Source organism: Nicotiana tabacum, chromosome 8, assembly GCF_000715075.1.
Source record: "Nicotiana tabacum cultivar K326 chromosome 8, ASM71507v2, whole genome shotgun sequence".
Classification (NCBI taxonomy): Eukaryota; Viridiplantae; Streptophyta; class Magnoliopsida; order Solanales; family Solanaceae; genus Nicotiana; species Nicotiana tabacum.
This window is the reverse complement of record NC_134087.1, coordinates 3,740,073-3,811,695: the sequence shown is the minus strand read 5'-3', so window position 1 is coordinate 3,811,695 and position 71,623 is coordinate 3,740,073. Positions and strand designations below refer to the sequence as shown.

The window sequence follows — 71,623 nt, the reverse complement described above, 5'->3', positions numbered from 1 at the left end:
ATGGGAGGATCAACTCTAGCTGCTTGCTCTCTCCAGCGGAACCCAAACTCGCGAAAACTTTCCCCGGGCTTCTTCCCGGTCCTCAACAATGTGAGACGGTCAGGGACTATCTCGAGATTGTATTGGAAATGACCTGCGAAAGCCTGCGCCAGATCATCCCAAGTGTACCATCTGCTGGAATCCTGCCTGGTATACCATTCGAGTGCTGATCCGCTCAGACTTTGGCCAAAATAGGCTATCACCAGTTCATCTTTACCGCCTGCCCCTCTCATTTTGCTACAGAAACCCCGCAAATGTGCCATGGGGTCACCGTGCCCTTCATATAAATCAAACTTAGGCATCTTGAACCCAGCCGGGAGTTGGACGTCCGGGAAAGGGCATAGATCTTTGTAGGCCACACTGACCTGGTTGCCCAATCCGTGCAGGTTCCTGAAGGACTGCTCCAGGCTTTTGAACTTCCTCAATACCTCCTCTTGTTCTGGGACTTTAACCGGCTTTTCAATCTCTGCCGGTACCTCCAAGTGTGGATTGTAGGCATGTGGTTCGGGGGCATGGAATGTGGGCTCAGGGGGATAGTATTGCGTATCGTGAGCCTGAAACAATGGCTCGTTGGAGGATCTTTGCAACGTGGCTGGCGGAGGTGCCCCGACGACGGGGACGATTGGCGGAGGAGGGTTTTGTTTGGGTGGTGGAGCTTGGGGATTATAGGAAGTATCCCCTTGGTAGTATTGGGCAACGGGGAAGCTCGTTGAAGGGCCGGGTAAAGGGTATTTCGGTGTGTGTCCCGGTGAGGAAGTAGGAGTGACGAGTGGTTCGGGCCCCTTTTGCGCCTTAGTCATGGCTAGCTGCATTTCATGCATTTCCAATCTCATTTTTTCTATATTGGCCATCGCCTCCTTCAGCATCTGATGTGCCGCCCCTTCCGACTCAACACTATTTTCTGAGCCAGTCATGCTTTCTGGTATAATCCCTTTTGATTTTGTTTGATAATGGTATGGTGCCAGTACGCTTTAACAACTAACTGTTTGGATTTGGACAAACAACAAACTTGTTAGCGTTAAAGTTTTAACAGATATTGCAATTGCATGTTGGGGAACGCAATTTTCTTAGGCAGTTAACCATTTCTAACATGTTTTTTTTTCTACCGCGTGCATCCTCCCGCGTGAAACCCTTCATTCCACCCTTTTTTATTTATTCTTTGTGCCTTTTTTATTTATTCACTTTCTTTTTCTTTTTTTCTTTTTTTTTGTTGTGGTCGAATCTTATGGAGATTGCCTACGTATCATGCCCCCGCATGAATCAGACCTTGCGTAGTTCGGACCAATAATAGATAAACAATAATGAACATTTTTTTTCAATTTTCATATTAAAACAAACTGAGTTTCAAAGGTTTGAAGATGACCTACAAACTCGAAAATCAAACAACCCACATATTCTAATCAAAAGATTTACAAACTCAAAAACAAACGGCCAGCTTCCTTTCCCCGTTTGTCAAATGCAACCAAACGGCTATTTTTGCAAATGTTGCCCCTTCCAAATCTCACATGAATTTTGAGGCTGGGGAGGATTATTTTGACACTTTACAAACTTGTCCATTCTTTTACGAAAATAACCTTTCGACAACTGAAAGATACTCTAAGGCTATTTCGGCGAGAACGGTTTAAGACGCGGCCGAAGCTGGCTCGGCTTATTATGACAAAATTCAAACGGTATTCACCTGACCGCTGACTCTTTGTTTTTTTTTCTTTTCAAAATTACGAAAAAAACTGGTGTTGCAAACACGGCCCTTCAGCGCCTCGGGGACGAAGATTTCTAAGGTTGTGTGGGTCCACTGGACAAAAATCCTAAACATGACCCAAAAGGTGGCTGTTTATGCAAAGTCAGCCTTTCGGCGTCCCTTTAGGGAACATTCGGCTATTTATGACAAAACGGCATCACTTGACTTATTTATGACTCTTTTTATCGATTTTCAAATTAGAAAACTCAATATTGCAAGCACGACCTTTCAACGTCTCGGGGACGAAGATTTTTAAGGCTGAGTGGGTCAACTGGATCAAAATCTTAAAATGACCCAAAGGTGGCTGTTTATGCAAAGTCAACCTTCCAGCGTCCCTTTCGGGAACATTCGGCTATTTATGACAAAACAACATCACCTGACTTATTCATGACTCTTTTTATCGTTTTCAAATTAGCAAACTCAATATTGCAAACATGACCTTTCAACATCTCAGGGACGAAGATTTTTAAGGCTTAGTGGGTCAACTGGATCAAAATCCTAAAATGACCCAAAGGTGGCTATTTATGCAAAGTCAGCATTCCGGCGTCCCTTTCGGGAACATTCGGCTATTTATAACAAAACAACATCACCTGACTTCTTTATGACATATTATTTTTATTATTATTTATTTGTTTTTGGTTATTTTAGCAAAAATGGGGGTTGGACCCGATGAGGGTTGCTTACGTATCTCACATCCGGTGAGAATCAAACCCGCGTAGTTCGGGCCTCGTGAATAAGTAAATGAACTAATATTTTTTTTATTGGAACTGTGAAAGAACTGCTCAAAGGAAGTATATATATTTTTTTTGATTGATTTCTTTTTGAAAGAAAAACTTGTAAAAATTCCTTTTCTTTTGATTTGAACTTTCAGAATTTCAAAAGTAAAAGGAAGTTTTTTTTTTCGATTTTTTTTTTTTTTATTCTAAAGAAAAAAAATATTTTTGGAATTTTACTTTTGATAAAAGAAATGCTTCTAAAAAATATTTTTGAATTTTGAATTTTCTTTTCAATTTTGAAAGAAGAATCAAAATATTTTCGGATTTTTTTTTCTTAAAAGAAAACATTTTTATTATTTTTGTTTTATCAACAATGGAAAATAAAGATATTTATATTATTTTTTGCAAGACATATCTTTTTGGAATTTTATTTTGAATTTTCTTGGCAAGACAGATACTCTTTGCAACAAATAAAGATATATATATCTTTTGGAAATAAAAAAACTTTTCGGATTTATATATATATATTTGCGACAAATAATGAAAGACTTTTTCTTTATTTTTTTTTTTTTTTGCATTTTCATAATCAAATAAATAATAAAAAAAACCATTTTAAAAATAAGACTCTTTTTCATTTTCATTTTCATGGCAAGACAAACTATATATTTTTTCTATTTTTTTTTTTTGAAAAACAAAACAGAACAACGACTTTTTTTCTTTTCTTAGCTTTTAATAAAACAAACTAATAAGACATTTTTTTTTCATTTTCTTAAAATTTCGGCAGAGTTTTGACAGTATTTGGGCATTTGTTTTCTTTTCAAAAATAAACAATCAATTCCCTAACCGCTATTTCGTTTTTTTTTTCAATTTCAAAATATTATTCCTGATATTCACAAGTCAGTCAGCACACAAGTCCGAATCAAATAAATGCGCAAGTAGTAGCAAGTAAGATGCATCAGGATGGTCATTTTCATTTTTGGTACACCTGTCCTAGACAGACTCAACCCCTATGTTGGGCCTCCAAAGTCAAATGCACGTGATGCAAACAAACGTTCCTACTAGGGATCCGGCATGTGGCTTTGTTATCCTAGGTTTAGAACCTGGGTGTTTGTTCTAGACCTAGCTTACCCGAGCGGACAGCTCGAGCCGAGAAGGAGGCGGCAGTCCGGGAATACAGAAGCTTCACCGGCTTTGCGAATTATGCAAACCTCGTTCTAAATTGGGACTTGACACTATACAGAAAAGAAGTCGTACGAAGTACACCCTTCTTCATGATTCAGCAGACTCAGAGAGAAGATGGGTTTCGGCACAATTTATATACAATTCACATAATATCAAAGCGGTAAAAGCATCATTTAGCACATTAGGCTCAAACACATGTAAAAATCAGATAAAGCCAAATATAACAATTTATCTAAGCTAGAATTTCTAACCCTGAACCAGTGGTTCTGGGTTTATATTCCCCAGTGGAGTCACCAGAGCTGTCACACCTCCTTTTTCCGCACCCGCGAGGGTGCAAGGGAGTTTTTTCCAATTAAAGGACAATCGAAATGAGATTGGTTTGTTTATTTCAGAGTCTCCACTTGGGAGTTTTAGGGTGTCCCAAGTCACCAATTTTAATCCTGAATCGAAGAAAAGAATGACTCCATATTACAGTCTGCGTACCAGAAATCCGGATAAGGAATTTGTTAACCCGGGAGAAGGTGTTAGGCATTCCCGAATTCCGTGGTTCTAGCACGGTCGCTCAACTGTTATATTCGGCTTGATTATCTGATTTTATACAAATATGAACTTATGTGCAAATTTTAACTTTTTACCGCATTCATAATTGTTATTATTATTTTCTACAAGGAATTGCAACGTTGTGAAAATATATCCCGAACCACGTTACAATCAATGTACCCGTGGTCGTCGACACATTTTGACTCTATTGAGATTTGGATTTGGGTCACATCAATGTGCACCCGTGTTTAAGAAGGTTAAATTATTAAAGGTGCGCCTAAAGCAACTAGCGTATTGTTATTTTGGGAAGGCCGTAAAATTCGCTAAACGGCCTGTCTCGAATTCTAAGTATTTTAATATATACATTTAGAGGGCCCCGCAGCTTGTGCATTTTTGTTTGTCGAGGCTCGTCTCATTTTTATTTAAAAGGATAAACCTACAGTGACTATATTTTCTTATTAAGTTCGTCTCTAAAATAAAAGAAAATCTCTTAATTAATTACATGCTAAAAACGTAACTTATTAATTATTAGTTTACGGCTAATGCGAATGGAAAATTGCGACCGAGTTTGTACAAAGAAAAACTGCTTTCATTCTATATTCTATTATTCAATAATACTAAAACGTGAGATTGACACACCATAATATCAAAACAGATTAACTATTCTTTGATTAATTTAAACTAACATTATTAGATGAAGAAGTTATACATATGTGACATCGTTACTAATTTAATCAATCAACTACATTTTTATACAAAGAAAAGAAAATTATATTCAACCACAAATCTAAACAGGAGGAATTCAACAGGAACAGAGCCTGATTAATATTTTATTTTTGCTTCAAGCCGAGATTGTACAAATGTGTACCTGGAAACAGCAGTACAAGAACAAAAGAAGGAGAAGTCAGCAACAGTAATAACACAGCAACAGCAGATTCAGCAACACCGCAAACCAGTACAGTAGGAATAGCAGAAAACCCAGGAGATTATAAACGACTCCAAGTATGGAGAAGAAGTAAAAGGCAGGAAGGTTCTGACTATTTCAGATCTTAAGCGAGGCAATGAAGCAGTAACTATTGTTTTTCAACTTCAAAACTCTCCAAAATGAATTCTGCCCCTGTATATTCAGTGTATCCAGAATGTATATCGGGTGTATACTTCTCACTCCGCCCCCTCTTTTTTTCTTCTCTCTATCTAGTTTTTCCTCTTTTTTTCCACCCCTTCTTCCTAAATTTTCTCTTCTATTTATAGCAAAATTTTCGAAATTTTTAGATTTGTTTTTTTATTATTTTATTATTTTTTTAATTAAAAGAAATCCCACTTACAAATTGCTTTTATTTTTTTAGAAAAAGAAATCCCACCTTTATTTAATTTTATTTTTAAAATTCCAACTTTAATTACTTTATCTTATTTAAAATCCCACTTTTTATTTTTTTAAAAGAGAATCTCACTTTATTTAACTTTTCTTTAAAAAAATAAACCACTATCTTTTCTTTTTCTTTTAAAAATGCTACTTTCAATTACTTTAAATTTTTTAAATTTTCAGATACCTTTATATTTATTTTTTAATTCCAACCTTCTTTTACTTTTAAATTTTTTAAAACTTTTTATTTTTTTTAAATTTTCTACATTCTTTTACTTTTTTTTTAAATCATTCCCGAAATTACTATATATATTTTTTTTTAAAATAAAAATAAAAAATAAAATAAAATATTTTCGGATTTTTTTATATATAAAAAAACAAAAAATAAAACTATTAATAGTGATAATTCACCTTTTATTTTTTATTTTTTTGGTTTTGTTTTGTGTTGGACAAAAATGAAGAAGGGGTGTTGGGTTAATGGAGCGGACCGGGTCGACCCGGTTTGAAACGGACCGGGTCATGGGGAAAGTTGGGCAATTATTTGGGCCTGTGGTTTGAAATTGAAGAAGTGGCCCAATCCGATTTTTCTTTGTATTTTTGTTCTCTTTTCTTCTTTTATTTTTCTAAAACTAAATTATAAAAGTACTTAAATTATTATTAAGAACTAAATTAAGTTATAAAAGCGCAAATTAACTTCCAATAACAATTAACGCACAATTAAGTAATAATTAAGCATAAAATTGTTCATTTGGACATTAAATGCTAAAAATGCAAAAGATGCCTATTTTTGTATTTTTTTATTAATTTAACAAATAAACATGCATAGACAAACATACAAATAGTTACACAAAATATCACAAAAATTGCACACCAAGAAAAATTATTTTATTTTTTTGAATTTTTTGGGAGTAATTCTCATATAGGGCAAAAATCACGTGCTTACAGCTACCAAAACTAAAATTCTAAATTAAGTTATAAACTAAATTAACTTATCAAAAATACTAAATAATTCCCAATAACTATTATCGCACATTTAAATAGCAATTAACGATAAAATCGCACAATTTAGACGTTAAATGCTAAAATGCAACATACATTATTTTTTATGATTTTCTCTTTTTGTAAAACAAACTTATTACTAACAATTGTAGGATTAAATCCTAAATGCAAATGCGACATATTTTTGTATTTATTATTAATTTAACAAATAAACATGCGCAGACAAATATACAAATAATTACACAAAAATTCAAAAAATTGCACACCAAGGAAAAATTGTTTTATTTTGAATTTTTTGGGAGTAATTCCTTTATAGGGCAAAAATCACGTGCTTACAACGGGTACAAGTCATAATACATTAAACAAAGCTACTCAAGTCATCAAACAATCGAACGATGTGGTAGAGCTCAAAACGACCGGCCGGTCGTTACACTAAGCTACAATCTTAAAGTTGTTATTTTTATGAATCAACAACTGAGTCATCCCCTAGGCCATCTCTGAGCTAAACATTAAGCATGATCTTTTTCTATACGACTTTATCTTTTTAAGTGCAAGTGGATTTGTAACTTAGCAAACATAATTATTGTATTCTTTTGTCATTACTCGAGAAGAAAATAAGATCATTTGAGGTTTCTTGTAACCAGAGCTTGAAATTATTGGCTCCGATTTGAGTTTGATGAAATCAGAGGCAGACCTATACTATAACGAGAGATCACCGGCATCGTAAAGTTCCGAAAAAATTTCATATATACATATATATATCCTTAGAAAATAGTGATATATTAGTAGTGTACCCCCTTTATACAAAACAGATTTTAGTTGAATCCAAAAGTGCACCCTCGACCTTAACATCCTAGGTTCGCCTCTGGATGAAATTGGTTGAATTAAGCAGTGAATTTGTTGCTTCGGGACTCGACGTTGAAACTTTGGTTCGAAACTGAAAGAATTCAACTGAAATTTTCCGCTCGCCCTCATCACTACTGGCAGTGAGTTACCAGTACAACTATCATACAAATTTAATACATCCAATAGTATACTACTTAAATATAAATTCCATATAATTATTAACACATTATACAATTTATTTACAATATTCATACAAAAACATACAACTACACTAGAATACAAATGAAATATAATTTTCATACAGATTTCATGCAACTATAATACAATTTTGACATAAATACAATTTTATGTAAAAGAAAGTATTTATAACTTAAATGCAAATTTCATATAACTACTCATACCAAGAACACCGTAGTTCTTTAAATTAGAAGCTTGAAATTTTAGTTTGGGGTAAAAGCTAAAAGTTAATGGTTGATTATTGTTAAAGTCGTTTGAATGTTGATACTTGTATTGTTTTGTTCAAATACTAGTTTAGTGATTTACTTAGAAAATCTTTCAAAACTCCATTGTTGGTCCTTAGAATGTGTTGAAGAAGACAAAGTAGGTCTTCTTGAGTTTGTGTTATTTGACTAAATTGGTGACTAGGGATCATTTGTGTTGGTATTTGGAAGTTTTGTTTTAAATTTGAGATTATTTGGAGCAAATTTGAGGTGGTTTGATCGACATTGAATAGCAATTTCGAAGAACACTTTTGTTGAACAATACACAAAAATTATGCTGATCGGGATAATTTAACAGATAGGTCAATTGCGGATGATACAAAGTTATTCCAATCTTATAGAGTTTGTGAACAAACTGACAAGTAGGTTGATTGTAGAAAATATAAAGTTATGATAATATGATAGTTTTGCGATTAATTGAACAATTACAAAACCATGCCAACCATATAGAGTTTATGAATAGTTAACAACATAGTTAGAGTAAACATAAAACATAAAATCTACCAATTATGTAAAAAATAACTTTGACAAGCTATAAGTATATGTGGGGCCGAGGTTATTTCTTAAATACATTAAAGATGAAGATAATATTTACCGACCAACCCCTTATTGGGGCATTCTTGTCAATCACATTTTTTAAGAGACGACTTTTGATAGAAATGACATCATGTAGCCACTATATTTAGAAATTAGTTAGCTTAATTTCAGTTTAATTTTTCAGGATAAAAATATTTGAATTGTTTTGAAGATTTTTATTTTAGAATTTTGGGATAAATTTTCAGAAACCACTATGTTTTAGTGGTTATTATCTAGTTGTAGATATCATTTACTATATTACTTTATATAGCTATGTTTTTCAAATTTTTAGAGTGTATTCTATGTATTTAAGCTATTGTATTCATGAATACAGTAGCATTTCTAGGCGTGAAACAGGGGATTACAGTTAGACAAAATTTGTATTCGAGTGTATTCGACTATATTCGTGGCGTGAAATATGGGATTACAGCTGGACAGATTATTGTATTCGATTATATTCACGGCGTGGAATAGGGGATTACACTGTTTTAAATGGAAAATGAATAAATTAACATAATAGACTCATAATATAACTCAACAAATTCAATTATAACAGACAAAATTTGTGTTTTCAGTTATAAAATAAATTCTCAACCGAAAAATACCCCAAAAAACATAGCAATCTTTAGAGAAATAATATAATACATCTAAATACATAAATTATATTAATTAAAAAAATATATGAATACATTCATGGAATATAGCGAGACAGTAAATACAATGATATACATAGAATAAATACATTGAAATACAAAAAAAAATGAATACAATGAAATATATAGAATACAACAAGATACATTAAAATACAATGAAAAAAAGACAATGAATACAATGAAATACATCGAGATACATTGAAATATATTAACAGAAAATTCAAGTTGCTCAGTCCCCAACTCCGTCGTCTTTATTCAAGAACAACCCTAGAGTTTCACTATGAATCAAGTTGCATAATTTTTAGGATGGCCTTAGGAAAAAGCGATGGCAAAAAAATTTGTCAAATCTTGCGATGCCTAGAATTCTGCTTCTTCAAGTTTAAGACAAGAACTTCGTTGTTTTTCGCTGCAGATCTGGTGGGTGTAGGAGTATGTATGTGTTTTCGGATGAAAGATCGGTTAGTATGTAGTGAAGTCTTGAATATGGATGAGAATTTGTTGGATTTTGGGAATATCTATTGGGGTTTGTTCTCTTGTCGGCTGTGACGTTCAGAATCTGCAGGGGCTTTCACCGCCGACGACAAAGGTTTCGATAGAGGCATTGCCAATTGTTGAAATTGTACAACAAGAAGAAAAGAGAATATGAAATCGGGAAGTAGAGAGAGAGAGAGAGAGAGAGAGAGAGAGAGAGAGAGAGAGAGAGAGAGAGAGGGCGAATAAATATGGTGTAGGGGATAAGAGAAATTTGAAGGGATATGAGAAAGAAAAATAATACAAATCTTATTTTATGGCTTAAGGGTAGAGGTGACCATAAATAGATATTTCGCTATAAAAACTCAAAAGGTAGCTATGGAATATAATTTTTTAAAAATATATTTATTTAAAATAAATAAGGTATCAACCTTTGCTATAAGAAGTAACTAATTCTAAAATAAATACTGCTTAATCTCTAAATAGCATCCACGAGAATGACTATATGTGCACTTGGCTCCTTATCAATAACATCTGGGCCAGAATCTTTAACATAAGGCTATCCAAATCTTGACGGCCCAAGTTAAAGGCAACTTGGTACCGATGCCCGAAAGCAGTTGGTTGAACAGGACTACGAGTTGGTAGAAGAGGTAAAAATGTTGAGACAACATGTGACAGACATGTATCAGACATGGATGACTAGGAAAGCACCACCCCCGCCACCGCCTAGCTTCTTGAACTTTGTCCTTACCCAAGCACCTAACACAATAACGGATGATCCCCCATACTCTCCATATCTACCCACTTATAACAACTTTCCCAGCCACCCGAGTAGCTCCATCCCTCGTCGTCCAACTATATTCTCCCAACGCTACTCCCCTCCCCAACGCTACTCCCCTCCCCAACGCTACTTCTCTCCACGGGACTCCCAAAAATATGCTTTCCCAGTATCCAGCTCCACAAAATGCCTATCCACCCTCATAAGCCTACCGAAAGCCCTCTGGATCAGGTTTCCGGCCCAATCAAGCATTTAAGAATGAGAGGTTGCTGGAAAAAAAAAGGCTTTCACCCCTGTTGGAGGATCATATGTCAGTTTGTTCCAAAAGTTGAAGCAATTGGACATGCTGAAGTCGATTCATATAAAAATGTCAAACCCTCTATCAAAGAAGTTTGATTTTTCTCGAAGGTGCGCATATTGCTCAGATGCCCCAGGGCATGACACAGAGAAGTGTTAGAAGATGAAGAAAGCAATTCACAAGCTTATTGATGCAGGTGACATTGTCATGCAAAATGCAGATGCAACAGACAATAGCCAAAGTCAATCGCCTATTCGTATGAGATGCATATGTTGAATATGACTTGTTTTGAAAAGGAATATGAGGATTCTTTTGAGATCCTTAGAGGTCCGCGCGCTGCAAAGTTTTCAATGCCATCAGAGGTTGCTCTTAAGAACGAGCCCGCAAAGGGAACCCAAAAGCAAATTGTTATGAACAATGAGATGGAAGTTGGTGGAGGTCCTAGTAATGTTGATGCCGAATTCAGTGGCTAAGATGCCGAGCTGGGCAATTGGAAAGACGCTCCTTTCTTGGTTGGTCAGGGAGGAGTTTTGGTGGTTCATTTTGTTATCATTTCTGTTTTCCGGGTTATTTGCAGGGTTGTAATCTGAACATTGTCTTGTGTCAAACCCTCTTATCCTTCCATTTTTGTCATAGTGGTTTGTTTAGTGTGGTCTAGGATTGTTTTAGGTTTGTTCCAAGGTTGTACCCCATTTGTTTTGCTTGTTTCGTTATACGAACCGTTTCACCGCTTGTCTAATGCAAATTCCGGTCTTTTGTTACCTCCAGTCATCTTCTTTGTTAGTTCTTTTTATCCTTTTATTTTGTCTTTGTTCAACGCCAAATCGTGACATGACATGCACACACAGTTTGGGCCTAATCTTAAGAGTTAATTATAAAGCCATTAGGGGATGATCGGGACACTTAAGGGAAATAGGAACAACTTGAGATCCTTTGAAGCCCGAGCCACGTGCCTTTGAAGCCCGAGCCACGTGAAACTGGGGCAAGTAAAACATAAATAAAAACCATAAAAGCAAGTTAGCCATATTGACAAGGGGGCCGTTCATGGTAACGAGAGTGAGAGTATTGCCCAACGATGCTTTAAAAATAATAAATGAAAAGGCGAATGTGTGGATATGGTTATCAAGTCCGGCACAATCAGAAGATATGGCGAATGTTTAATTGTGTTGTTTGTGCTTGGCATGTCTTGAAGATTGGAATGACTAAGGCATTTTATTCTTCTATCTAAACACTTTATCCTTCGTTAACCCTTTGATCCTTATTGGTTTTCTTTCATACCTCTCGTTCGGAATCAGTAGCAAACATTAGAAAACACAAACATGGAAGATAAAGAAAAAGAAAAAGGAAAAGGAAAAGAAAACAACAGAAACAACAAAACAACAAAAGAGAAAGGAGAAATGAGCAAAAAAAGAAAAGAAAAGAAAAGAAAAAGAAAGAAAATAATAAATAAGTGGAAAGGAAAACAAAAAAGGGAATTGGGAACTACGTCTGACCTAATTCCTCAAAGAGGGTACGTATGCGCTTCACGACTCGGTCATAGTGTAACAAAAAATCAAAAATCCCCAAACATAAACTGGGGCAGAAGTTGTGTCTGAGGTAAAGTAATCCGGTTCCGAAGGTTGTAAATTTTGAACCCAAATTGATTTGTTTTGAGCCGCTAATACACTTTCTTTCTAGCCTTATCCAAAATCCCACGTTACGGTCCAAAGAAAGACCTTTTGACCAGTCTTCGAAAGATGCCAAGTCATGCAAATGGAAGTCGAGAATAACACTCTGATCCCCGACAGAAAAGTAATAAAATGAGAGAGTCTTATCGGTGAAAACCTTCACGGGCACCTTGAGACAGCTATAAGTAGAGAGAAAAATCAAAATGAGAGAGGTTTGATAGTGAAAACCCTTCGGGCACTACAAGTCGAATAAAGATTGAGAATCATACAGGAAAGCACCATACGAAGATTGTGAAAGGCGATTAACGACGAAGGATAGGCTACGTGTGCATGTCATGGCCAATAGAGTTGGTATCCACATCTGATAGGTTTTACTTTGTAGTTTTCTTGTTAGGAGTCATCTCTTTCTTTTGCCTTTTACTCTGTTCCTTTTACCTTTGCCATTTCCTCTTTTTGAGCCTTTTGGTCAGAACAAGCGAGAAATGATTTCAAAATATGCCATCAACTTTCCAATTATGCAAGATGAGATCTGACTAGTACATCAAAGTGGTATAAGTCAGGAAAGAACAAGCACAATGAGCTAGTAATAGTCAACGTGCTTTGAGATTCGCGCAAAATATCCAAGATTGGTCCATATCAGTTCAAGGACAGTGCAACAAAAAGAGGCCCAGGGGGATTGAACCGAGGGTATATTCGATGATGAGATTGACAGAAGGATGGACCAGTGTAAAGAAGGATATCCCGAGCAGAAATCGAGGGTTATAAGGCCAAGGCCATCGGAAAATCAAGAAAGAACATCGCAGAAAGCAATGGACATAATTGGGAAATTCGTAGGAGACTCAAAGGTTGGGGAAATACCAGTTCACGGACAGTACCGCAAAAGAAGATAGTGGGCCTGCACCGGGAAAAGGTATTTCAGTAACACAGACGATGGAGGGAGTGGTTAATCAATGAACATACATGATCTTCAGTTGAAATCAGCTGTCATGAAAATACATGAGGTTAGATAAGGAGACTGGGAAAATGGTTAAGAGGTTTGTGAATAAGGAATCGTCAAGAAGGACAGAAGGTATCAGCCAAGCTTCAAGATGGTCAGACAACGCATAGATGGGAAAATGGTTGATAGCATCCCCAACAGGAGTATCACAACCAACCACCACATTTTAAACTGACCAAATTTTCTTTGATTTGAAGCAGGGACAGGGAATGTTACTGATGACGAAAAGATGCGCCAAAAGAAAGATTGTCAAACTGGGGCAGAAAATTTTCGTTCATTTCGAAAATTTTCAGGAAGTCTAACACAAGTTTAGTGAAAAGCGGTATCCCCAGTGATTTTTTGGGAGAAGGCAAAATAAGTTTTAATAAAAGCAATGTCAGGAGAAAGATAACACGAGTTTTAAGGGAAGTAGTTTGCGGAGGAATGAAACATTAGTCTTAAGGGAAGTAGTCTTTAAAGGAGTAAGATAACATATTTTTGAAAAGTGTTATCCCCCAGCAGTTCGCAGAGAAATGAGACACCAGTTTTGAGGGAAGTAGTTCTGAAGAAGGAAGACAGTACAAGTTTTGAGGGAAGTAATTTTGAAGAAAGATAATTCAAGTTAGAAGGAAAAATGGTTCAGGAGGTAAGGGGAAACAATGGTATTTTTATTTTTCGAAGTTGTTGTTGAGGTCAGGAGCCCGCCTGAAAAAAGGAATGTTGCTTTATTTTTCGAAGTTGTTGTTGAGGTCAAGAGCCCGCCTGAAGAAATGAACGACGGTTTTATTTTTGAAGTTGTTGTTGAGGTCAGGAGCCCGCCTGAAAAAAGGAATGGCGCTTTATTTTTCGAATTTGTTGTTGAGGTCAGGAGTCCGCCTGAAGAATGGAATGGCGATTTATTTTTCAAAGTTGTTGTTGAGGTCAAGAGCCCGCCTGAAGAAAGGAATGACGCTTTATTTTTCAAAGTTTGTTGAGGTCAGGAGCCCGCCTGAAGAAAGGAATGGCGTTTTATTTTCGAAGTTGTTGTGTAAGTCAGAAGACCGCCTGAAGAAAGGAACGTCGTTTTATTTTTGAAGTTGTTGTTGAAGTCAGAAGAACGCCTGAAGAAAGGAACGACATTTTTTTTTCGAAGTTGTTGTTGAAGTCAGGAGCCCGCCTGAAGAAAGGAATGGCGCTTTATTTTTCGAAATTGTTGTTGAGGTCAGGAGCCCGCCTGAAGAAAGGAATGACGTTTTTATTTTCGAAATATTTGTTGAGGTCAGGAGCCCGCCTGAATAAAGGAATGACGCTTTATTTTTCGAAGTTGTTGTTGAGGTCAAGAGCCCGCCTGAAGAAAGGAATGTCGGTTTTATTTTCGAAGTTGTTGTTGAGGTCAGGAGCCCACCTGAAGAAAGGAATGAAGCTTTTATTTTCAAAGTTGTTGTTGAGGTTAGGAGACCGCCTGAAGAAAGGAAGGGCGCTTTTATTTTTCGAATTTGTTGTTGAGGTCAGGAGCCCTCCTGAAGAAAGGAATGGCGTTTTATTTTCAAGTTTTAAAGCTGGGAGCCGCCCATATAACAGGGGAATACATTGAAGTATGAAGTCAGTAAAGCGGGGGGTTACAACAAAAATCCCCAGCATAGGTTAAAATTCGGAAGTCGGAAGGAAGGCAACACTAATCAGAAGAAGGTAGTTCAAGCTTCGAAGGAAAAATAATTCGAAGCTCACAAGAAGGAAATAAGAAGTTCAAATTCGGCAATCAAGAGAGAATACGAGTCAAGTCAGAAGCAAAGAAACATCAGAGGAAACACAAGACAACAAGACAACAATGTAACAAGGGAACAACAGTCACATGACCAAGTTTGAGAATAAATCTTTGTAATTCATAGACCATAGCTTAGTATAACTTCTTTATTTTTATCAAGGTATAACAAGGAGGTCAGTAAGTAGCGGCAGCAACAACAACAGCAGTAACAGTAAATCCACAGCTCCAGGGTAGTCCCAACTACCAAAATTTCCCAAACTACATTGACCTGATTCCCTTTTAGCCAGGAATATGTAGGAAACCTTTGAAGCAGAGGTTCAGTTAAAGTTTTTCCAAAAAAAAATGCTTCACACGGAGTAGCCGAACGGGCAAAAATCGCTCGTATCCGCTCACTTTATCTTTGCGCGAAAACCCTTTGTGTTTTCGGACAAAGAGTGCAGCTGTGAGCACGTGATTTTTGTCATATGAGAACTACTCCCAAAAATTCAAAATAAAATAGTTTTGTGTTGTTTGTAATTTATGTGTGTTTTGTGTGTGCATGTTTATTTTCTATGAGAAAAATACAAAAATATGTGTTGCATGTGCATTTAGGATTTAGTTTTACAATTTAGGAATTAATTAAACAAACAAGTTTGTTTTATGAAATGGAAAAATCACAAAAAATATATGCTTTGCATTTTAGCATTTAATGTCCGAATTGTATAATTTTATCTTTATTTGATGTTTAATTTCGTGTGGTAGCTATTGTTAGGAGTTAATGTTTTAGTTAATTGTCAATTCTATAATTTAATTAGGATTTTTAGTTGAAAAGGAATTAAAAGAAAATGAAAGAAAAGAAGAAAAAAGTGAAATTTGGGCCAGTTTTAGTGCAAAAAAATCAGGCCCAAATCACCCATGGATCAGGTCCAGTTTGGCCTGGCCAGAGGCGTCTTAAAACGACGTCGTTTGGTCACTTTTAATCAAGGTTGTTGGATTAAATTGATCCAACGGCTGAGATTCAATCTCCTTACCCATCCCTTGGCCCGACCCGTTACCCGATTCAGACCGACCCCCTACTTAAACCAAACGGCGCCGTATGGTTTAACCTCTTTGATCCTGACCGTTGATCTTAATTGATCTAACGACCGAGATTAAATTCCCCACATGGTATATATTCCTAAATCCTACCCTCGCCCCCTAAACCAAACCCCCCTCACCTCTTCGTCTCTGAGCTTCAGAGACCAAACAAACCCTCCACCTTCAACCATCATGCTCCGCCCACTGGAAATCGCCTCACGGCGGTTCCGGTGGTCCAATGACCCTCATCTTCACACCCCTGAACCACCACGCCCTCCTTTTTCCAGATCCACCCTCCGTTGTCCTCAAATCATCACCGCCTGCTTTGAATATCAGATCGAAGAATCAGTCTAGAACCCTAGTTCATCCGATGACCCCCAAATTAACACCCCTAGAACATCTGACCACCCCCAATCTAAATCCAGTACCCGTTTGCTTCGAATCATCCTCAAACCCCCAATCTGCCCTGAACTCACATCCTGGCACCCCATGACCTCCCTCATACCCTAAACACACTTGGTTCCGTTCAAATCTTGCAAAAACCATCTGAACCCCAAATCGAACCCCCAAGAACCCTAGAAAACCAAAGGTTGAGGTTTGTCCGAAGAAAAGGAGTTTTGGGTATCCAGTGGACCTTAGTCGAAGTGTTCTCAGTTGAGAACACTCGATTAAGGTCCGTTCGACCTCAAAAAAGGGTCTGAGTCAGAGTCCAAATTAGGATCGTCTAGTCTCCAAGTTCCTGAGGTATTTTCCTTTTTTGTTTTGTTTTGTATTTGTTTATTCTGTTTGCTTTGTTTAAGTGTAGCTTTATTGATTTTTCAATTTTTTGTCGATTGATTCTGTCTTTCTTCATCAGACCTTTTTATTTGGTCCAATTGTATCATTGCTTTTGTTTGTTGTCGATTGTTATATGTTATAATTTGTGTAATTGATTGAATAACTGTTGTCGATTAGTCTGGTATGCTTGAATGTTAGATTAGCATGGTAATAGTCTAATTTGTGGTTCATTCCTGCCTATTTCCCTCCTGCCTCGTTCGTGTTATAAAGTTGTATTAAAATGAGCTCATTGTTATATTTGAATTTAGAACTGAGCCTGTTGGTATATTCAGTTCATTGAACTGAAGTTATTGGTCATTGGCTATCCTGAATCATTGTTCTTATGTTGATGCCATTTGATCTGATCTAAATTCTAGTTTGAATGGTCATTTGAATTCAAATTGAATTGGTTATAGTTGAAAGATGTAGTATATATTTAAGGGTTTAAGGTGGGACATTAATTTCAAGGGGCTTTAGGGGGTAATTTGGGAATTGAAAACAGGAAGAAATGGGTAGTCTGAGTGTTCTGTCCACTAATAATAGTACCATTAAACTAATGAGTTGTTTAGTATTAGTGGAGAACAAAACATAAAAGCATGAGAGATTAATTGATTATTATAAGCTACCCATACCTTTAGGCACAAAACACTTGATAATGGGCTGTAAGGGAAGATGATGGGCACAAAATCTGATAAGGTAGGGGGGGCAGGGTCAGTGTTTGGTTATAAATAGAGTCATTTATAGATAGAAAAGGGGCTGAGTTTTTTTTAGAGAGGATAAGAGGATAATTTCTGAAAAATCTGGGGAGAAACCTTAGGTTGGAAAAAATTTGGGGGGCTTTTTCTTGAAGTCTGGTCTAGTTTTTCTTTTGGGGGCAGACTCTAGAAGGGAAGAACAATTTGAAAAGAGAGAGAAAAGAGTTCAAAGTTTGAATACAAATAGGTTTTGAGATAGCTTAAGATGAGCATGGGTGTAGTATGTCAGTAGTGTGTTTCTCTGATTTCATTTCTGAGGTCATTTGAGTTGTTTGAGTTTGAGTGTTCTGGTTTTAACTGGTTTCAAATCCACCTGGGTTTGCTGCTCATGTTACTGGGTTGTTGGTGGGTGCTGATGTATTGCTGCCCGTATTACTGCTGCTGCTGATCTTTCTTCTACTCCATTTCCGTCCCAATTCCAGGTACACAGCTTGACTTCAATAATTGTGAAGCTAAAATGTAAAGGAGGAACTTGTAATTGAAGCCTGAAGATTTCAATTTAATTCAGTTTTCTGAGTTGTATATTTCAATGTTTTGTTCATTAAGGATGTTTAAACTCTTGTTTTGGTTGCGTTGGTTGAACTGAACTGGGCTATGCAATAACTGTATTATAGACTATTATAGCTTAGTTTTCTTGGATCGAGATAAAACCTGGAGTGTCTGTTTTTGTTTCATTCCCAGCATGTAATTTGTATTTGACCAGGCTATATAGGGATTGTAGTAGACTGCCAAAATCTCCCTGGATGGTTCATTACGGCGGTATAGTGTGACTTGATTTCAGTAGTTCTTTTAGAACCTTAGTTAAAAGGCCTACCTTGCATGTTCAATTTCAGAAGTTATAAGATAGGTTTGAATGGGTTTTTTTAGTCTCAATGTGTCCTTCAGCAGTTCTATTAGGAAATCGTAAATCATTGAAGTGGTTAGTGTTAGTCTATTTTTATGACAGTTCTGAAGCATTGATTCGTCTCAATAATTGTAAAAACCAGTTCAAATAACTCCGGATTTCATATAGTTCGCTTCCGTATCCCAATAGTTTAAAACACCAAGTTATTCGATTACTAGCTCAGTACTGACAATGTAAATAAAATATTGTTTGGGTCTGGGCTATCAGATGATTCGTTCGGAGCCGATTGGGCTGCCCAGATTCGTGTTGCGACGTTCCCGTCCAGGCTCGAACCTCGGGCTCGTTGGGGTGCAAACGTCCTTGTAGGCCCAATATTGGAGGCAACCTTTGTCATGGTAAGGTTGTTGACGTATCAATTAATTAGGGCCTTTTCTTTATTTCTTCTAGAGACAAAAAAGAAGTAGCAAATCATAGTCGCTTTTAGGTTTGCCCTTTTAAATAATAAACGAGACGAGCCTCGCCAAACGAAAATACATAGATTACGGGGCCCTCAGTAAGTGGTTAAAATAAAAGCATTTAGAATTAGGGATGAGCCGTTTAGCGAATTTCACGGTCTTTCTCAAAAAAATAATAACGCGCTAGTCATTTTAGGCGTGCTTTAATAAAGTACTTTCTTAAACTCGGGTGCACATTTATGTGACCCAAATCCAAATCTCAACGAAGTCGAAATGTGTCGCTAATCACGGGTACATTGATTGTGACGTGGTTCGAGATACATTTCCATAACGTTGCTAATTCTTTTTTTTTTAAATAATGAATGAGACGAGCCTCGACAAACAAAGATACACAAACTGCGAGGCCCTCAACGGACAGTTATTTCAAATACTTAGATTTCGAGACAGTCCGCATAGCGAACTTTACGGTTTTTCTCAAAATAACAACGCGTTAGTCTTTAGGCGCGTATTTAATAATGTTATCTTCCTAAACTCGGGTGCACATTTATGTGACCCAAATCCAGATCTCAACGAAGTTGGAACGTATCAAAAACTGCGGGTACATTTATGTGGCGCAATTCGAGATGCATCCTCACGACGTTGCAATTCTTTGAATAAATAATAACAAAAGCGGTGAACAGTTAAAATTTGCACATAGGTTCATAATTGTATAAAAATCAGATAATTAAGCCGAATGTGACAGTAGAGCGACCGTGCTAGAACCACGGAACTCGAGAATGCCTAACACCTTCTCCCGGGTTAACAGAATTCCTTATCCGGATTTCTGGTGCGCAGACTGTTAAACAGAGTCATTCTTTTCCTCGATTCGGGATTCAACCGGTGACTTGAGACACCATAAATCTCCCAAGTAGCGACTCTGAATCTTTAAATAAAATCTCGTTTCGATTGTCCTTTAATTGGAAAAACTCCCTTTACATCCCTTAGCGAGGGTGTAGGTGAAAATGAGATGTGACAAACATAAAACATAAAATCTACCAATCATGTAAAAAATAACTTTGACAAGCTATAAGTATATGTGGGGACGAGGTTATTTCTTAAGTACATTAAAAGACGAAGATAATATTTACCGACCAACCCCTTACAGGGGCATTCTTGTCAATCATATTTTTTAAGAGACGACTTTTGATAGAAATGACACCATGTAGCCACTCTAAAAGGGTTGATATTTAGAAATTAGTTAGTGCGTTCTTAATTTCAGTTTAATTTTTCAGGACAAAAATATTTGAATTATTTTGAAGATTTTTATGTTAGAATTTTAGGATAAACTTTGAGAAATCACTATGTTTTAGTGGTTATTTAGCTAGTTGTAGCTATCATTTACTTTATTACTTTCTATAGCTATGTTTTTCATTTTTTTAGAGTGTATTCGATGTATTTAAGCTACTATATTCATGAATACAATAACATTTCTATGCGTGAAACATGAGATTATAGTTAGACTGATTTTGTATTCGAGTGTATTCGACTGTATTCATGGCGTGAAACATGAGATTACAGCTGAACAGATTATTCTATTTGACTATATTCATGGCGTGGAATGGGGGATTACACTGTTTTTAAATGGAAAATGAATAAATTAACATAATAGACTCATAATATAACTCAACAAATTCAATTATAACAGACAAAATTTGTGTTTCAGTTATAAAATAGATTCTCAATCAAAAAATACCCCAAAAACATATCAATCTTTAGAGAAATAATATAATACATCTGAATACATAAATTATATTAATTAAAAAAAATATATGAATACATTCATGAAATATAGCGAGATAGTGAATACAATGATATACATAGAATAAATATATTGAAATACAAAAAAGACAATGAATACAATGAAATACATAGAACACAACAAGATACATTGAAATACAATGGAAAAAAAGACAATGAAATACAGCGAGATACATTGAAATATATTAATAGAAAATTCAAGTTGTTCAGTCCCCAACTCCGTCGCCTTTGTTCAAGAATAACCCTAGATTTCACCTATGAATCAAGTTGCATAATTTTTAGGAAAAAGCCATGGCAAAAAAATTTGTCAAATCTTGTGATGCCTAGAAATTTGCTTCTTCAAGTTTAAGGCAAGAACTTCGTTGTTTTTCGCTGCAAATCTGGTGGGTGTAGGAGTATGTGTGTATTTTCGGATGAAAGATCGGTTAGTGAAGTCTTGAATATGGATGAGAATTTGTTGGATTTTGGGAATATATGTTGGGGTTTGTTCTCTCGTCGGCTGGGACGTTCAGAATCTACAGGGGCCTTCACCGCCGGCGACAAAGGCTTCGATAGAGGCACTGCCAATTTTTGAAATTGTACAAGAAGAAGAAAAGAGAACATGAAATCGGGAAGTAGAGAGAGAGAGGGAGAATTGGGGATTACAGCTGGACAGATTATTGTATTCGACTGTATTCACAGCATGGAATGAGGGATTACATTGTTTTAAATGGAAAATGAATAAATTAACATAATAGACTCATAATATAACTCAACAAATTCAATTATAACAGACAAAATTTGTGTTTTCAGTTATAAAATATATTCTCAACCGAAAAATACCCCCCAAAACATAGCAATCTTTAGAGAAATAATATAATACATCTGAATACATAAATTATATTAATTAAAAAAATATATGAATACATTCATGGAATATAGCGAGACAGTAAATACAATGATATACATAGAATAAATACATTGCAATACAAAAAAAAGGACAATGAATACAATGAAATACATAGAATACAACAAGATACATTGAAATACAATTAAAAAAAGACAATGAATACAATGAAATACATTGAAATATATTAACAGAAAATTCAAGTTGCTCAGTCCCCAACTTCGTCGTCTTTGTTCAAGAACAACCCTAGAGTTTCACCTATGAATCAAGTTGCATATTTTTTAGGATGGCCTTAGGAAAAAGCCATGGCAAAAAAATTTGTCAAATCTTGCGATGCCTAGAAATTCTGCTTCTTCAAGTTTAAGACAAGAACTTCGTTGTTTTTCGCTGCAGATCTTGTGGGTGTAGGAGTATGTATGTGTTTTCGGATGAAAGATCGGTTAGTGAAGTTTTGAATATGGATGAGAATTTGTTGGATTTTGGGAATATCTGTTGGGGTTTGTTCTCTCGTCAGCTGGGACGTTCAGAATCTGCAGGGGCCTTCACCGCCGCCGACAAAGGTTTCGATAGAGGCACTGCCAATTGTTGAAATTGTACAACAAGAAGAAAAGAGAATATGAAATCAGGAAGTAGAGAGAGGGAGAGAGGGCGAATAGATATGGTGTAGGGGATAAGAGAAATTTGAGGGGACATGAGAGAGAAAAATAATACAAAGCTTATTTTATGGCTTAAGGGTAGGAGGTGACTATAAATAGATATGTCGCTATAAAAACTTAAAAGGTAGCTATGAAATATAATTTTTTTAAAAAATATTTATTTAAAATAAATAAGGTATCAACCTTTGCTATAAAAAATAATTAATTCTAAAATAAATACTGCTTAATCTCTAAATATCATCCACGAGAATGACTATATATGCACTAGGCTCCTTATCAATAACATCTGGGCCAAACTCTTTAACATAAGGCTATCCAAGTCTTGACGGCCCAAGTTAAAGGCAAAAAATTCCGTAGAATTAATACAACAACAACAACAACCCAGTATAATCCCACTTAGTGGGGTCTAGGGAGGGTAGTGTGTACGCAGAACTTACCCCTACCCTAGTGTAGAGAGACTGTTTCCAAATAGATCTCCGGCATCCTTCACTCCAATAACTTACCACCTTGATCTTGGGGACACTCGAACTCACAACCTGTAGAATTAATACGATATCAAAATATAGCATAATGAAAAGTATTAATACTACTTTGGTTCTGAAATTTGATTTTTAATATTAAACTCTATAAAAACGACTGGAAACCAAACACCTCCTAGCTTCTTCGCTCGCATTTCTGCAGTTTTCTACTCAGTTCCATCGTAAAGCAGACGCTGTTTCCATATGACAGAGAAGAGATAAGGAAAATTCTGAAAATTGATAATGCACGTTTGATTTCCGTGAAAATATTGTGATGATGGACAGAGAATCCTCTGATGAAGAAGAGGATCACGAGAATCTGATCGCGCAAAGCGAAAGCCGAAACCGCCATTCAGAATCTCCTCAGCGCACCACATTTCAAATTGACGAAACTGCTAACACTCGCCGCTTCAATTTCAGCTTCAAAAAGAGGTATTTATTAGCGATTATACTTCCAGTGCTTATCCTCATCCTTTACTTCACCACAGACATTAAAAACCTCTTCAAAACCAGCGTTACAAACGTTAATTACGATGCTTCCATCAATCGCATGCGCGAGTCCGAACTGCGGGCTCTTTATCTGTTTAGACAGCAACAATTAGGGCTCTTCAAGCTATGGAACCACACATTGCTTGATAATTCTTTGAATGCTATTTCTAATAAGCCTATTGTCAATAATAGTAATTTAGAAAAACTGAAATCGGATTTGCTCAGTCAGATTTCATTAAATAAGCAAATTCAACAAGCTCTTTTTTCGTCTCATCAATTAGGGAGCTCGTTAAGTGCATCGGATAATGCTACAGATCCTAGTCTCGAAGGTTATGGTGATTTACATAGGTGTAGGAAGGTGGATTATAGATTGTCTGAGAGGAGAACCATTGAGTGGAAGCCAAGGCCGGATAAGTATTTGTTTGCAATTTGTGTGTCGGGGCAGATGTCAAATCATTTAATTTGTTTGGAAAAGCACATGTTTTTTGCAGCTCTGCTTAACCGCATTTTGATCATTCCTAGCTCTAAAGTAGACTATGAATTTCATCGAGTGTTGGATATTGATCATATCGATAAATGCTTGGGTAGAAAAGTGGTTGTAACGTTTGAGGAATTTGCAAAAGGACGAAAGGGCCATATGCACATAGATAAATTCATTTGCTATTTCTCTCAGCCACAGCCTTGTTTTATGGATGAAGAGCGTGTTAAGAAGTTGCAATCATTAGGGGTTTCTATGAATAAGCTCGAAGCTGCTTGGAATGAGGATGTTAAGAATCCGAAGCCAAGGACTGTCCAAGACATTATGATAAAATTTTCTTCGGATGATGATGTTATTGCAATTGGTGATGTATTTTTTGCCGATGTGGAAAAAGAATGGGTAATGCAACCTCGTGGCCCCATTTCACACAAATGCAAGACACTTGTTGAGCCAAGTCGTCTTATTTTGCTCACTGCGCAGCGTTTCATCCAAACATTCTTGGGAGAGAACTTTATCGCTCTTCATTTCCGCAGACACGGTTTCTTGAAGTTCTGGTATATTTGCTTTTCCTATCTGTATTTACTGTTCAATTGGTTGTCCTTTAACATATGCTCTAGTAGTGGGAATCAAAGACAGCATATTTTTGGCATTTCTAATAATCTTATTACCAAAATGCCTTAGTACCATAACACTTTACAAATTCATATTACTGCTACAGTTACCAAAGCTTCTAAGCTTAGTAATTTTATCATGACATAGTTCCTTGCCTCCACTTTTATTTGTCTATTTGATAGCAATGCCAAAAAACCAAGTTGCTTCTATCCTGTTCCTCAAGCTGCGGATTGTATCAATCGTGTGGTTGAAAGGGCCAATTCAGCAGTAATTTATCTCTCCACAGATGCTGCAGAAAGTGAAACTGGTCTACTTCAGTCACTTGTTGTTGTCAATGGAAAAACTGTGCCACTTGTTGGAAGGCCTGCTCGAAATTCTGCTGAGAAATGGGATGCTTTATTGTACAGACATGGCCTTGAAGGAGATCGTCAGGTGAGTTAGAATCCAAACCTTGGAAATGCACTTGGTTGATATTCATGCAGAATACTGGTAATAGTTTATGTTCTGAGAAAACCAGTGGGTCACTTTGTTACTGGATCTTCTTTGCACTATTAATCTGGACTCAGCCTTTTCTCTTAATCTTAGCTTATCAAATAGAAAATTGAGTTACCCGGTCAACCTTGGTCTTGATTGAAGTTAAGTAGACATCCTATTAAACCTAGGGAAGGATACAGTGTGTCTGATCTAAATTTATTGGTGTGCTTCAGCCTAAAACTGGAAGAAGATTGCTCATCTCGTCATTGTACTTGCATCAAAATCAATTTTAGACAGATCAAGTTAATTCATTATTGATTGACTCTTAGCTAAAAAAAGCAGGTGAAAATATGGTAAAAGTAAACCATACTGTAATCAATCCACTGATGAAAGTAGGCCCAATCTGTTCCCTTGATTTGCTAGCCATCCTAACCTCTTCATTATAATTGTTGCTTCTGTAGTTCACCATCCATTCAAGGTTCCTTAACTCCCTTCTTCCCTGCTCTATGAAATTGAAATTGTTTTGTGCATTGCTAAAAGAAAAGAGATTCATTTTTTAAAAATGATAGAACTTTGGGATGGACAACAAAGGAAACTAGGACATTTGAATTGGGACATGAGAAAGATCGTATAAACAGGCAAGTCGTTTTAACTAGGTTGTTATGTGTTTAAAATAAATTTTACTTGACTGACCTTACAACAACAACAACAACAACAACATCCCAGTATAATCCCACAAGTTGACTGACCTTACAATCTGGATTAAATTAAGACAGTTCATTCAACTAAAATCTTGGTTCCTACCACCTATTAAATGCCATTAAAAGACATCAATCCAAGATGACTCATGTTTCCTAATATTGCATAGTTTTATAACTTTCTCCATAAAATTGTATGAAGCGATGTTAAGACAAATGTATAAGAACCAGGGCCATTTAGCTTTGTTCATAGAACATTCTTCTGCAACTCGTGTTATAAATATTGACATAGGGTGATAAGCTATTTGACATTCTCTTTTGGCTTTTTGGCATTATCCTAATTCCTAAGTCTGTTTTTACCTTCATGAAGGTGGAAGCTATGCTGGACAAGACCATTTGTTCTCTGTCTGACGTGTTTATTGGATCAATGGGCTCTACTTTCACAGAGGATATTTTGCGGCTTCGGAAGGATTGGGGATCAGCATCACTTTGTGATGAGTATTTATGCCAGGGTGAACTTCCGAACTTCATTGCGGATGATGAGTGAACCTGATAATGATTGAGATTTTCTTATAGTTAGGTAACACATTCTGCTACTAAAGCTGGAATAACCAGAAGGCGTTTCTAACAAGTTACCATGCTTGAGTTGAATTCCCTACTTATTTGGAGAAATGAAAGAATACGCTAGTTTAGAAGTTAGGACTAATTTCTGTCAATGTCAAGTACGTTCCATACTTGGGTTGCAGTCTCATTGCGGCAGAAGGCATATTGGCCCGATTCTTTAGGAGATGGTCATTGTCTTGCTCCTTGTACCTAGGCGTTACTTGATCATGATTAGCGTTATTTGGTCTGCTTCTCACAGTTTATGGAAGAGAAAGTGCTATTTGTACATCATGCCCCTTTACAAAGAGGGGTTGCTCCGATGGTAAGCAACCCCACTTCCAACCGAGAGGTTGTGAGTTCGAGTCTCCCCAAGAGCAAGGTGGGAAGTTCTTGGAGGGAATGATGCCGGGTTTCTATTTGGAAACAGTCATAAACTTATAATCGCGAGGGAATTTGCTCCAGGAGATTGTATTTTACGTGAGGGAAAACATGCATTTAAATTGACCATGTAATTATATTAGAGGAGACAAAATTAGTTCGTCCATATGCATTTGTAGTGTACCATTGTAATTTGTACACAATCCATACTTAATATTACTCACATGTCTTCTCAATCCTTAAAATATCTAATCAAGTTGTTAAATTTTTCTTTAGGAGAAAAAAAAGTCATAGTTAACTTTTCAGGGTCATGCAGAAGATCAAATGATCGAATGAAAGATAGTAACATGGTAGTATAATTAGATACAAACTTATCGCGCCCCATGTATACCCCAAAATTATGAATGCACAATATTTTTTATACACAATTATCACTTAATCATGGTTAAGTGATATATGTTCTCATTTCAATTTTTAATTACCATGATTCAATTATTAATTTAGTATAAACATCAAATGAAAATAACTATTTAAAACGTATTACTCCATAAGCTAGTTGGTTGGTTTGTCATAATGGAATTAGTTTTTCCTAGTGTTCCATTTCGGGATTGAAATTGTATAGTAATAAAGATTTTGTATTTTCACCCTTCCTCTTTCTTACTAGTTTACTGCTACTGGTAAATATACAATAATTTTATTCCAACCAAATATGATATAAATTCATCTCAAATTTAATTACCAAACTAAGAGGGTATTTGGCTAAGCTTATAGCTGGTCAAATTAGCTTATAAGCAGTTTTTGGCTTATCTACGTGTTTGGTAAAATTAAAAGTGCTTATAAGTTAGGTGCTTATAAGCCAAAAGCCATAAGTTGGTCTCCCCCAACTTATCAAATTTCAGCTTATAAGCACTTTATGTTTGACCAAAATATTTACTATTTTATTCATAAAATACTTCTTTTTGAAGCAAAACTCTTTGTATACCCAGTTTTTCGGCCGCTTATAATTAATTTCAGCACTTTTATCCAAACACGTAACTGCTTATTTTTTAAACCAGTTTCAACACTTAAAAATGCTTTCCAACGTATCAGTTACTCTAAATCAGTTAAGCCAAACCGGCTCTAATTATCCCAATGCTAGGGCTGAGGTGTGAATCCGGTGAAATTCAAAGACAATTTCTTAAGGTCTAGCCACGTAGACAAAGCTCTGTTACTGGTGCAGAACGGTGGCTTGTTTGAGTGCGCGAGCCGCACCTTCCTTCATTCAGCTTCACTTTCGGCGCTCGGTTCTCTTTTGTATTCATTCTCTTAATAGACAGTTACACTTTCCCAGATTTTTCTGCTCTACGCTGCGCCTTGTTTTCCTGAAATCAATCTGCACTGTTCCTCAGAATCAGCTTGTTCCGTCACTCGCGTATTCCGTTGGTTTTGCGTTTGTGTTTACAATATAATCAATTGAACAATCTTCATTCTTCATTTTGTTGATAATCGTGCATTGAATCGATCATGAAAGCTAGGTTAGTAGTGTTTCCAATCAGAGGAAGGAACTGGTGCTTCAGCCGAGCGATCGAGTCATCACAATTGGAAGCTCAGTCTTCAAACACTCCTTCTACATTCAAAGACCTTTGGAAGAAGATCTCCAAATCTACTCATGACTCCTCCAAAGCTAATCTCGAACTCGTCATTGATTTCGCCTCCAATAAGGTCCTAGTACTTTTCATGTCTTCATTTTATTTTATTTTTTAAATTTGTATTTTGGTTGAAAATACATTTTAAGTTGAGGCGATGAAATGGTTGCTATTACTATGTTTAGATGAATAGAGCTTGGAGTAATTTGGAAAAAGCGCCGGAAGGAAGTTTAAAGAATAAACTTCACGGGTAATTTCTAGCTTTTCTTCAGAAAGAAGTACTGCACTATAACGGAATATTCTGAAACTAATTAGATAATTGGTGATATTAGGCTAGGGTTGCGGCTTCTCTCTCGTGTTAAGCCTTCGGAGATCTTTTTGAAATCCATTCCTAAGGAGGTAACGCGTGTGGACATTACCTATCCCTCAAGGTCTGTGCCTCTCTCTCCTTTTTTTTTCAAATTTAAAGAGTTGGAGCTTGATTTGTGTGGTGCAGGATTTTTTCTGTGTAATGCAAGTGTTCCTTTTAGTCATAGAGAAACGTGAATAATTGTAGATCCTTTTTTTTTTGTATTAATGAGTAAATAAAAAGACAGTGCCGGTACTTGAATTCAAAGTTAAACAAATGTGATATGCAGACTCAACCTCCTTTTTAAATTTGTTAAGAGAACTGTAACTCTTCTTAGCTTGACATGAGCAAGTAAATATAAAAGTTTAATTGGTCGGAGTTGACTAGCAGAGAATGAAAGTAGTAGTATTCCATCAATTATACGGGCCAGAGCCTATCTTATCCCTAAGTTATCATGTCATTTCATGGCCTTATCGAATAGGAGTTATTTGGAGAAAGAGATGACTTTATATACTTTTATTGAATAAAATTGAAGATATTTTGTCTGGCTTTGATATCTCTGATTTCACTTTGAAAAGTTAATTAAATTTTATATCCACATTCACGATATCATTACATTTCTTATCCATAGCATTGCTCGAATTTCTTCAATTTTATGTACCATGTTTTATCTTTTATCTCTTGGATTACGTGTGCTTAAACAAAAAGGAGGAAAGTCACATTACATGAGCACCTCTACATTTAGTTTCTATGTTATCCAGCTGTTTGCTCAAATGTTGTCTTTCATTCTGCACAGTTTAAACGGACGGCTTGTTCGACGGAGGCTACGTCATATTGCCTCGAGGTAGGGCATAAAATGCTTCTTTCTTTAGTTGCTGTTTTTATGCTTCTTTGCACAGAGTCATTTGTTGTTTGTTAAAATCTATCTCCTTCATATTTTCCCTTTAACAGAAGGTCTTGTAATTATGCAATTCAATCCATGTTGCATCCTCTTTCATGATGTCTCTTACTCCAATCTAAAGAAGCTTCTATTTTTACTTGGGATATCATATGTTCTAAACCTAAGGCATTTATCTCTTGTTTCTGGAACTCTTGTTTTGGCTGGCCTCTATCCGTGTAACAGAAGATTTAGCATTGATTTCTACAGTTTATGATTTCTGGCAATTTTGAGTGCAATCCAATTAGCAATGAACCGGAAGATCATGACTTAATCCTTGAACACAAAATTGACTGTTTTTTATCTTGCGCTTAGAAAAGAAAAGAGTTTTACTTAATAACAAAACAATTTTAGTCCCTCTATCCCAATTTATCTGATCCTCTTTTCTCTTTGGGCCTTCCCAAACGTCTGACACACTTTATACTTAATAATACTAATGCTACTCTTTCCGCTCTAACAAAATTCAAGAAGTCAAATTGAACCTCGTTATGATGATTCACTAACTTTGTAATAATACTTCAATATAATCTTCCTTCTTTGAATTCTAATATTCTTCCGCATCATTTTATTTCCTTTTCAATTCTTTGAGAATTCTTCCTAGATGTTTCTTTCTTTGTTCTGTCCCACCATTCCTAAAGTTAACAGTTTAGCTCCGATCTTCTTTTTGTGATCCTATTTCTTTTCTTAATGTTTCTAGAAGCAATTTTTAATAAGTGAGCATTTTAGAAACAAAAGAAGCACCAAGATTGTGCACTGGTTACATCAGGATCCTTACAAGTAATTCATTTTCCATATCCAGGAACCTTCAAAAACTCCGTTCCTACCTACTTTAGCCTGAGAGATAACTGAGAGAATCTAAGAAGCTATCTACACCATATACATTTTCCATGCTGCACCAAAAGGCTAAGAGAGATAAGACATTGACATTTAGCTTGTGATGTTCTCTCTTTTGCCTTCAAAACATCTGAGATTCCTTTCTTTCCAAATGGCCCACTAAATGCTGCCTGGTACGGGTTTTCAAATTTTCTTCCTGCCTTTTCCTGCTCCTTTCCATGTCCAGCAGAAGAGAAGAGATTTTGGCATTGCCCATGTGACACCAAAAATGCTGAGAAGCAAACAGTGAAGGAAGTGGTGATTTGCATCTTCTTCTGCCTTCTCAGACATGTAGCACTTGTTGCAAAAATTCATGCCTCTTTGTTGGAGGTTATGTTGTACCAGAATAGCCTCGTGTGCAAATGTCCAGCAGAAACATGCTTACTTTGTGGGGTGCTTTAGAACTCCAGGTTTGTTTCCAAGGGCATTCTAGTCTTGTACTTTTGGCGGAAGATTGATCCAGCCATTTGTAGCTAGAGTTTATGGTGATAGTCCATCCTTCTGTGATAATCAATGGAGAGAGTCTGAGTTGATGGGTGAACATTGAAAATTTCCCAATAGTTGCAAGAGTTGGAATACTCTGGCAAATTCCTAATCATTACTGTTTCTTCTTAAACAAATTTCCCATCATGTGTATGCAATGCAGTCAGCCACTATTGCATGAGGGTCACAAGAAACAATTCTTTTAGCCTTTTCTATTTCCTCATACCTTTTCCTGCAAGCCGCCTCTCTTTCTATGTGGTTTCTGCACTACTGCAAATTGTCTATTATATATTCATCGCGGAAAGCATATGCTTGAATCTCCTGATCCAAATGGCTCAAATCCTGAATATGATTGATTGGTATTTAAAAGCTTTTTCTGCTTTGGAGGATCATATTCTAACTACGATTAGAGTATTTTGCATTCATAATCTATACTAGACCAAATGAAGCGAGGGCTTTCAATGGTCATAAAATCACACTTGGGAACTTAATCGTGGTGGTCAGGCAAAAGCATTTACCCTTCCATTCTTCTCAGATTCTGACGTGAACATCAAATTCATCCTCTTGCCTGCAAATGTGTAGCTGTTCTTATTATTTTTTCTCTGGATTCAATACCTTAAATTTTGAAATAGATCCTGAAGATTACCTCACTGTTTGAGATAGTAATCCTTGAGGATGCATTTTATTTTACAGAAAAGAAACTTCCTTGTGTTACTGGCATGAATATCTTAAGTAACTATATGTTTTTTCAAAAGACTATACCATTGATTTGTATCTGATTGAAGTCATGCCAAGGACAATGGAACAAAATCATTTTAACCTTGACCAAGTCACCCAGTCAATTCTCCTCTTTCTGAACCCTGAATGAGTATTTGCTATTTTAACGATGATGCTTTCCTTTACCAAAAAAAAAACGATGATGCTTTCCTACTTTCTGGATTTTACTTCAGGTGTTGTCAATCAAATTTAATTCAAATACTCTTTCCTTCAATATATATTCATATTAATGTGTGATTTTAATACCAGGGGGGCTATCATCCACAAGAAGTATTTGTATGGATCAGTTACATTGCTTCCACTGACATCAGTTTTCATGGTATTTATACTCTACTTATGGAATGCCAAGTCGCTTCTATAGTTTTTTTTTCTTTCTGATCATATCAAGATGTAGGTTTTTTCTTACTATGCACCTCTTTTTGATGTGATCCTCTTGATTTGAAGTGTTCTAATTCTATTGCTTTTCTCAATTATTTCCATGTCATGCAGGTGCTACCCTTGCCTAATATACCATTCTTTTGGGTCTTATTTCGGACATACTCTCACTGGAGAGCTCTTCAGGTGAATAATGTTTAGAACTGATTAGAATGTAGAGAATATTCACATACCTTTCATAGCAGAATAGATGTAAATAGTCCCTCTTTGTAGATTGCTTTGGCAAAAGTAGACATATATGCACGTGCATACTCATATGGATCACAATTATCCATCATGTGATTCCATTTCATTGCACAGCTTTCTTTTGTATCTGTCCAGTACACTTCCTCCCCTTCCTTCCACTCTTTCAAGTCATTTACTTCTTGAAGTTCAATGTGTGCCCCCTGAAGTTTAATGTGTGCTTACAGACATTCTAGTTATTGATTTTTGTATTTACTATGTTGCTTCAATAATTTGTCTTCTCTTCTGAAGAGCTCCTGCTTTTTGGGTTGCTAATTACCTTTACGTTTTTTGGATCTTCAGGGAAGTGAAAAACTTCTTCAATTAGTTACAGACAGCTCCTATCACCAGAAGTCAGATGAAGGAACAACAGACAAGAGTACAAACACAAAAGATGACCCACAGAGAACGAACAGCTGTCGTCCACCATGGGTAGAATTTCACTTGATACTCTGCCGAATAATTTGAAACGAGTGCGATGTGTTACTGGGAATATGGCTATGTGCAACATATTTTAATTTATCCATCTTTTTGGAGCTTAGCTGGAAAAATTATTAAATTTTCTTGTCTTCTTTGTTTTCTGCTGTCCTACATGCATCATTAATCCTGTGTACATCATATTCTAATTTGTCCATCTTTTTGGAACTTAACTAGGACAATTACCAAAAATTTATTGCGTTCCTTTGTTTTCTGCTTCCTTAGCAGTTCTTCTTTAGTCACTCTATTGCAGTATATAATGGTAATGCGGATGTTACTTAAATCTGCAACATACACCTTTTTTAGATGTAAAGAATCTTGGTGATGCATGCACAACTTTATGCATTATCAAAGTAGTAGTTTTTGAGATGCACACTTTTGCTTCTAAAACCTGATCTTACGTTCAATCTAGGCTTCTCTCTCTGTTCCCTTCCCCCTCCTCCATCTAGTTCTACTAATTATTGAGTTGCTTCTATTCTGTAACCTTTATCCTTGTATTGTATACTTGCTTTCATGTGTGTAAAGCATGACCTGGCTGGATCATCTTGTAGTTATTGGTTGGAGTCGTTCTTTGTTTATGCTGCCTTGAAAAGTGCCTGTGAATGCATATTGACTGCGATCTTGCACTTGCTGGTATACAGGTATTACTGCCATCCGAAGACCTTCAAAAGCTTATTCGATCTGCAGAAGCAAATGATAGTCTAAGTGAGCCGACCATATCTGATATCTGCCAGAGATTTAGCTTGAACACAATGGATGTTATTAAGTACAGAGATTCACTATAGCTGAATATACCAATTGCTGCACTTCGTTCCATATCAATGAGCGAACATTTTATGAGAATTTGAATGACTGGAGCAACTTCTTAGATGCTTGTGGCTATGGGGAACCAAGAAATTTCATCAGTTTAGCAAGTACTTCAGGAAAACTCAACAAAATGCTGGTTCTGTTAGCTCTGCCTCTATGCATTTGTTACCTTGTGACATCTCTTGGAACCGACATAGCAAGAATGACAACATTATGACAAACATTATCTGCATCGTTGCCACTGACTAACAAACATCGTTGCCACTGACTAACAAACATGTTACCCATAAGTTTCCTGGATTCATCTGTCTTTCCTGCGATAATATTTTCCTTGAACTATAACTTGGTGTAGTGAACTCGATAGTTGTATTTCTTTATTTTGTTTTAGCAGTTGCTAAGAAGCTTAGTTTCAAAATTGTAGCTTCAGGAACCAACCTTTATTAAAGCGTTTAGGCGCTTGACCATGAATGTTAGATGTGATTGGTAGTTTTATGTTTGGACTTCAGATGTGCATGAAACCAAACCAACGTTGATGCAAAATCTGAATGCTTGAACATCTTTTAAACTTGTCTCATAAGAAATCTTCCTTGAACAAGCTTTTAACTTTTTGAGAGTAAATCCTTGGCTTGGACAATCAGCACAGGTGCAAGGGGAGATACATTCTTGGGGCTATATTAAAAGCTTATATTATTTATATGGCCACCTTGAGTTAATTTGGAATTGATTCGTATTTGGTTGATTGAAGATGTAAACTTAATGCAACTAAGGGTGGGCTGTATGTTTAAAGTGGCTTGCTTGAAATTATTTATATGGAACCTCACATCACAATATGGGATGAGAGTGGATTGGTTAGTCATTGATGACATCTTATATTTTTATTCTTCTTTCTTTATTTCAATGTTGATTATTTATGAATTGAGTTATAATATTTTTCGAAATTTTGACTGTCCAACTTGAGAACAGACAAATAATGCACCCAAACTTGAAGAACAATGATGATGGAATAGGTCCATGGATTTTCTTTATTTTCTTTGCTACATTTGTTATTTTCTTTTCTGTTTTTAGGTTAGGTTTACTGGTGGTTCAATCAATCATTGACGCGAATCTATCACAAGTTTTAACAAACTATCTTATTTTCTGTTTTCAAATCATTTGATGCATAACACTTCCATGCCTCTTACTTCCCAAATTTATATCCCCACACATTAAACAATGAAGAAGAAAACAAAAGTAAAAAAAAAAAAAAAAAAGAATATAAGACAAACAAGAAAAAAGAAATTTTTTTATTCCTTTTCAAACTTGTCTTTACTTTATTATTTTGCAATATTAATAGTTTTTTTTTCCTTTTCCTTTTTCTTATTTTTATGTTGTGTAAAATTAATTCATGAGCAAATAAAACAGAACATAGTTTTGCAGAAAAGAACAAGTTAATGCATATGGTTCAAAATTAGTTCGATATTACTCCCAAATCATAAATGGTTACACAAAATTTGAAATAGGGAGGTTTACTCTACAAGTTGAAACTTTAGGGGAAACAGAGGCGGATTCAGAATTTAAATTTTATAGGTTCAATTTTAAGGGTTTTTAACATTGAACCCATTGTATTTTTAAATTTATGGGTTCATATCTACTATTTTTGCAATTTTAATGAATTTTTACATACAAATTTTTACTTCGTGTCGAAAGTTATGGGTTCAGTTGAACCCGTAGGTTATACGCTGCATCCGCCCCTGAGGGAAAATATATGTAGTAATTGAAGAATTAACCCAAATAGCCGCTCACCTAATCTCGTAAACTAAAAATAGCCGCAGGATGTAGAATATATACATAATTCATGTACATATATGTATAATTATATATAATCAATGTATAATTTATTATCTCATTCTTTTACCATGTTCAGTTGGGCCCAAAAAAAAGTGATCGATCCAATTTAAGAATGAGCTGGGCCTTTTATTTCGTGTTGAGCGGGAGAAATTCAAAAATAGTCAGATTTACAAGTGGTCATTCAAAAATAGTCACAGTTTCAAAAGTAATCGAAAATTAGTCACTTTTCATGTAAAGATAAATCTGAACGAAAACACTGTTCAAAATCCAAAAAAATACTCCAGTATAATATACTGGAGCTCCAACATAAGCATACTGGAGCTCCAACATAATATACTGGAGTTCCAATATAAGCATACTGGAGCTCCAACATAATATACTGGAGATTGGAGCACCAGTGCTCCAATATACTGGAACTTTCCGCGTGTTGGAGTTCCAGTATAATATTCTGGAAGTTCATACACAGGTGCACTGTTATGCTCGAACTTTACGTGTTGCATCAAAATAATGGCTATTTTCAAAGAAATTTTTACCTCCAATAGCAAAGGTTAACACCTTATTTATTTTAAATAAATACCATTTAAAAAAATTATATTCTATAGATACCCTTTTAATGTTTATAGCAAAATAACTAATTTTGGTTACCTCCTACCCCTAAGCCACTAAATATGTTATTCAGTTACATTATTTTCTTTCTCTCTACTTTGATACATGCCATTCTCTTCCCCCGTTCCTTGAAAACACGATGGTCAGTCTCAAAATTCCTCTCACCTACCATTAGTCACAAACGGTGATTTCAAGTTCACGATGTCTCATCACGGTGGTAAAAGGAACGCTGAGAAATCCCACATTTCGTGTCTCTCATCCTCGTTTTTAATTCACATGAAGTCACATTGCAAAATAAGATAAACTAAAGAGAAGAAAGTATAAACAGTATAGCCGATTTACTTGTCTTTCTTTTGGCAAAAATTCATGGTCTACTGCTCAAAGCTCTTGTCACCGAGTTGCTCTCAAAAGTTGCTATCTATGTAGATCCGAATTTCAGCTCAGTAAGATTCACGGTTTTTGCTCGACGGCGGATTCGTCAGAAATAAGGGTTTGTTCTTGAACAAAGACGATGGAGTTTAGGGCTAAGCAACTTGATTTTCTATTAATATATTTCAATATGTTTTCAATGTATCACGCTGTATTTTCATGTATTTCATTGTATTTCAATGTATCTCGCTGAATTCCATGTATTTCATTGTATTCACTGTCTTTTTTTTCATTGTATTTTAATGTATCTTGTTGTATTCTATGTATTTCATTGTATTCACTGTCTCGTTATATGTCATGAATGTATTCATATGTGTTTGTTTAATTAATACGTATAATTTATGTATTCAGATGTATTATATAATTTCTCTGAAGATTGCTATGCGTTTGGGGTATTTTTCGGTTGAGATTTTTTTTTATAACTGGAAATATAATTTTTGTGTGTTATAATTGAGTTTGTTGAGTTATATTAGAAATCTATTATGTTAATTGATTTACTTTACGTTTAAAAATAGTGTAATCCCCTGTTTCACGCCGTGAATAGAGTCAAATACAGTCGAATACAATAATCTGTCCAGCTGTAATCCCATATTTCACGCCATGAATACAGTCGAATACACTCGAATACAACAACTGATTAGCTGGACTTCCCTAATTCACGCCTATTTTTGCTACTGTATTCATGAATACAGTAGCTTAAATACATCTAATATATCTTATAAAACATATTTATAATCCATAATATAGCAAATATTATCTATAAATAGCTAATTACTACTAAAAGATAGTGTTTTATGAAAATTTCTTATTTTGAATGACCCGTTCAAAAACTAGTTAGCCTATGCTAGCCGGTCGGATAATACCCGGCCCAACAAAGCACCGTGCATTGGGTTTTATAAAATGAAAGATCTCATTTGAGCTGATACTTTCCTTTACTGCTTGTTTCTCAAGAAAAAATAAAATACAGATCTTTTTGTGAGAAGAACGAACGCATCTGAAAATCGATGGCACCCGCAGCAGATATCGAGGATGAGATCAAGGACGAGAAGAACCCTCCCCCACTTGATGAAGATGATATTGCTCTTCTCAAGACTTATGTACTCATTTATAACCCTAACTTCTTGCATTCCTGATTTTTTTCCTGTTTTCTTTGAGTTATTAATTCTTCATTGCTGACTATTGAGATAATATCTCGAATTTTGCAGAATTATATTATTGTTACTACTGTTGTTTTGTTCAGGTGGTTTAGAATTTGATGAACAGTAAAGAGTTAGGACTTTTTAGAAGAATTTGATGAACACTATACTTGGAATTGTTAGAAGAGTTAGGAGATTTGTAGTTTCTATGTTAGTGGCAGATGTTGGACTGTTGTAACTCAGTACCATCTTGATACCTTTTCGAATAAAATCTTATCTTATAAAAAAACGAATTTGATGAACACTAGAGCTAGTAACAATGTCTAAAGTTATGTTTGGTGTATTACCAGGGGTTTGGGGGTTGGGAACCAGAAATTTTCAATCATTGGGCTGCCTTTGCCTCCTCGTTAACAAGCCCTTGAGCAGTTGTGTGTGCTTGACTGAGTATGCAGCCATGTAACTGTTAAATCCCTTGTGGCTCTCAACCAGATTTGCTTATGGTATAAACTAATTTTTTATGGTCGAGAGGTCCATAATTTTACTTTTATTGTTTATATTTACTCTTTCTTCTTTTTCTTTTTGTGCTGCTTCAGTTTTGTATTTTGCAGCTTAGAATTGATTTAAACTCAAATTCAATTCCTCCTTTCCATTCACTTGTAGCAGTGAAAAAAACAGACATGTTAAGTTCATCTAACCATGTGCGTAGTTTGAAGCCATTGAAGGTGGAAACATACCAGTATAATTATATCTGTAATTATCAGTTATGTCTGTATCTGGTCCATTCTTCTGCGAAGTTGGATAGATGCAGCGGTATATGGTTGGCCGATGCAACTTTCATGTTCCGTATTTGTTGCTATCTGCTTTTGTACTTCTAGTTGGAGATCTTCCATGCCCCTGTAAGGTCCATCCATCTTAATAGCTATGCCCCTGCAATTGAGCTACTTTCTGGGAGCTTGGTCGCTTTATGTTACTCTAGGGTATTGAGAGTCTTCTGTTAAGCATGGATAAGTTGCCTCGGTGAATTGTGCCACTCTTTGAAAATAGAATTAATTTTCTTATTCATCGTTTTCTTTTTTCGTTTTCATAATAAATTATTCTACTCCTATTGCTAAGTGGTGTTTCGTCCTTATGAAGTGTTGCACAATTTGGCACCATTATGCCGCAACTATACTGTCTGCCTTAGTTTACTTTTGAAGATTCATTGTGATTTTAACTTAGTCAATTACGTAGTTAGCTTCATCTTTTTCTTAAAATAATTCTTTGTTCCTTTTGCAATGTCCAGAATGGTGTGGTGGATGTTTGTTCATTAAGATCAACTTTGTGCTAAATAATATTATGATTTATGCAGGGCTTGGGACCTTATTCCACAAGCATAAAGAAAGCTGAAAAGGAAATCAAGGAAATGGCCAAGAAGATAAATGATTTATGTGGTATGTGCTATGTCTCTTCTTGATTTGTATTTGATTATGTCTAGGAACTTCATGTTTTTATTCTTGTTAAACCTTATGTTTCTTTGTTGCATATTCTCGTCAACTACATCTTTTTTAATTTACTAATAGGTATTAAGGAGTCTGACACTGGGCTAGCTGCACCAAGTCAATGGGATCTGGTTTCTGATAAACAGATGATGCAGGAGGAGCAACCCCTTCAGGTGTGGTTCTATGGAAAATTGGAAATACTGATCCGTAATTCTTTTACTACTCAAGTACTTTAAAGCTTTAACTGAATTTGTTTTTCTGAGCAGGTTGCTAGATGTACAAAGATAATTAGCCCCAATACTGAAGATGCGAAATATGTGATAAATGTCAAGCAAATTGCAAAGGTATGCTTTCCAATATAGAACTGATACAATGGCCATGATCTCTGTGTAGCCAAGGAAAGTAAGATTCTAATAGAAATGACCTTTGCTTCTGTTGAAAGGGTCTCGCCATAGTCTATTCCTTTGGTTTGTGTGAATGTATTGTGCTCAGTTCTAATTTCTAGCAACATCTCGATTGGTGAATGGGGGTACCTGGAAGGAGGATGCCTGGGAAGCCAAGTTTACCGTTTTCCTCTGGAGAACAGTGTTCAGAATCTGAATCTATATCTGGGCTATAAAATATGGAATGTTTTTGTTTCCAAGAAATAAGGTGTAAGTTTGACAACTCTGAGGTGTATGGTTATCAACAGGTTCAAATTTAAACTTGTAAGGAATGTGGTTTCGTTGGATGAAGTAAAGATCTTCCCTATTCGTTTCTTTTAAGTAAATATATTGACGTTTTCCATGTTATTATGTCTTCAACTTGAAGAGTATTACTCTTTTTCTTTGGGGTTGATGTATGAGTTTGTCTTTATAGACATCAATGAAGTTTATGCGGCATTGTTTGTTGAATTCGTTCTCTCTTTAATAATGAGGGAGCCCTCCTGAACACCTTATTTGACTATCTCATTTTATACCTGCAGTTTGTTGTTGGATTAGGTGACAAAGTTTCACCAACCGATATAGAAGAAGGCATGCGAGTCGGGTAGATGCTTATTCTCCTTCTCTCTCTGTCTCTTTGTCTCTCTCTCTCTCTCTCTCTCTCTCTCTTCCATAGAATGTGTGCAACCTAAAAAGGAAAAAATGCCCCTGAAGTTGTTTTCTTCAGTAAAAGCAGTCATTATGTATTGTCTTCTGGTAATTGCATTTGAAATGATGGGAGTCCTGTGTCATATTGCACCAAGTATGATTTGTCAAAGGAAGAGGGTTACAGCAACATCAAGATCCCTCAGAATGCTAGTAGTGATTTTACTGAGAACTGGTAAGGATTTTCAGCAACTAATATCCATTGCTGTATATGGGGATGATAAACTGGAACTTTTGCAACATATATGGTAGCTCACCTGATTGGTGGATTCACCTAAACTAATAAAATGTGACCTTTGCTTATTGTTGGTCGTAAAGCTTGACATTTGAGTCTTATGACAGTATTAAGTGTTTAATTAGTTGTGGAATGAATTTAAATTGCTTGGCTTTCTTTTCGTATTGGAGATACCTAAGTGCTAGGCAATCTCTTGCTTTATAGGTGGAACAAAGATTTAGCGGGAAAATGTAGTTGTGTATGTTAAGAATAATGAACTAGCCAAACCTTCTGCTTTACGGAATCTTGTCAGTGTCTTTTGACCATATTGTTATTCTTGCAGGGTTGATAGGAATAAATATCAGATTCAGATTCCATTGCCCCCCAAAATTGATCCTAGTGTTACCATGATGACAGTTGAGGAAAAGCCTGATGTAACATATAATGATGTTGGTGGATGCAAGGAACAAATTGAAAAGATGAGAGAGGTACTCATGATTGTATATTCTTCTGTTATAGTATTATCTGTCGATCCCAACTTGTTTGTGACTGAGGCGTAGCAGTTGAAATTGTAGTTGTTGTTGTCCGACTCTGACCCTGTTCTGCTCAACATTCCTTATATTGTATCTTTTTGACTTTTGCAAACTAGATTTCTCTTTCTGCCTGCTTGATGAAATTTTGCTTTTAACTACAGGTTGTTGAGTTGCCCATGCTTCACCCTGAAAAGTTTGTGAAGCTTGGAATTGATCCCCCAAAGGGTGTTCTCTGCTATGGTCCTCCTGGTACTGGGAAAACACTGCTTGCTAGAGCAGTGGCAAATCGAACAGATGCTTGCTTTATTCGTGTTATTGGTAGTGAGCTTGTTCAGAAATATGTTGGAGAGGGAGCTCGTATGGTTCGTGAACTATTCCAGGTTAGATGTAACCTTGTGGGCAACTTTATAGCAAGTCTTTGTAGTTTTGATTGCTGATTACGTTTGTTTTGCACGGCAGATGGCACGCTCTAAGAAGGCATGCATTGTCTTTTTCGATGAAGTAGACGCTATTGGAGGTGCAAGATTTGATGATGGTGTAGGCGGAGACAATGAGGTTCAGCGCACCATGCTTGAAATTGTGAACCAACTAGATGGATTTGATGCTCGTGGGAATATTAAAGTTCTCATGGCAACCAATAGGTTAGTTTTTCCCTCTATGTTTAACTTTTTGTTTCAGTAGTCTCTCTCGTGGGTTGCAGGCGCTGGGACAACTTTGTGATTTATTGCAGCTTATGATAAATGAGTGATGCAAACTGGGTATCATATCCATGTCTTTCTCTTTCGCCAACCTACTGCTTTTATTTGCTTATCTATTAGGGATTTGACCTCAATAGCATACATTTCGATGTATATTTCGATTTTGCATGAACTTTCCTAGCAAAAGGCCACATCTGACTGAACTATATAAAGTATTTCTGCTACTTTTGACTGTGTGGTATAGCATTTGATTATCTCCCTTGCTGAGGGGATTTCGCCTGTACTCTTTGGACTCTTAGTTGTTTCCATTCATATGAAGTTGACTTGTGGTAAAAAGAAATAAAATTATCAGTTTATTGATTTTTGGTAGCTAACTGCTGATTTGTAGTTTGCGGCTTGTTCCTCTTTCTCAAATAGTAACTCCATTTTGTTTTTCTTTTTTGCTTTTTTTTTTGCAGGCCTGATACTCTTGATCCAGCATTGCTACGTCCTGGACGTTTGGACCGCAAAGTTGAGTTTGGTCTGCCTGATCTAGAGAGTAGGACCCAGATTTTTAAGATTCATACACGGACAATGAACTGTGAGCGGGATATTCGATTTGAACTTTTGGCACGTCTCTGCCCAAACTCTACTGGTAATCTCTCATATTCATTGATTTATACAAGAATTTAATTTTGAAGACTGATATTTTCTTTATCAAACCTAGTTCTACTTCTACATTTTTTAGATTCTGTTTAATACTACCAACATAGACAAATCATAATTAAAATTTAAGGTGTCAAATTTTCTGAGTGTAACTTTACTCTTTCCCTGTGCTTGGGAAAAATAAAACTAACTTGCCCATGTTTCCTGTTGAACATTGCACAAATCGATCCTTTAATCTAATTGTTGTACAGAGTCAAAATGAGAGTAAGGGAATATAGTCCTTTGGTAGTCTACATCACGAGTTGCACAAGTTGCTTCAATGTATGAGGTTGTATTTTGTGCAAAGTATAATAGCAAAGCCACTGTCGTTCCATTGATCCCAATCCCATTATTTTCTGGTTACATTCGGAATCCAACTTTACTTACATTTATCACAGACTTCTTTTATTTCTCACAGATTTTAAAATTGTAAACTCAAACTGTTCAACAGCAGTAATTAATGTAATCTTGAGCTGTTCTATTCCAGTGAATTATTGTGTATGCAACAACATACCCAGTTAATCCCACATAGTGGAGTGGCGGGGTTGGTGTATGACACACCAAAAATCTTTTGCATAAATAATGGGGTTGAAGTACCTAATTTTATAGCACCCACGATGTTTGATGCTGTTATGCCAATAGGAATTCTAGGGTAAGTACTTGCACATTGAAATCTCTGTGAGCTTGTCCATCAACCAATTTAAAGCCAAAGCTAAGGTAGCATCGCCAGGAGAAGTTGGAAGAGGTTGATATATAATTAAATTTGATGTATTTGAAGGTGAATTTCACGATAAGTTAGCTGCTTTTGCTAACTTTATGGATTTCAATAATACGAGGATTGTGGTTGTGGCTGATGGATGCCTATGTAATGAGTATATGGATATTTGTGGAATTTCATAGAGAGTGATGGTTGATATACTAGAGAAGGTTTGCTTTCACATAAAAGAGAAGTGATAAGTTCACTTGTATGTTCAACTTAAAATATAAAAAAATTGTAGTGATCAGATGTACGAATACGGAATACCCAGACAGTTGGGGGCTCAATTTTTACCTTTTCACTGATTTCTTTTATTCCAGGAGCTGACATAAGAAGTGTGTGCACGGAGGCTGGAATGTACGCTATTCGAGCAAGGAGGAAAACTGTTACAGAGAAAGACTTTTTAGATGCTGTCAATAAAGTCATTAAAGGATATCAGAAATTCAGTGCTACACCGAAGTACATGGTCTACAATTGATTGTGTTACTTTCTTTTCGGCATCCCTGGAGAAACAATGGAGCATTGGCAGGAACGGACTGACATTGCTGTTTGATATTTAGTTATCCTGTATACTCGATATGAGATTATGCTGTTTACTCAGTTTCACCATCCAGGTGTCCATTAGACTTTTTACCTTCTTATTAATCTCTGGATGCTTCTGTTTGTTGCCAACAAAAACACCGGACTGATTTGTGCTCTGTAATGCATGATGATTTGGTGTTTCGAGTTAAATCTAAGAAACTGTAATCTCTGATAGCTTCCCTTTCACTTATCTTAATTTTCTACCCATGGGTGTGTGTGTGTTGGATAATGTTTACTTCTGTCAGTTCTTCCGCTAGTCATGATAGTTATCTTATTGGCAAAGTAGAGCTGTTATTATCGTACTGGCATTAAGCAATTATATGTCCTAATTTGTCTAATACCTTATGCTAGCGTTCAGAATTTGTGCTAGCAACACTGTATTTTTGCAGGTGTTTCCTATATAGTATATTGCCTTATATAAGATTGTATACATTATCTATATTAAGACGTATATATATATATATATATATATATATATATATATATATATATATATATATATATAAGAATAGAATCTTAGAGGGAGCTCCGGAAGTTCGTGTACTGTCGCTATGTGCTGAATAAAACTGCCATCTTTCTGCAAATGATAAATTGGTTTTCTATGATGGAGGGCGGGTCAAGTAGGATTGACATGGTTTTAGGCTGGCAAATTTTTAAAGAAGGGGTGCACATGTTATCTTAGGCGAATCGCACATCGGAATGAGAGAAGAAAGTGAAGAACTTTATAAGGCATGATATGGTACGCACGCTTTTGGGGCTCAATGTGGCGTAGCCCAAAGGACAAACACGTAGGCCCGAAGCGGCAACACTTGCCATGAGCTTGGGTCGTGACAAATATGGTATCAGAGCCAAATCTCCCTTAGTACGATGGTGGAGCAAACTTTTGGTGGGGCAAACCTCAATGAGGATGTTGAGTCCGGGGGGTGAATGTGATGCTCATGACGGAGGGCAAACTGATGAGGCCGGGTTAAGCAGGACTGACAGGCTTCTAGGATGTCAAGCATGTGAAAAATGTGTGCACATGTTACCTTAGGTGACATTTATATCTGCAAACTATCTTTAACTTGGAGCTGGTCTCTGAGTTGACCTCGAGATAAAATTTTAGAACTTTTTTGGTCTGTGTTAGAGCGAACAAGTACCTGCGTATCTAGAGGTATGTCACATTGTCCGTGGCTCATCATTGAAGTAGTAAAATCTAGCCTTGGATGCAATATAGTGATCACTGGGAGTGGCAAATGGACGGGTTGTGTCGGATATGGTTCGGGTTGAAAACGGGTAATGAAAAAACGAATAAATTATCCGACCCGACCCATATGTAATACGGATAAAAAAAACGGGTTAACCGGCGGATAATATGGATCCATGACTTCTTGAATATGATCATTTTTGGGAGAATTCCTAGTCTCTCAAACTTAAGGAACCCCCAATTTGAGGTAAAAATAGCACGGTATAACTAGTTTTCGGACTGATCATTCAAAAATAGCCAGCGTTTACGAAGTCAATGAAAAATAGTCACTATTTTGCTGCAACAGAGACCGGTCCAACATAATATACTGGAGTTCAGTGCACATGCGTATGAACTCCAGCATATTATGCTGGACCGGTATACTTTGCTGACTCCAGTATAATATACTGGAGACTGGAGCACTGGTGCTCCAAACTCTAGTATATTATACTGGACAATTATACTTGCTGGAACTCCAGTATATTATGCTGGAGTTCTAGTGTACTTATGCTGGAACTCCATCATATTATGCTGGAGTTCCAACATACTTATCCTGGAACTCCAGTATTATATGTTGGCGTATTTTTCGAGTTTTGAATAGTGTTTTCGCTCAAATTTATCTTTACATGAAAAGTGGCTAAAATTTCGATTGCTTTTGAAACTGAACTATTTTTGAACGACCAGTTGTAAATCTGGCTATTTTCGAATTTCCCCCAAATTTGAGGCTTTACAAATGTGAAAGTTAAACTCATTGGTTATCCACTGGTTACCCATTATCCATTTTCTAAATGGATAATATGGTTATTATCCATATTTGATCCATGTTTTAAAAATTTATTATCCAACCCATATTTTAGTGGATAATATGGGTGATTAACTATTTCCTTTTAACCATTTTGCCACCACTAGTGATCACCTTACCTGTGTTTTGCCAGTTTTGGTTCACTTCCCTAAAAAATTTGTAATATACTATTTTTGATCTAACATGAAATTTTCAGGTTTGTTATTTCTTCTGAGGAGTGGCACCTTCAACCGTATATTTCAGTTGACATGGAAAATTTTCAGGTTTCTGAGTTGCACATTTATCTGTCAGATGTCAATTAACTTGCCTTGGCTAACAATATTGGTGAGCAGAGTACCAAAGCCGGGTATAAAGTCCCGTGATTTAGGAATGTTAGCATCTGGTATTAATCGAAAATATTGCAACGTGCAAGATCTTGCTGGACTGATCAGCTTCAGGTAATCTCCCATAAACAGCAAAGAATTTAGGGAAAACCATTTGCTGAAATAGGCAACAGAGTGAGTCAATGTTGCTTAGAGTTTCTTACTCTTGAACAGCTCTTTCGTCTCCTCAGTCCTGATCAATACCGTGTAACCTCTTGCTCAGGTTTGCTCGTTGCACTAGCCGAACCAATGCTTGAACCACTTCTGACATAGGTGGCCTGAACTCAGGCTCGGGCTGGCACAACAAACACAACCATTGAGATAAGAGAGAGCGATTTGATGAACTACGTTCTTGAAAAATACATGGCATATATAGCAGATTTATGACTTGGACTAACTCTTAACACAAAATATGTATTACCTGGACACAGAGAGCAATAACATCAGCAAACCGTGACAGAGATTTAACAGAATAGAGTCCATCAAGCGCTGGATCGACAATCTGTTCCAGTGCATCAATATCATGGAGCTGAGGTGTTGCCCATCTTACTAAAGATTGTTCAGATCTTGGTCTTGAGCTGAGTAGAGAAGAGCAAACACATTATTTTTTAAAAAACCCTCTAAATTCTCTGTCTTCAACAGATTTTGATTGGAAATAGTAGGTGGTTAAACAACTTTACCTATCAAAAGGTTTTCGTCCAGAAAAAAGTTCTAACATAACCACTCCAAAGCTGTATACATCACTCTTCGCGGTACACTTTCCAGATATAGCAGCCTCAGGTGCACCATATCCAGACTCTGTATTATGGTTCAATCCCTGTAGGGAGAAGAAAAGGAAAGTCCAAAGCGAAACCAATTAGAAGATATTGATGTGGAGCTTTAGGAAATTGTACACAGTAAAAGTTTTGAACCTACTGAATGGTACAGAACTACAAAAGAGCAGGCAACAAAGCACTTGAATCCATCAAAAAGATTTGCATGAATGATGCATGAGAATATTTTTTTTTTTTGAAAAAAAAAAGAAAAAAGGAAAGAACACTTTCCAGTAAAGCACACAACACAAAGGGTTACCTGATCTACATCAGCAACAAGGTTTGCTAACCCACTGTCTGATAGATGAGGGTTGAGGTCAGTATCAAGTAAAATATTTTCAGATTTGATATTTTTATGAACTAAAGATGGCGAACAAACTTCGTGTAGATACCTGCAAAAGATGCTTAAATTAATTAGCAAGTGAAAAGATCACATAAAAGGCTGTGTCAAGCTGCATTAATTTTATGCGATGCGCCATGAAAGTAATTTTGTAGGTTATGAAACTCACTCTAGTGCTCTTGCTGTGCCAAGTGCAATCTTGAGTCTGCTATCCCATGTTAGTTGTGTGCTGTCTTCTTCATCAATTCGATGCAGGAAATCGTGCAGAGAACCATTTCTGTAGAATTCATAAATCAGCAGGTGCTGCTCATGTTCTGAACAATAACCAACCAGTTCAGTCACATTTGGATGATGCAGCCGGGATATGTCAGAAACCATATTTTGAAAAACTTCAGGATTCCGTGGCTCAGGTGAATTAATTTTCTTGACAGTGAGAACCTACAGCATTTCAAATTATATTAGGAACTTAAAAGATTTGGATCACTTATATGATCATAAGGAATGGTAACTGCAATTTGAAATAGTTAAAACAAACAGAATCTTCGATAAATAAATCTTTTTATTGTAAATATTTCTCTACCACTTAAAGCCAACTTTCTTAAAGTTACTTAAAGATTTCATCATGCAGAATCCAAATTCATAAGAATGATTTTTTTCCTTTTATAGATATTCTCAAGAAAGAGATATTACTTCGCCATTATCAAAGTGAGCCCGATAAACACTCCCAATGAATCCCTCACCAATAAGTTTTTCATCAGTGAAGCGATCAGTAGCCATTTGTAGGTCTGCAAATGAATATTGTACAACATTCATTTGAGCTGTATGAGTTTTATTCTGAGGAACAATGTGTTTTTCTGAAATAGTATCTCCATCAAAGGATTTATGATGATTGATTGGTGGAGGTCTTAGAGTCATTGCACTGGGAGTTTCTACAGCTTTCATGCTTGTTGTCGAGGAATTTTGGCTAATTTTCATCTCTGCAGCCAAAAATAGGTGATGAATACAAAATCCAGGTACCAAAGCTAACACAATGAAAACAATATTAGTAAAAGAGGCAAATGCAATCTGGAACTCTGATCACATGACAATACAGAATTTAAAGAAATTGACCATGTTACAAATGAAATTCCATAAGGATAAGAGAATTGATCATTCCCTTTTCTGGAACTTGCATCCTGAGTTATGAGTGCTCTTATAAGGCAATTACATTTCTGAAATTTTTTGTGATTATAAGGGTGCTGATTTTCTAACTTGCCAAAACAAATTTATCTTATTCTACTGATGTACCGCAATAGATTGTGCTCTATATTCAAATAAGCTAACATGGACAGGAAGGATCCTATCCACCATAAGAGAGCATAAAATGAGCTTTTTCTTTGTAATGTTAAGCTTCAAAAGCATCAGGTAACTCAGAACCTGCTTTATAAAATCTGCTGGATTTCGAACATTAAGTCTTTGCAGCTTTAGGTTTGAAATTTGTCTCTTTTGAAGATAGGACATTTTTTGGTCCATAAAGTTGTTATTTATAATCTAATTAAAGCCTACAATAAATCATAACTTTTAATGCCATATTTCAAAAAACCACGTAGATATATAACATGTGGACTAAATATTACTCTCAATGAACAAAAACAAAAGAAAACAGCAGTCACAAAATTATATACCTTGTCCTTCCTGTGAATCAAGAGAGAATGGCTGAACGTCAAGTTTTTCTATGTCTGTTGACGACTTTCTATGTCTTTTCTTGATAATAAAGAAAACTGCAACTGCGCCGACCGCTGAAACTGATATGACTATACCTGCAACGCCTCTACTGTCTATACCAGATTTCTCATTTCTATCACTGCTACCTCCACCACTGGAAGGGCTGCCATTGCCTCCGGATTTGTGATTCGGGGGGGTTGTGCCAGGTGGAGGCGGAGGGGCTGGCCCTGAGCTTCCTGTGTTACTATTAGATTTTCTACAATCGTATCACAAGTCCCGAATTGAATATAAAGTTATTATCTATCAATGATGAACAATAATTAATAATGTACTGAAACACTCACTGCAATATCCCTTTTAACTTCTCGGGTATCGCGCCAGTAAACTGATTGTTTTCAAGACTCCTAAAGCATGAAGGAATCAACATGACAAACAATAAATTACTGTAAGCCTGGAAATGAAACATTTGACATCAGGGATAACATTTACACACACAAAGATGTGAATAACTCACAGATTGTCAAGAGGAAGATTGGCGAGGACATCAATATTTCCTGTAAACTGGTTGTTCTGCAGGTATCTGCACAACATAATACTAGAACTTCAATATCTGAAAGGACAGTACTCAACCAATACAGAACAAAAATGAATCAGAAGATACCGGTCTTACATTTTCTTCATACTAGTCAGTGACTGGAAGCTTTGAGGAAGTTTACCGGTCATTGAATTGAAAGAGATATCCCTGAAGCATAAATGTAAACAACCAAAAGTAAGCAACAATGGACAAAGCATAAATGTAATCAACCAGGAAAAACAAAAGATACATGTCAAAGACTAATTTATGCTCATGATACTTTGAGAACTTAAAATTTCAATGCATCAGGTCCAGGGGCGGATGTAGTGCATTCTCGAAATAACAATTTATATGTAAAAATTCATTAAAATTGCAAAAATAGTAAATACGAACCTATACTTTTAAAAATATAATGGGTTCAATGCTAAAAACTTTAAAAGTTGAACCCATATGATTTAAATCCTCGATCCGTCTCTGATCAGGTCAAGGATCAAACCCATTCTCATCATTAATATGGCGACAAACAAGCATCTTTGGACCTTTTTGCACTTGGTGGGAACAGTTCGCATAATAAATTGATTGGGAAAGTTTATATATCTATCAAGAATAGCACATTATACATTGAACTTCTCAATCATAACAGGGTAATTTCAATGTATATATATAAGAAAGGGAAGAAATGAAGAGAAGGCCTTACAACGTGTTGAGAGAAGAAAGTGATCCAAACATGTCATTCAGTTCTCCTTGAATTTGATTATGACTGACATTTCTACAAAACCAGACACAACAATTGGAGAGAAAATTAGAACAATGAGCCTAATGTTACCTATATAGATGATTTTAATTTAAAATTTTCACTCACAAGTATTGAAGGGAAGTCATTTGTGAAATCGAATAAGGTAAGCCACCAGTAAAACCATTAGCAGCAAGGTTACTGCGTTACGAGGCAACTGGTCAGAATGATGTATGAATAGTACAACAACAACAACCACATACCCAGTATTATCCCACACCGTGGGGGTCAGGGGAGGGTAGTATGTACGCAGACCTTACCCCTACCTTGTGAGGATAGAGAGACTGTTTCCAATCGACCCTCGGCTCAGTATGAATAGTAAATTAAAAAAAAAGGACTAGAGCCTTGAATTAAGGACAAAAAATTAAATTCCATAGAAAAACACATACAGTCTCTGCACATTTGGAGGAAGCTGATAAGGTATCTGGTTTCCCAGATTATTGTTGCTTATGTCACTGCAAATTAAAATACCCGAAATATTACAATTTCTAGGACTTAAACACAAATCAAAGAAGGAATTAAGGAAATAATTGAAATTCATTAATCTTACAAATTGGTCACAGATGTAAGACTAGTTAATTGGTATCCCATTGATCCAGAGAGTCCTAGACCGGATATCTGTCTGAAGGAAAATGAAATATGAAAACTAAACATCAACATTAGTTGCAAATCAATAAATGCGTTGAAAAATGATGATAGGATGGGTATATATTGAAGAGAACAATGTTACATTTCAGTTACTCTATTGCCGGAGCAAGTAATGCCTTTCCAGAATTCTCCACAAGGATCGCTACCGTCAGATGAGTTCCAATTTGTAAGCTGCGCCGGTGAATTTAGGGAGCTATACATTACTCTCAGGGCTGAAGCTGAAAATTAGCCATATAACAACAACAACAACGACGACTCAGTAAAATCTCACAAATGGGATCTGAGAAGTGTAGTGTGTACACAGAGCTTACCCCTACCCGATGGGGCAGAGAGGCTATTTTCAATAGACCATCGGCTCAAGAAGACGAAAAAGAAATTTTCAAGGTAACCAATCTACATTCCTTTTTAATCTGTTAAGAAAATGACACTTTTCTCTAGTTTAAACTTCTAATTTTACTCTTAATGAGATGATTTATAGCTACATGGATATTTATGGTTTGTTATGGATCATAAGTTTTCTTTATTAAACTTCGTACCCAATCAAACACCTTTAATTTAAGTGTTCCACATCTGTTCATAAGTTGAGTGACAACGAAATTCTTTCTTAGTTTACAAAGTTTCAAAATATATATATATTGGTTATGACATCCCTGAACTTCTCAAAAATTTCAGGAATCCTTACGACTAACTAGGTAAAAAAGTTGGTATAATATGGACAGAAGTGGAGCCAGGATTTGAAGCTGACCGTCAGATGGATCTGTGTCGGCATTGGCGAAGCTGTGACTATTGACAAAGAGAAGGGCCACCACCATTATTTGGATCACCACCAAGCTCATCCTGCCCCCTTCTCCTCCCCACCACCACAACACGAAACTCAATTAGTTTCAGCTCAGGAACAACAACAACAAAAAGAAAATCCAATATAATCCCACAAGCGGGGCCTGAAGAGGGTAGTATGTACACATATTTACCCCTACCTTCAGGAACAAAAAGGCTTTAATTTGTTAGCCCAATTTATAATTTTTTGTTGTAAAAAGGGAGAATTATATAGAGTGATCCTCTTGATAATAGCTAGGAGAACGAAAGAATTATAAACAAGAAAGAAAAATAATTATATAGTGAGGGAATTAAGAAAACAAAAGCAATATCGTGAGGGAGGAAAAGGGGCCATCCCAAAGGAAAAGTATATTATTCTGCATGTTTGTATATTGAATATCAATATGCAGGTAGAGATATATATTACTATCATCAGTAAAACTGACTGTAGATTTACATTAATGCCGGAATAGGAAAGCAAACTTATGGAACTGGAAATATAATGTGACAGCAAATTGAAATAGGTTAAACGTTGATAAAGTTGCATGCACGATTGCATGGTAAAGTTGGTGCAGAGGGGGGGGGGGGGGTACCGGGTTGCCCCAAAAAATGGGGTGCCAGTTTATTTGGCTAAGCTTATAAGCCGGTTAAACTGGCTTATATACGAGTTTGGTAAACACCCAAAGTGCTTATAAGTTAAAATTAGCCTTAAGTCATAAGTTCGTCACCCCCAACTTACGACATTTCAGCAAGCACTTTTATTTTGGCCAAAGCTTTTACTAGTTTATCCTTAATACTCTCTCCGTTTCAATTTATGTGAACCTATTTCCTTTTTAGTCCGTGCCAAAAAGAATGACCTCTTTCCCTATTTGAAAACAATTTACCTTTATGCAATGCAATGATTTATAGCCACACAAAATATATGTGCTTCATTTTACACCACAAGTTCAAAAGTCTTCTCTCTTTTCTTAAACTCCGTGCCCAGTTAAATAGGTTCACATAAATTGAAACGGAGGGAGTAATATATTTGAATTCATAAAATATTCTTCCCAAAATAAATTTTCTAACTTTCACTTCATACTATATTCGTTATTCATTCTTTGCCAAGACGAGGACCCACAGTACACACTACGCTCTCCAGACCCCACTAAGTGGGATTACACTTTGTAATTTTCACCAGACCCCACTAAGTGGGATTACACTTTGTAATTTTTAGACCATTTTTTATACGTTAAGGGCAATTCTGACCCTTTTCCGGGGAAAAAATCGCTGCCCCACTCCTCTGCCGTCACCGGCGTACGGTGCAGCAAGTCCTCCTCCCCATCCTTCCTTTTTTTCTTCATTTTCAGAAAACATTTTCTTCTTCCTCCCACCTTCCCTTTCTTCTTCCCCCACCCAATACCCTCCCTTTCTGCTTCTATTTCAGAAAACCCCACTCTCACTCCCTTTAAAGGAATTTTGGTTGTGATTTAAGGAGAATATCCGATGGTATGCTCATGGTGGCGATTAGAAGAGAAGAAAAAATAAACAATGGCTAGAGGTGTTTGTGGTGGTCGGATTTCGTTGGCGACTGAATTTCTTGTGGTGGCAGCGGTAACGGAGCGTTGAAATGTTGTGGTTGTGTGGGTTGTTCGATGGTGGAGAGTGATCTAATGGAGGGGTTCATTGGTAGCATTTTGAGGTGGATATGAAGGAAGAAGATGTTTGTGGTAAAAAGAGGTTCTGTGATGGCTCCAGGGGCTTTCATGGTGGCCGGAGTGTGAGGTTCTGTAAGAAGACGGTGGTGGCTTTAGGGCAAGATGATGGCAGCGCAAAGATAATCCATGGTGGAAGGGAGGCGGATTGTGACAATGGTATGGCAGAGTTGGATGATGTTTCTATGCTGCTAAGGTGGTAGGACTTTTGTGGCGGCGACAATGGCGAAGCAGTGGTGGTAGGGTGGCGTTAATGGTGGTTTCTGGAAAAGATTTTTTTTTTTTTAAAAAAAGGAAAAGTATGTTGTTTGAACTTCTGACGCGCTTAAGATAAGTTTGGAACACATTTTTTTTCCATATCAATTAATAGACACATATTCAATAAGGTTGGAGTATTTAATAGGAACAAGCCTCAATTAAGGTAGCTAGATGAAAATATCGGACAAATTTAAATAGCCGTATATGTATTTCGCTAATTTTTTAATTTATAATCTTTTGTAAAGTTTTAAGGGTATTTTAGTCATTTTAATAAACAATAACTTAAGGCCAAAAAGTATGAAGTGCAACAAACGTTTTCATTCACTTAAGACCAATAAGTCTGAAGTAAAATTTTGCACTTCAGATGCACCTAAGGCCAAATAGGTCTGAAGTATAACCAATGGTTTCATGCACTTACGACCAATAAGTCTGAAGTGTTTAAATATAATCTTTTGTAAAGTTTTAAGGGTATTTTAGTCATTTTAATAAACAATAACTTAAGGCCAAAAAGTATGAAGTGCAACAAACGTTTTCATTCACTTAAGACCAATAAGTCTGAAGTAAAATTTTGCACTTCAGATGCACCTAAGGCCAAATAGGTCTGAAGTATAACCAATGGTTTCATGCACTTACGACCAATAAGTCTGAAGTGAAAAATTAGACTTCAGATGCACTTAAGGTCAAAAGGTCAGAATTGCAACAAAGGTTTTGCTACACTTAAGGCCAATAAGTCTAAAGTCAAAAATTACACTTCAGATGCACTTAAGGCTAAAAAGTCTGAAGTGCAACAAACATTTTCATTCACTTAAGGCCAATAAGGCTGAAGTGAAAATTGCCAAGAAATAAAAATTTGTTCTTTGAATTATAACAATCCAATATACGATTTTAATACCTAAATCTACTCCAAATGAGCTCAAATTTAAAACATAACCTCAAATTTAAAACATAACCTTCAAATATCATTAGGTACAAACCCCAATCATCAATTTGTCAAAACAACAATAAATCTAATGAACCTGTTTTACAATTAAGAAAAATAAGAAGAAGAAATCCTAAGTAATAGTAAAAAATAAAGCGTCATAACAATTCACCATTGTAAAACATCATAAACTATATTAAAATATATTCACAACCACCGTATAAAATCATTGTCACCCGAAGAAGAAGAAGGAGAAGAAGAAAATGAAAGAGGAGAAGGAGGAGGAGAAAGAGGTCTAAAGTTGTTTAAAAAGTGGGTACAAGTTAAAACTTTTTAAAAAAGTGGGTATAAGTTAAGTGAGGGCGACCAAATAGGGCGTCCCATGCAATTTTTACCCGTATATATAGGTTTTTATATTTATTTCTTTAGAAAAATATATTGGACCAGCCTAATTAATCCGTTAAATATTTATTCGTGGGCATTATGTTGAATGTTGCTCGGAGGCGGAGCCAAAATTTGAATCTTATGGGTTCAGAATTGTTATTCTTTTAAGTTATTGAGTTCTAAATTAATAATTTGTATATATTCAATGAATTTTTTAAAATAAATATAGGGTTTAAATAAAAGTTACTGGGTTCGACCGAATCCGCAACCCACACTCTAGCTTCCCATGCTTAGAAGTGTGCTAGCGGGTTCTTAACACAAATAGCTGGCCATATTCATTGTTTACTTTTTCTAGCTACATACGTAGACTATACATTAATTATATATAATGATTCACATACAATATATAAATTATATATATATATATATTATATCTCAATCGACTATTTTCAATTTAAATGGTTGGGTGGACGAATATTTGGTTAATTCTTCTTGTTTTTAATTGGGCCACAAATCAAAGTGAAGGCACATATCTTCATCATTGTCATGTTATAATCAGCACCATATCAAATTACGCATCGGATGGTAATATCTTGAAAGGGTATGTAGCTAGCTAAGCTAGTTGCTGGACAATAGGGTTTGAAGGCATTATTAATAATCAATGTGTGTATATATATATATATATATATGGAAACACTACTAGAAATTCGGTCAAAACCGACCGCAACAAAGTTGGAAGGTATTTTAAAATATTTTATTTTTTAATTTTTTTTAATGAAACCGACTAACTTCGGTCAATTTCTTTTTGGCGCAAAAATAGGGGAAACTATTTTGGCGTCCTGCGAAATTTATTTTTTAAGAAACCGACCAACTTTGATCAGTTTTTCCTATAAAATAAATTAAATTTAATATTCAAAAAATCAACCGAAATTGGTCGGTTATTTCAGTCGGTTAGTTTAAAAAACCGACCAATTTTGGTAGGTAATTTTATATTTTTAATAAAACCACCTAAATCGATCGGTTATTTTCGCGGGAAAATACAATTAAAGAGTACAAATATAATAAAAATTAGTCTTAAACCAAAATGTACCAGTAGTCTAGTGGTAGAATAGTATCCTGCCACAATACAGACACCAGATCGATTTTCAGATGGTGTATTTTTTAATTGCATAATTAAAATACCGACCGACTTCGCTCGTTTTTTTGGCAGATTTTTTATTTTTGGTCGCTTGTAAAATTTTATTGAGCGATCGAAATCGGTCGAAAATTGCGACCGACTTCAATCGCTATTTATTACCGACCAACCTAATATTGACGAATTAACGTCGGTCGGAAATTGATCGATTTTTTCAATTTTCCAACCGATTTCGATCAGTATTTTTGGACGATTTTAGTCAGTTTTCTAGCCGTGAAAGGTTTATTGCGGCTTTAATAATCTATCACCTTAAGAAGATTAAAAATTCCAAGCTAATCTTATCTTACAAAGCAACTGCAAAAAAGCACGAGCAGAAAATCACATGGTGATGATGAGCATTAAAGCTGTATCGTATCTTCTTAAGACACTAATGTCAAATTTTTTAGATTAAAAAATATGCATATTCTCAAAGAGCACCATTGATTTGATTTATAAATGGGATGATTTGGACAAATAAATCTATGGAGATTTGATATTGTCCCCAAACCAGACAAAACCATGACATTTGGGATTCTAATTATCCTTTATACTCGTAATGCAACATATAATTATGAATATTAAGCTACAATTATTCATGCTTAGCGTCCACATTATATATAGTAGCTGTTGTTAATTAGATATTCAGTTGCTTAATAGTAGCTGTTGTTAATTAGATATTCAGACAAAGATCTTTAAGAAAATTAAAAAAAAGGAGCAAATTAAGAAACATGCCAGTTAGTGAGATTATAATTAAAACTTGGCTGGCTGCATTTCCAATATTAATATTATAATCAAGCTACAACATTATGTTATTCTAGCAAAGGAAATGTGGACCCTAACCTACAATCATTTAGCCGAACAATAAAAATAAAAAAAACAGTTTGGTGCACAATGTATTCCGCGTGAACGTAGGGTCCAGAAAAGGGCGGTACCTCAAGGGGTGTGATATATATACAACCTATCATAATTTTATTAGTGGTTGCTTTTATCGGTCAAACTAGTAACCTACAAACCAGAAAGCGACAACTTTATCGTTACTCCAAAACCCCTTCTGCTTAGCCGAACAACAGGGGTTCCCAAATCCCTTAGCTTTGCCTTTGTCCAGATTAAGCAGTCCTCCTCTTCTCATGCTTTCTTAATTATCATTTTTCTATTCAAGTTCCCAACCAAAAAATGACATAACTAAAATGTATGGGTCAAAATCTAACTGTAATAGTCGTCTCAAGAAGAAAGATACGGTCGTAAGAAAACACGCCGGTCAAAGGCCGTTGGATAAATGGGGAAAGGAATTATATATATGGGCAGAGGGGGCTTAGAAAAAGGGGGGAATTCTGAAAAAGGAGAGCAACCACAGTAGAAAAAACAAGAAAAGTCTCTCGTTTATCAACACTGACTTCTCTTCCCTTTCTTTGCTCCCTCATTTTCTGATGCGTTTCTGCTCTAGATATAAGCTCATATCTCATGTTTGGTGTACGACTATCATATTAATAAATCTTATACATTTCTACTCTTGGTTGTTTCGCACTTAATATGCTTGGATCTGAAATTAATTATATTTGGCTAATATTTACCTTTTTTATTATCAATAATTAGTTCAACAAAATAGTTTTAAACCTTTTTGCCCAAACATATAACAAACCAATAAATCATCCCTTGCATTTATTTCAACTTTCTATGCTTTTGCAGTAATATTTTATTCCACAGTCTATTCCAAAGAGTCAGTATCCCATGTTTATTGCTCTTTGTTTCCACCAAATTACAACTTGAATATTGAGAAATTAACTAATGCTTATTCCCAAACATATCCCCCTCTTTTCGAAATTGATCATGTTCTTTAATTGTTTACCAGTTTAACCCCCCCCCCCAACCACCCCACCCCACCCCATTTCATAACATGTCAATGATTCTTTTGGTATAAATATTTGATTTCTTTTCTCCCTTTTTCCCTCAGGGTCAGCTCGATCTGAAGTTAAGTTTTTTCCTTTATCTTTCATTCTTATGATAAAAGATTAATCATAGCTAGTAATCAAGATCGAGTACTGATTAAGAATCATGGCGGAACAGTTGATCAGGAAAACTTCAAACATTATGAATATTACTGGATCATCGAGGAAGAATAAAAACAATGGCATTTCAAGAAAGTGTGCTTCCTTTATTAAAGAACAACGAGCCAGGATTTACATTCTACGTCGATGTGCCACCATACTTCTCTGCTGGTATATTCAAGGAGATGATTAAATTCAGCATTCATATGACTGTGACCAAGAGGTCACGGGCTCGAGCCATAAAAATATCCTCTTACAAGAAATGCAGGGTAAGACTGTGTACAATAGACTATTATGGTCTGGCCGTTCCCCGGGTCCTGCACATAACGGAAGTTTAGTGCACTAGACTGCCTTTTTCCTTTTGTGGTCTCCCAGTTATTTTCTCCCTTGTTGTTCATGGCGCCATTTCACTTTTTTCTTTTTTTATCCAAGGATGTGAAAATTGTAATCCATTGGGTTTTTTGGGGCACATGAAAATCAGGAGAGTTCGATAGGACCACTTTGAAACAGAGGTTTTTGGACAAAAGAAAGCTGACAAAGAGCGAAATTTCATGGTTATTGATAAATATGTAATGTAAATTTTGAATTTTAAATCATTATTGTACTTAGAAATAATGTTTATCTTCTAGATCAACATGTAACTATAAAAGCTCATTGTATCCGTAATAATATTTATCAAGAAATATTACTTGTTTTAGATATGTCGACAGACACGTGGCACATAATAGAGAAGGATTTAATTCAAGAATTATATTCTATTTAGAGGGCTCTCTTTATGTTTATGTAATGTCATCCTAGCTAGTGTCTCATAGCCATATCAAGACCAAATAAATTTAGGTGGAAGTAATGAAGTCCACAACTAAGGGCCATTATCATTGCTATTGTAACGATGTGTATATGAATCTATCGTAGTGTATGGACTAATTTCGGCTTGTGTCGGGTCAGTTCGGAGCATTGAAAATTAAAGAACTGACTCAATTAACGAGGAATTTGATAATCATATATAATTATATTCTACTGGTTTGTATTCAGGTACGTGTTCCTTTTTGGTCAGTTTAAAAAAGAATGACCCATTTCTAAATTTGATAACAATTTAGCTTAAACTTCTAATTCTACCCTTAATGAGAAGCTTTTATAGCCACACAAATACTCTAGGCCTCTTTTTGACTTGTTTAGGAACACAATTTCAAAAAGTCTTCATTTTTTCTTAAACTCCGTGCTCATTCAAACAGGTTCACATAAATTGGAACGGAGAGAGTATTTAATTAATGAACAAATCTAATCCATCTGATTGGTTACTTGATGGATATACCAGATTATACCAGACAAGAGGGGTTGCTCTGATGGTAAGCAACCTCCACTTCCAACTAAGAGGTTGTGAGTTCGAGTCACCCCAAGAGCAAGGTGGGGAGTTCTTGGAGGGAAGGATGCCGAGAGTCTATTTGGAAACAGCCTCTCTATCCCAGGGTAGGGGTAAAGTCTGCATACACACTACCCTCCCCAGACTCTACTAGTGGGATTATACTGGGTTGTTATTGTATAAATTGGTATTGTCTCTACCCATTAGGGTTACCACTTTTCCTACATACAATTCCAATCACCGAAGGTTGTGATAGCCTAAGGCTAGGGCTAGGAGGTAAAAACCATTATATGTAAGATTATAATGTTCAGTTAAAGTTTCTGTTTACATTACTCCCACAGTTACTATTAACCCAGCCCAAAAAAGGAAATAAAAGAACCGAGGAGTTCATTAATCATATATAATTACACCAAGATTAAGAGTGAACGGAACTGTCCCTACTAAAAACTGCCCACAACTAACAATTTTATTTTCTGAACGGAAAAGGCCTAAAAATGCCACTCAACTTTCAGAAATGGTCTATCCATGCCATCCGTTAAAAAAATGCTCATTTCATGCCACTGCCGTTAATTTGTTGTGGGAATAGCATGGATGAGCCAAATAAAAATTGAGCCGTTAGTCAATAATGGCATGGATGAGCCAATTGTATAACGGTAGTGCCATGAAATGAGCATTATTTTAACGGATGGTATGAATAGACCGTTAGGTTAGAGAAACTTTTATTACACATGCAATTAATCCTTTTACAATCATCACCTAATGGAGCAAAGCCATTACCAAAAATAAAACAAATCCATGAGACGATGCCATCCTTTGGAAAAAATTAACCAAGTGCTACGAAATGTCATCAACATATCCATGTATTCAGGTCCGTGTTGATTCTCTCGGGACTCATGTAGCTGATACTTCCCACTGACAAATCCATTGTTTGCACCAAAAATCTCGAGATTCCGAAGTCCGCGATCTTCACTTCGCGCGTAGAGTTGATTAACATGTTGGAGGGTTTGATATCTCAATGAACAATGTTACGGCCATGGAGGTAGAAGAGTCCGGAAAGAACCTGACGGGTTAAATCAGAAAGGACGGGCTCGTAAGGGATGTGAATCCCTTCCAGAGAGCCGTTATCCATGTACTCGAGGAGGATTTGGATTTCCCCGTTGTGATCATACACATACGTTAGGGTTATTTACATCCAGGAGAATGTCGATCTCTTGGCACATATGGTCGCGGATGGAGTCCTCGTGGATACAGGGGATCACCTTGAGCGCGTAAAGTTCACCGGTGGGCCTGTGTTGGACCTTGTACACCGAACTCCCGAAGCCGCTGCCGATGCGATTGACGCGCATGAGCTCGGAGGAAGAAGGTGGTGCCGCCATGGATGAGGAAGAGGCGGCGGCTGATGGAAGTCGCATGATGGATAAGTAAAACTCAAGTATGTGTTTTTTTCTTAGAATTAGGGATGGAAAATTTCTTAAAATTAGGGATGAAAAAAGGTACTCCCTCAGTTTAAATTTATGTGAACTTGGGCACGAAGTTTAAGAAAAAAATGAAGATTTTTGAAATTTGTGGCCCTAAACAAGTCCAAATAGGACCCAGAGTATTTATATGGTTATAAAAGCTTCTTATTAAGGGTAGAGTTGTAACTTTAAGCTAAATTGTTACCAAATTTAGAAAGGGTTCATTCTTTTTGGAACGAACCAAAAATGAAATAGGTTCACATAAACTGAAACAGAGGGAAGGGAGCAACAATTAGAGAGCTAATAATAAAAAGGGCAAAACAGAGAGGGATTTCATTCAACTCTTGTTGGTGGGAAAAATAGCAATAAAATACACTGATAGACGCCATTTAAATAGAGAATCATAGACCAAAGACGGTGCTCTTTTCTTTTTCTTTTTGCGTTTTATTGGCGCCAAATACTGGACTAACAAATAGGGCAGAGCAGATTCAGAGAAGAACAATTTGCTTTTTACATACTCATTATCGAAATACTAAATTCTAGACGAAAATAGTTAGTATGACTAAATTACTTTTCATTAAATGTTGAACCATAGTTATAGTAGCACTTACTTCACTTCTCAAATATGAGGAGTAAATAACTTTTTAGGGATACGTACATAAGGGTAATTTTGAGAAAACAAAATAAATTTTTCCTTGATTATATAAATGGACACTTATTTTGGACCAAAATAGAAAAGCAAATTGGTCACTTATTATGGACCGGATGGAGTAATAATTTGACTTACTTAAATATGGGTAGATGAATAGTTTTCCCAAAGTTCTAATTTTTCAATTCTTACCACTTAAATAATTTTTCACTTCTTAATAGAAAAAACACTCTATCCATTCCAATTTATGTGAACCTGTTTGACTGAGTATAGAGTTTAAGAAAAAATGAAGACTTTTGGAATTTGTGGTCCTAAACAAATCAAAAAGGGCACCAGAGTATTTGTGTGGTTATAAAAGCTTCTCATTAAGGATAAAATTAGAAGTTTAAGCTAAATCATTTTCAAATTTAGAAAAACGTCAGTCTTTTTAGAACGGATCGACCAAAAAGAAAATAGGTTCACATAAACTGAAACGGAGGAGTAATTTGCAAAAATTTTACACTCCTTTTTTTAATTTGTCCAAGTCAATCTTTCTTTCCCGATTCCTTCATATTTCAGAAACCACTACATATTTTTTTGTCTTTTTCTTTAATATTCTTACTCACCTTCTTTCTCCAAGAAATTTAAGCTTCCAATAGTTCTATACTTTTATTGCTCTATAAAATATTATATAAAATTAACAATATTTCAAGAAAGATTACATGAGTTGGCTATATTATCAATTGAAAATGAATTATTAGGAAAAATCGATTATAAAAAGGATTGTTAACACTTTGTATCTCAAAAAGCTAGAAAAATAAATAAAAATATAACGTATAACTTTTTTTTAAAAATTTATGCTTCATATTAAACTTTAGGCCCCGCGTATATTTGTGCCGCCGGAAAGAAACTTGAAAATTGGACCCACAAGCTCGAAAGTTGAATAGTCAAGAATATTTACACGTACCTCCTCTAAAATTTAGGAATTGTAAGACATATAAGCAATAATACGTTCACTTCAACATCATAGGAAACATCCCAATCAATTACAGTTAGCCAATGACTTTGAACTCTACATAATCATCTCCAAAACCCAATGGACACTTCTGATATCTAACTGCATCATCATTCCATTCCATGCATGACGTTATGTATTTGGTTGTTTACTGTCCAAGCAAGTTACTATTGGCCAAGTCTAAACTGAAACCGCATAGAATATTAAAGACACAAAGGTGTGGTACGAAGGAAAATATTTTTCACGGAAAAAAGTTTCTAGAAAATATTTTCATAAAAAATAAGTAGCTTTCTTACATATCTTTTGGTGTTTGGTTAGTTAGCAAATTTTTTTTTTAGAAAATATATAGAGCGCATTTGAATTGACTTAAAAAAAGTACGTTTTTCAGCAGAAATAACTTTTAAGTCAAAAACAATAAGTTAGTGTTGTCCAACTTATTGCTTTTAGCTTGTTTTAAGCAGTTTATTTTTTACTTATTTTAAGCACCTTTTAGTTTTACCAAACACTGGAAAAAATTTAAAAAGGCTTAAAAGCTGATTTGACCAGCTTAAAAGTCAATTCAAACACCCTTATAATCTCGGCAAATATTATGAAAAACGAAATGGTGAGGGCGGGAGGAGGAGTGGGGTGATAGGGGTGGGCGAAGGGAGAGAAAGGGGCCGAGAGAGGAATGGGTGGTGCGTCGGGTGCCGTGGGTTGGTTGGGGAAGGGGAGGTTTGCCAAGGAGGGGGTTTGGATGGTGGGCTGGGGGGTGGTTGGGGCTTTAGGTGCCGGGGTGACGAGGGTGTGAATTGGGGGCGAGGGTGGAAAAGGTTGAAAGAGGAGAGTTTTATAAAATGTTTTTGTTCATTTCTGGAGGGAAGTCATTTTCTTTCTATTGGAGTAAAATTAGTTCATAAAGAAAATATTTTTTAAAATATTTATGCTAACAAAACATAAGAAAATTGGACATCATATTTTGTAGAAATTTTTTCTTTTATACGAACACACCCTAAATATAGGTATAATAGTCGCCTTAGAATATTGCAAATGAGACACAATAATTTCTTCTACTTATGGGGTAATTTCTCGAATTTGCAACTGAGCTAGCTCGAAACAATTCCCCCTGGCTTTTGCAATATCCTCTAGATAGTTGGCATCAGATGAATACAAAAGAAATTGGGATTGGAGAATAAGCACCACACAAAGTTCAACCAAACCAATTTTGTCAGTGTGTTTATTTAGTCAGTTTTTGATTTGGTCAAACTGAGGAGAAAACACACTTGCTTGTGGTGTAGAATGTCTGAAAAGTCCTCACTCAATTCTTCATTGAAAACATTGATTTATCTTTGACTTTTCTTTCTACGTTTATGGGATTTGGTGTTATTATATGAACTTGCCTGATTCTGAAGCCATATATTCAGAGTAATCCATTTTGAGAGAGCTTTAGACACTATCTTTGAAAAGTGTTTGCTTGCATAAACACAACTGCTTTCCCAACTCTGGGACTTACAGATTTTTCGAAATGCAAAATCCAAGATGCCACTTCCTAATTCTTTTGATTCAACTTGTCTCTATCATTAGCTTTTGCCAATACATAATGCCAATAAGTGGTGAAGATGAAACTAATGCTGTAAAGCAGGTGGATGTAGGAATAATTCTTGATATGGAAACAACTGTAGCAAAAGTCATGCACACATGTATATTGCTAGCTCTTGAAGATTACCATGCCGCTAATCGCAGTGCCATTAGGATGGTCCCTCACTTCAGGGATTCCAAGATAGATGATGTTGAAGCAGCATCTGCTGGTAAATCTAGCTCCATGATATATCCTGTTAAACTAAGAATTTCTATGATATATTCATGCCATATTTGCACAAATATTCTCCTTTGTCCAAAATTTTCTAATTTTCCATTGGTTTTCCTATTTTGAAAGGGGTGTTCAGACAAATTCTTATAGTCTAATTGTGTATGTGCAGCCATATACTTGCTAAAGGATGTCCAAGTACATGCTATCTTTGGGCCACAAATGTCTACACAAACTGATTTTGTGATTGACATAGGGAACAGAGTAAAAGTTCCTATTATTTCTCCAGCAACAAGTCTTTCACTTTCAGTCAAGGAAAATCCCTACTTCATCAGAGCAGCACTTCCTTCTTCCTGCCAGACTAAAGCCATAGCAGCAATTGTTAAAAACTATGAGTGGAGGGAGGTTGTAATCATCTATGAGGATAGCCCCTATGGAGCCGGGATAGTTCCATATTTGACTGATGCCTTACTGGAAACCAGCACTTTAGTCTCCTATAGAAGTGTTATTTCTCCTTCAGCCAATGATGATCAAATCCTCAGGGAGCTACACAAAATGAATACAATGCAGACCAGGGTCTTCGTTGTGCACTTGTTACCATCCCTTGCCTCACGCTTTTTCCTCAAGGCCAAAGAAGCCGGGATGATGAGGAAGGGATATGCGTGGATCATCACAGATGTGCTAACAAGTGTTCTGGACTCGGTAGATCCTTCAGTGATTGAATCATCAATGCAAGGTGTTCTTGGAGTAAAGCCTTATGTTCCAAGATCAAATGAGCTTAATAATTTCACCAAGAGATGGAGAAAGAGATTTCGTCAAGAGTATCCAGACATGGAAACAGTAGAACTCAATGTTTTCGGGCTATGGGCATATGATAGCATCACAGCATTAGCAAAAGCAGTAGAGAAGGTGGGCACTACTGCTATCCCAAAATTCAAGAAACCAAACACGAGAGAGAACTTAACGGACTTAGATGCGCTTGGAACCTCAGAATTTGGATTTGTGCTCATTGACTCTATGCAAAACATAATGCTAAAAACAGGATTAAGTGGCGAATTCCGTATAATTAATGGAGAATTGCAGCCTTCTCCATATCAAATTGTTAATATAATTGGGAAAGGAGAGAGAAGCGTTGGATTCTGGACAGAGAAGGATGGAATTTCGCATAAACAACTAGGGACTATCATTTGGCCCGGTGGATCTACTATTTTTCCTAGAGGCTGGGAAATACCCACAAGCGGGAAGAAGTTAAAGGTTGGAGTTCCTGTCAAAGGAGGGCTGGAGCAATACATTAAAGTGGAAATAGATTCAAAAACACAAGCAGTTACTCCAACTGGTTTCTGTGCAGATGTCTTCAACGAAGTCATCCAATCTATGCCATATGCTGTCCCTTGCGAATTTATTCCATTTCCAATAGCAGATAACCCCACTTCTCAAGACTATGATGATCTTGTTACCAAGATTCATTCTCAGGTAATATCTAATCCTTGTATGAATGGACCTCTTTAGCTGTATACATGCTCCTTTTTGGGACTTTCTTATCTACTTTCTGTTTTTGCTTTGGCTGAGGAAGACCAACCATAAATACTGCAATAACATTGTTTGCTTGAACCAGGAATATGATGCAGTTGTAGGTGATGTGACTATTTTAGCAAGCCGTTCCAAGTATGTGGATTTCACATTACCTTTTACAGAGTCGGGTATTTCAGCAGTTGTGCCTGTAAGGGATGATGAGAGGAAGAATGCGTGGATTTTCTTGAAACCTCTAAAGAGCGAACTTTGGGTAACAACTGGAGCATTCTTTGTCTTCATTGGTTTTGTGGTTTGGGTACTCGAACATCGTGTAAATAAAGATTTTCGAGGACCCAAACGCAAGCAAGTTGGGATGGTATTCTGGTTTTCCTTCTCAACTCTCGTTTTTGCTCACAGTAAGTCTCTAACTCAAACCAAAGTATATATGAAAGCTTTACATTAATTCTCCTTGTTTCTCAACAAATCATATATATGGCTGGTTGCAGAAGAGAGGGTAACAAGCAACTTAACAAGATTTGTGGTGATTGTGTGGGTTTTCGTGGTTCTTGTGCTGACATCAAGTTATACCGCCAGTTTAACATCTATGTTAACGGTGCAACAGCTCCAACCTACTATAACAGACCTCAATGATCTCATCAAGAATGGAGAATATGTTGGGTACCAAAAGGGTTCCTTTGTCGAAGACATCTTGAAGCGCATGAAATTTGAGAGCTCCAAGTTTAGAAATTATAGCACATTGGAAGATTACAATGATGCCCTCTCAAGAGGAAGCAAAAATGGAGGAGTTGGTGCAATTGTTGATGAGCTACCTTATCTCAGACTCTTCCTTAACAAGTACTGCAGGAAGTATGTTATGGTTGGTCCAACTTACAAAACTGCCGGCTTTGGATTCGTAAGATTCTCACACTCCAATGATGTTTTTGGACGTGTTTATATTTGTTTAGAATAGTTTGTAGTTTACTCAATCTAATCCATATTTTTTTCTCCATAACTTCTTGCAGGCATTTCCAAAAGGATCTCCATTGGTACCTGACGTCTCGAGAGCAGTCCTAAAGGTGATAGAGGGAGAGTTTATGAATAACATAATTCAGAAATGGTTTGGGAATGAAACAGATTGTCCAGAGAAAAATGGAATGCTTATAACATCTGATAGCCTAACGCTAGATAGTTTTAAGGGCCTTTTCCTCATAGCTGGTGTATCAGCAGGCTCCGCTCTTCTCACATTTTTACTCATCTTCCTTCATCAGAACAGAGAAATCTTAGCCACTGATGATTCTATATGGCAAAAGCTTTCTGCACTAGCAAAAGTCTTTGACGAAGCGAAAGATAACTCTAATGTTAAGTCAGAAAAGCATGAAGCGAATGAAAGCCAAACAGCTACACAGTTCTCAGCAACTGCAGCTTACCCTGATACATTGCTCAATCTTGCCTCGCAAAGCCCAGAAATCAGAATTTCTGACGGCCGAGGCGCATCCACTGCACATGAAGGATTCTCTACACCAGAACCAGGAACTCCAGCTCATGAAACCATTACAGAGGCAAACGAGGAGAGATGATAAATATAACTGCCACTACAATTATGAACACACTTGAAAAGAGCCCTACAAGAGATTGTACAGAGATGAACTAGCTTTAATATAGTTAAACCAGATTACATTATAACTTTGTCGCTCTTAGCCATAATATTTGCATCAAGAGGCGGCTCTAGAATCTAGATTTGATTTGTCCAATCTTTAAGTTGTTACCGTTGATATCATTGTAAATTATTGGTTCAAAATAAAATATTTATTATTGAAATTTCACTAACTTTCCACATATATTTATGTGACGAAATTATTGAGAAAAGGATGCTCATGTCAAACCCCCCACTTCCAACCGAGAGGTTGTGAGTTCGAGTCTCCCCAAGAGCAAGGTGAGAAGTTCTTGGAGGGAAGGATGCCGGGGGTCTATTTTGTAAACAGTTTCTCTACCCTAGGGTAGGGGTAAAGTCTGCGTACACACTACCCTCCCCAGACCCCACTAAATAGAATTATACGTTGATGCTCATGTCACAAGAATACCTTATTAGTTAATCATCATCATCTCATACTATACTAAAGGTGGGAACACCCCAAGTCAAAAGTTAATTTACAGATTTACCCATCAAAAGCTAAGTGACCACTTTGCCCTTTAATTAAACATTGTTTTAAAAATATTTTGTACAAAAATACAAATACACATCCTAATAAAAAAATATTATTACATGAATATTAATGCATTATACGTTAGTTGTATAGCATAGTTGAAGAGGCAGGTTTCAATGAATTTAGTGCTTACCATAATGGCCATTACTTTCAATTTTCAACCTTAATTCCATATGGAGGAAGAAGAATCTCTAGACTCTTCAGCAATTACCGAAATTATATATACATACCACTTACGTATTTCGTATCCTGTATTTCATATTTCATATCTCTTATATATTGTTGTTATTTTTATTACGCATTTTTATGGTACTAATATATCATCTTCTATTGCTTCTTTTGAGCCGAGGGTCTCTTGGAAACAGCCTCTCTACCCTTCGGGGTAGGGGTAAGGTCTGCGTACATATTACCCTCCCCAGACCCCACTTGTGGGATTATACTGGGTCGTTGTTGTTGTTGTTGTATACCACAAATAGAGAATTTTATCAAATAAAATCCTAATCTCTAGACTCTTTAACCTTGTTTCTATCATGCATAGTAGCATTGGAGTCATACAACATTGAAGAAATAAAAGAGAATTTTAATAATAAGAAAAGTTATCAAAGAAATATATGGATTTAGGAAAAGAAATCTAAAACATGATTCTATTGTAGTACCTTTGTTTGGCTATTTAAACATTGGAAGTTGTAACAACTTATTTGTTTTTATTTTATTATCTTGGTATTTATGTGCTAATTTATTCGTCCAGAAAGGGCGAAAGTAGCATTTTTGCTCCTGCATATCAAATGCTCTGCAGAAATCCGATGTAACAATTATCATTTATCCATGGAGGTTTACAATTGTCCCCCTTTAAATATCTTTGCATTAATTAATGTTGGATTTAATTTAATACAGTTTTATCTTTTGTTTTTTCCCCACTATTTTTTGAATCATGTCTTTAACTCTCATCTTAAACCAGAAAAAATAAAATTTGATAATGACATAGCACTCTACAAATTTCAAAGCATTTAGCATATTATTTATTGTGAAAAAAGAGAGAGCATATTACCTATCAGGTATTCTGGCAAAGTGAGGAATAGTTTTGACTGGTGGTTCTTTGCAACAGTTTGTATGTTCACTTCCATTAAAAGGACATTCTTGTTATTAATGTTAATTAGGAATATTACTAAAAAACAATGTTTGTTAAGAGTAATATGTCTTTGATGCATTATTCTAAGGCCACAAAGGATACAAGGCCTGCTGCGAAAGAGGTAAAAATTGCACGGGGCGTCCTATTTGGTTGCCCCTATTTAACTTATACCCAATTTTTTTAAATTTTTTAATTTGTACCCACTTTTTAAACAAGTTCAACCCCCTTTCTCCTTTCTTCTTCTTCTTCTTCTTCTTCTTCTTCTTCTTCTTCTTCTTCTTCTTCTTCTTTTTTCTGCTACTGTTGGTGTTGCTATGAAACTTCAGTTCATGGGATGATTGCCATAAATATATTTATCAAATTATTTAAAAATAAATTATAAATAATTACGTAAGTTAGTAAACAATAATTTGTGAATATTTCCACGTACGTAAGTTAGTAGACAATGATAATTCTGTTCTTTTCACGTTTATTGTTTACAAAATTCAGGATTTAGATACTATTGGCAATCTGATTATTTATCTAGTATGTTAGAAAACTTTTTCAAAAACTTCAGCTTATATAGTGCTGAAGTTTTTACAAATGAACTAAATAACTTCAGCATCTTCTGCTGAAGTTTTTGAAAAAGCTTTATGATAAAACTAATGAATCTAGGGCAAAAAAACTTTAGCTTTTAGATGAATTTTTTACAAATGAACTAAATAACTTCAGCATCTTTTGCTAAAGTTTTTGAAAAAGCTTATCTAGGACAAAAAAACTTCAGCTTATTTAGTGCTGAAGTTTTGATAAATGAACTAAATAACTTCAGCATCTTCTGCTGAAATTTTTGAAAAAGCTTAATGACAAAACTAATGAATCCAGGACAAAAAAATTTCAGCTTATTTAGTGCAATTACAAACAAAAACTTCAGCACACTTGCTACTTCAGGCATGTCTACTAGAATGCTGAAGTTTTGCGTGATTATCTTTGCTACTTCAGCCCCGTATGCTGAAGTTACGTGAAAAAGTGGGTACGCTTGCAATTTTTTTTGCAAAGCGGGAACAAATTAAAATGTGACCCAAAAAACGGGTATAGATGCAAATGCCTCGCGAAAGAGCTACAACCATTATTTCCTTAACCAATTTACAAACTTGATTATGTTAAAGTTTAAATATTAGCCAATTTCACTCAAAATTCAGAACACGACATAGTTAAAAGTGACTATTGCAGCACTTCGCAGAAGAGGTACTTCAAAGATTATTGAGAGTATATCGGGATTGAATGCTTCATTCTCTCTCTCTCTTTCTATATATATATATATATCATTTTTTCCTTCTTTGTAAACCATTTCCCTTATTGTCTCTGAGTTTTCTTAATTGGAGGATTGATCTTATTTACCTTACAATTATTAAATTTTATTAAATATTAATGACTTAATTTCATAAGCTTTCATAAGCTATAAAAAGTCATTTGGTTTATTTGTACTCAAAAACATGTTTCAATAATCTCATGTGCTTATTCAAAATTTTATAAAAAAATTACTTGGAATACACGTGTACACGTGTAGCGTATGTGTTGAGAAACTAAAGATACGTACTAAAGTATTCTTTTGTAATTTTCCATTTTTATGACGAAAATAAAGTAAATAAGTCAAAAATAGTTGAAATAGCTATATTAGGCCTAAATTAAATATTTACGTGCTAAAATATGAAAAATCTTGGGGAGGGTCAAAAATCACATATCTATAGCTGCCCCTCTTTGACTGGAAATACGAAGTATTTTCAGACAAAGAACGACTAGACATGTTTTTTTACCCGACCCTTATTTAGAGAGACCAAAACTAAGAGATAAGGGAATGTGACCGAGCCCTGGTATCTGAGCTGCCTACATATCCTTGGCGATAAAGGAATCAGGCCACGTGTAGTTCAGAGGTGGGTGAGATGATGGAGTATACCGAGGTGGAGAGCCAGTCGAGGTGCCGTTCCACCGAGGTTTCGGTCTGTGGTCCTGATCTTACACCAAAAATCAAAACATGAAAAAGACTAGCTAAGCCTATCAACTACGAGTTACAAGATTCCTATCTATAAGTCTTATGAAACTTGATCTTGAGTCTTGAGTGGTTCTTCATGCAGACTTTAGATTTGAACCTTGATGCTTGCTAGTTGCAGGTGCTAGTTCCCCTTTCTTCAGCTTTTCGGATCAAGACCAGGCATGCAGTGCTTGTGACATCAGTCATGTCTTGAGCAACTCATATCTTTCATCAACTTCTGCATTTGGATTCACTTCTTGCCCTTTTTTTATTTTTATTGTGACTAACTTCTGTTGATCATCTCGGACTGTTGACTC

The 71,623-nt window shown here is 35.9% G+C and overlaps 5 protein-coding genes and 1 pseudogene across 7 annotated transcripts; 4 read left to right on the top strand and 2 right to left on the bottom strand.

The window, feature by feature from the left end:
- Positions 1–22,964: 22,964 nt before the first annotated feature.
- On the top strand, positions 22,965–26,472 carry LOC107812547 (O-fucosyltransferase 36-like). The gene is made up of 3 exons (XM_016637691.2): positions 22,965–24,390; positions 24,631–24,880; positions 25,991–26,472. The coding sequence occupies exons 1-3, from the start codon at positions 23,144–23,146 to the stop codon at positions 26,165–26,167; spliced, it is 1,674 nt and encodes a 557-aa protein (XP_016493177.2). The 5' UTR covers positions 22,965–23,143; the 3' UTR covers positions 26,168–26,472.
- Positions 26,473–27,791: 1,319 nt separating this feature from the next.
- On the top strand, positions 27,792–34,151 carry LOC107812551 (uncharacterized). Its single transcript, XM_016637697.2, has 8 exons — positions 27,792–28,302; positions 28,412–28,476; positions 28,559–28,657; positions 29,372–29,419; positions 31,895–31,964; positions 32,135–32,206; positions 32,606–32,734; positions 33,421–34,151. The coding sequence occupies exons 1-8, from the start codon at positions 28,105–28,107 to the stop codon at positions 33,562–33,564; spliced, it is 825 nt and encodes a 274-aa protein (XP_016493183.1). The 5' UTR covers positions 27,792–28,104; the 3' UTR covers positions 33,565–34,151.
- A 3,218-nt stretch (positions 34,152–37,369) lies between these two features.
- Positions 37,370–43,831, top strand: LOC107812550 (26S proteasome regulatory subunit 7 homolog A). The gene is made up of 10 exons (XM_016637696.2): positions 37,370–37,545; positions 38,933–39,014; positions 39,144–39,235; positions 39,329–39,406; positions 40,027–40,088; positions 40,747–40,891; positions 41,098–41,316; positions 41,396–41,577; positions 42,093–42,268; positions 43,396–43,831. The coding sequence occupies exons 1-10, from the start codon at positions 37,453–37,455 to the stop codon at positions 43,551–43,553; spliced, it is 1,287 nt and encodes a 428-aa protein (XP_016493182.1). The 5' UTR covers positions 37,370–37,452; the 3' UTR covers positions 43,554–43,831.
- A 2,071-nt stretch (positions 43,832–45,902) lies between these two features.
- Positions 45,903–53,797, bottom strand: LOC107812548 (protein STRUBBELIG-RECEPTOR FAMILY 6-like). 3 transcript variants are annotated; one of them, XM_016637694.2, is made up of 16 exons: positions 51,663–53,797; positions 51,000–51,135; positions 50,820–50,891; positions 50,659–50,724; positions 50,339–50,410; positions 50,174–50,245; positions 49,573–49,644; positions 49,417–49,482; positions 49,247–49,306; positions 48,863–49,146; positions 47,889–48,175; positions 47,368–47,636; positions 47,118–47,250; positions 46,727–46,863; positions 46,468–46,624; positions 45,903–46,341 (listed from the first exon to the last, which is right to left on the bottom strand). In XM_016637694.2, the coding sequence occupies exons 1-16, from the start codon at positions 51,751–51,753 to the stop codon at positions 46,234–46,236; spliced, it is 2,082 nt and encodes a 693-aa protein (XP_016493180.1). In that variant the 5' UTR covers positions 51,754–53,797; the 3' UTR covers positions 45,903–46,233. The 3 variants fall into 3 exon arrangements, with proteins under 3 accessions (XP_016493180.1, XP_016493179.1, XP_016493181.1); XM_016637693.2 differs by having other exon boundaries at positions 48,863–49,158; positions 51,663–53,789; XM_016637695.2 differs by having other exon boundaries at positions 48,863–49,158; positions 50,820–50,887; positions 51,663–52,664.
- A 6,185-nt stretch (positions 53,798–59,982) lies between these two features.
- On the bottom strand, positions 59,983–61,370 carry LOC107812549 (mitogen-activated protein kinase kinase 4-like; annotated as a pseudogene).
- A 2,692-nt stretch (positions 61,371–64,062) lies between these two features.
- On the top strand, positions 64,063–67,752 carry LOC107812552 (glutamate receptor 2.8-like). Its single transcript, NM_001325891.1, is given in 5 exon segments — positions 64,063–64,454; positions 64,626–65,926; positions 66,069–66,381; positions 66,472–66,878; positions 66,988–67,752. Coding segments are annotated over 5 exon segments (2,859 nt in total). The 5' UTR covers positions 64,063–64,171; the 3' UTR covers positions 67,543–67,752.
- The last annotated feature ends 3,871 nt before the right edge of the window (positions 67,753–71,623 follow it).

Coding starts and splice junctions, on each gene's coding strand:
- LOC107812550 (XM_016637696.2), top strand. CDS start 37,453: ATGGCACCCGCAGCAGATATCGAGGATGAGATCAAGGACGAGAAGAAC. Junction 39,407..40,026: donor ATGTCAAGCAAATTGCAAAG/GTATGCTTTCCA, acceptor TTATACCTGCAG/TTTGTTGTTGGATTAGGTGA. Junction 40,089..40,746: donor GAAGAAGGCATGCGAGTCGG/GTAGATGCTTAT, acceptor TTATTCTTGCAG/GGTTGATAGGAATAAATATC.
- LOC107812548 (XM_016637693.2), bottom strand. CDS start 51,753: ATGAGCTTGGTGGTGATCCAAATAATGGTGGTGGCCCTTCTCTTTGTC. Junction 48,176..48,862: donor TGATTCACAGGAAGGACAAG/GTATATAATTTT, acceptor TTTTGGCTGCAG/AGATGAAAATTAGCCAAAAT. Junction 47,637..47,888: donor CTCACTTTGATAATGGCGAA/GTAATATCTCTT, acceptor GAAATGCTGTAG/GTTCTCACTGTCAAGAAAAT.
- LOC107812547 (XM_016637691.2), top strand. CDS start 23,144: ATGATGGACAGAGAATCCTCTGATGAAGAAGAGGATCACGAGAATCTG. Junction 24,391..24,630: donor CACGGTTTCTTGAAGTTCTG/GTATATTTGCTT, acceptor TCTATTTGATAG/CAATGCCAAAAAACCAAGTT. Junction 24,881..25,990: donor GCCTTGAAGGAGATCGTCAG/GTGAGTTAGAAT, acceptor ACCTTCATGAAG/GTGGAAGCTATGCTGGACAA.
- LOC107812551 (XM_016637697.2), top strand. CDS start 28,105: ATGAAAGCTAGGTTAGTAGTGTTTCCAATCAGAGGAAGGAACTGGTGC. Junction 29,420..31,894: donor CTACGTCATATTGCCTCGAG/GTAGGGCATAAA, acceptor TTTTAATACCAG/GGGGGCTATCATCCACAAGA. Junction 32,207..32,605: donor CTCACTGGAGAGCTCTTCAG/GTGAATAATGTT, acceptor TTGGATCTTCAG/GGAAGTGAAAAACTTCTTCA.